General features: G+C 38.5%; 2 protein-coding genes across 6 annotated transcripts in view; both read left to right on the top strand.

The window, feature by feature from the left end:
- The window catches only part of lss (lanosterol synthase (2,3-oxidosqualene-lanosterol cyclase)), a 51749-nt gene extending 45160 nt beyond the window's left edge, over positions 1-6589 (top strand). For 4 of the 5 annotated variants that reach the window (XM_039756478.1, XM_039756481.1, XM_039756480.1 and 1 more), the window contains 2 exons: positions 4235-4313; positions 4753-6589. In XM_039756478.1, coding sequence (XP_039612412.1) covers positions 4235-4313; positions 4753-4890 — 217 coding nt within the window. In that variant the 3' untranslated portion in view covers positions 4891-6589. The remainder of the gene's footprint in view (positions 1-4234; positions 4314-4752) is intronic. The other variant, XM_039756479.1, reaches the window with a different exon arrangement.
- A 20140-nt stretch (positions 6590-26729) lies between these two features.
- Positions 26730-60995, top strand: ftcd (formimidoyltransferase cyclodeaminase). The gene is made up of 14 exons (XM_039756477.1): positions 26730-26877; positions 31008-31191; positions 36733-36861; positions 37095-37183; positions 41541-41720; positions 44007-44144; positions 46592-46723; positions 48251-48312; positions 48958-49084; positions 52485-52646; positions 52828-52871; positions 53900-54038; positions 59857-59952; positions 60783-60995. Exons 1-14 carry the CDS (start codon positions 26824-26826, stop codon positions 60864-60866), a joined length of 1620 nt encoding a protein of 539 aa, XP_039612411.1. The 5' UTR covers positions 26730-26823; the 3' UTR covers positions 60867-60995.
- The last annotated feature ends 11094 nt before the right edge of the window (positions 60996-72089 follow it).

Raw genomic sequence — 72089 nt, 5'->3', positions numbered from 1 at the left:
CGATCAGCGTGAAAACTAACGCTCGTGCACGCGCTTCATGTAACGCCCCAACTCCAACCAGAATTACGCCTCTTTGAATATGCAAATCAGTATAAATCACCCTTAAGCTCAGCATTCTGTGAAAAGAGAATGGGAAAAGCACGGGGAAAATATAAGAATTTCAGCGAATACCAAGTGGAGGCAAAGGAAAAACCATACTATTTGTTCAAATAAACCATGGTATAATCAAAAGGAAGTTGATCGAGTGACATAGCGTGTTGGAGAAACTTGAAAGCTCACGTTCACAAAATCGCACAGTGCCGGAAATAAAAAAGAAGTCACATATCAAAGTCGCCGTGAAAACGCGAGTTGTAGCCCACTGTCTGAGTGTCATATGAAAGCTTATTAGGGTACAGAGAAAAAAAGGCACACAGTGGGGAAAAAGCACGAAATGTCAACTTCAATCTTGACATTTCCACTTTAATCACATAGTTTATTTTGTCATTAAAGTAGAACATCATAAACTTCATCTTAAAATCGTTTAATTAACCAGTTTCTCAAATCGCATCGTAATTAAAGTCGCACGTTAAATGCTTTGTTTTGTATTTGATCTTCTATGTGCTCTATGTGTGTGAATAACTACGTGCTTCTTAAACCGGCTCTCTTCCTCCAACTGGACACAGAATCCATGACATTCGTGATATTACAGCTCTCTGAATAATTAAAATACTGAGATGTATACGTGATATCATTTTTATGATGATAGGAGTTAAAGCACGTTATTAAACATGTGTTTCACTTCGATGAAATAATTTATTGCAGCAGTACTCAGGAGCGGCTCTAGGCTTGTGGTGGCACTGGGCAGAGGAAGAATCGGTTATGCACGGTGGATGGCCACGTCCTTTGCAGACACTGCATAACTTTTGCCGAAATTTGTCGCTGCGTTTTTAGCTGTGTTATTTTCTCTTTCTGTTTTATATTCAATATATATTGGCGTAGCCGCCACTGCAGTCCTTGCTTTTCTTTCCCCAAGTAACCAATCGCCACACAATCAGCTCTGTAATAGAAGTTAAGCCATCTGTAAGCTTAGAGCGCCGAGTCTTCAAAACGTTTAAGGAACATTGAAATATCTTCGTAGTATATGTTTAATTATTCTATCCTTCACGACACTCCCAGTGAAGAATATAGATTATTTAAATGAAGTTAAAGTTTTATCTGTATAATATAATAAACATATTTTGCTGCATTTCACCTTAAAAATGATATTGTCATCATATGTAAATACGCGCTTTATAAAGTGTCTCAGGTTGTGTGATATTATAACTGTAGTGCAAGTTTACACTGAGGTAATTTTACTTATAAGTACAAACAGTTCTACAAGGAGCAGTGCTTTAAAAACGTTTTGCAGTGGCTGAGACAGCGTGTGCTTGAAGCTGTATACCGATAATTCTCTTTCCAATCAGTTGCTGCTGTGATTCACACTCAGATACAGTGATATAAATACTCCGAGTCGTGCAGTGAGAGTAATATGGAAAAAGATGATCCGCTGTGGCAACTCCTAACGGGAGCAGCTGAAAGAAGAAGAAGAAGAAGAAGGTGCAATGAGAGTAACAACGCTAAAGCAGTTATGGTATTTGGAATACTATGGCTGTTCCCTGGACCATTATATTGTTACAAGTTAATTACAATCAAATGCGTTACACTAATAAACAATATGCGGTTAGTTTCAGTGAATTTATAAAGTCGCATCAGGAAAATAAGGAGTAACCACACAGGAACAGCACCATTGCTTTGATGCTGGGTGCTGCCAGTCTGCAAAACCGAGCGGAGAACTTGCGTACGACAAGGCATGAGGTACCGTGGAAAAGTGCGTGGCTTTACGCCAAGTGTAGGTTTTATACATCGCGATTTGAACGTGGAAAAGTTCTTACGCAACATTTTTGTGCATACGCACCGCTTATACATGAGGCCCCAGGTGCAGACAATTTGATAACTTAGGTAAAAATTATTAGCTCTAATATTGGTTAAGTGTAAGGAATGATGGGGAAACTAGATATCTAAAACATTTTGTGCTGGCATTTATATGTGTTTTCTCAGTAAGATGAAAAGTAGCCACAGGAATTGCCGGTCTTTTAGATTAGTTTTACTAAAACTCACAGTAAATTGGATTAAGTAAAATCATTTGCCACACATGCATATTTCACAGGACCTGTCAGAGTTCAGACACATGCCACTTTTTCTAATGCAGACCATCTCTTTTCATTCCTGAAAGAAAGAGGAATATGCTTCAAGAAATCTGGAATAGGAATAGGGTTGTGTGGGTGCTGGTACTGGAAAAGTCCAGAAAAACTCAAAATTTAAATATGCTACCAGCATTTCGGGATTTTTGGCACCAGAAGTAAATGTCCACATTTTACATAAACCCCTCCCCCCACACTCGGTGGATTAGCATAGGAAAAACATGCTTAGACAGGCTGCAGACTTTATGAAACCACATGCTTCAACATGATCAAGACCTCATGAGGAAAGGCCATTGCTTCAGTGGGATTGAGACTTAAAGCGGAAACCCCAGCCGCCACCCTAATGCTTTGATGCACACTTTATGCTATGAAGAGGGAAGTGGTGCATAATGCAGTATGATGGTACAGCACATCATGGAGGCTGAAGTAAGACAGGAAACGTTTATGGTTATGAGTTATTTGCTTCAGAGCCATTTTGGTATCGGTATTGAGGTCTGAAAGCTGGTATTGATACCAAAGTCAAAATTTTACTACCGATCCAACACTAATCTGGAGTTTGTCAAAACTACCCTTATGGTTCTCTTCTGTTTCAGATTTTGAACCATTATTAGCTAAAACAGGCAGGAGTTGAACAGACCAAGCTGCAAACATGAAAACAACTGTAAAAATAAGTCAATCGTGTAAAAAAAAAAAAGGTACTGAAAAACTAATAGGAATAACTAACAAAACATAAATGTCATAATTCTTATGGTCAGAAAATATTCATGACAATAATCTTATTTACATATTCATAACATAATGTGGGCGGCACGGTGGCGCAGTGGGTAGCGCTGCTGCCTCGCAGTTAGGAGACCTGGGTTCGCTTCGAGTCCTCCTTGCCTGGAATTTGCATGTTCTCCCCGAGTCTGCGTGGGTTTCCTCCGGGTGCCCCAGTTTCCTCCCACAGTCCAAAGACATGCAGGTAAGGTGCATCCTAAATTGTCCCTAGTGTGTGCTTGGTGTGTGTGTGTGTGTGCGTGCCCTGCCCGGGGTTTATTTCCTGCCTTGCGCCCTGTGTTGGCTGGGATTGGCTCCCTGTGACCCTGTAGTTAGGATATAGTGGGTTGGATAATGGATGGATAGCATAATTTTAGGAAAATACTCAAGTTATAACAAGGGGTGGATGAGATATGAGGTCGTGATCCTATCTGGGGAAAAAAACATCAGGATACCTTCAATATAGTTTGAGTATTGGCCCAAATTAGAGGAATCTCTGGACTTGCAAGTGTGGTGGAGGTGACCCAAATTGGTGCAGCTATTTTACAAATATTGCACTGAACTTTGCAGTGGGAGACTAGTCTGACTAGTATAATGATAGCTGTGGTGGATGTACAATTTTTCGCCTGACTTGTGGTCTTGAGCTTTGGGTAATGACTGAAAGAATAAGAACATGAGTACATGTGGCCAAAATGAGTTTTCCATGCTTGGGTTACTGGGATCACTTTCCATGACACTGTGAAGGGTTTGGTAGCACGGAAGAAACCTTTGAGTACAACTAATTCCTTTGCCAAGGGGCAGACCGAGGATATACAGTATTAGAGGGAATATATTTCATTATTATTCTAGGACTGCTCAGATATTTTACAGAAACGTCTAGGGCAAGATGCTATGAATGGGGAGGTCTGCCCAGCCATGGTCAGCATGTTGTTACCATGAGCATTACAAGAAAATTTATGATGATATATCATCATTTATATGGTACTGAAAAAAAAAACACTTATATACTGTACCAAGTAGTAGTCCTGGCCCCACTTGATTTTCTGGTTATTTTACTGGGTAGTAAGTACATGGGATTTTGTAGACAAACATGCATATAAGCGTCAATGAGGAAGCATGTAGTAGCAAAATCAAACAGAGAAAGTACACAATTTAATATTGTAATACTTTATTTCTAGAAAACTTTATCTACATTCAATACAATGAATCTGCATATTGTATTAAACTGCTGTTTTTAACATCATTTATGTTTTCTTCAGATACCCTTATGTTCATGTGATAGAGCAAGGAATACAACTTTTGATAAAAAGACAACAACCTAATGGTGACTGGCCTCAGGTATACAAAATTTATTTGAAGTATTGCACCACTGTCACTGTTGTTCTCCTTTTGTAAAACAAGGCTTTTGCTATTCTTAATCTGATACAAAATTGCCCTTTTAGGGATTTTGTAGGCAAACAGATTGTTACTGAACTGTACTATAGCACAGGCATGTTGACCCAGCGTTTCTTAGTAAGCATATGGTTTTAACCCTTAGAGATAGAAAGTTAAATCAGGTGTCTAGATCTGTTGCTTGATCTTAGGACCCTTCTATGACCTTGGCAAATGCCTTGGAGCCCAAGCACCCTTTCACCCACAGATAAATTCAGTTCTTTTGTGATTCAGTTCACTTTTAAAATAAACAAAATTCAAGGAAAAAAGGAACTCAGTAGACCCACAATTAAGATACTAAAGATAATTTTAAAATAATTTTGCTTATTACTTTACCTTTCTGCAGGAGAATATTGCTGGTGTATTCAACAAGAGTTGTGCTATCAGCTACACCTCCTATCGCAATGTGTTTCCCATCTGGACTCTAGGACGTTTTGCTCAGCACTATCCTTCCAGCTCTTTGGCTGGAAAATGCAAAGTGTGACTTCGGAGACTACTAGATGGATTTCAACCTTATCAGATATGTATTATACATACAAAATACTTGTAAAATTTCATATACGTCAATGAAGTCTGAAGAATCAGTTATATTTTACAAGAATTATAAGTTTATTTTTTAAAGAAATCTTTCTGAATTATATGACCACTCTGTATTAATACTGCCATGCAATACCAGTCATTAACTTGATCATTCAGAATTGCTAATATAATATCTTAAATATTCCAGGCATGTTGAAAGGAGAAAGATAAGAAGACTGCTTTATATGTCAAAAGAACTTTTATTTTTGCTGCTTAGCCTGGTGCATTTCCAAGAAGATGACAACTCCCAGCGTTTCACTCACAAATCAGTGTCAAACTGAACACAATATACAGGAAACCTAGAAGCTGAAGAAATTTGTAATAATTACTGGATGAAATCTTTAGGTTATCTTAAGAAACAGCTAATAACCACAGCACACGCTTGACAGAGAAAACAAAAGAAACAGGAAGTAGTTTGACAGAAACATGGGGCATTGTCGCTACCCGATCTGCATGCCTACCCGATTTGCGTGCGCGCAGGCGTATTGAAAGCCTAGCATGCCGTAAAGTGTTAATGCATGCGTTAAACAGATTGGGCAGCACCGTAAAGTGAGCGATGATGTATTCGTTCTATACGTATGTAATAACACACTCCACATGCGCTTAATTAAAAAAAATAAATAAATAAATAAATATATATATATGCTAAACATTTCGCTTTACGGCATGGATCGATCTCAACTGCACATGTCGATACACAACTGACAGTATAGTATTTTCATTTCAATACTTGTAATAGTTGACCGTAATGATATTATTAAATATTCATTGTACATTCTGTTTTCAGGGCTGAATTAAGCTTGTCGTACTCCTCATTATAAACGTTAATTGTTTATCACTGATATCTCTTCGTTTAGTTTATATAGCACTTCTTTTTTCAGTTCCCATTGTACAAAGAAGTATATCACCATTGCATATGTTGTTATAGTCTACATATAAAAAATAAATGACGGTTTTAAAAATGTATGTATTCAAGTACTTGAATTAACTCGTGTCAACCTTACGTTGCATTTAAATTCCATTGTCAAATAGTTCAGATATATAACAATACAATAAATAAAGTGTGAACTAAAAACTGAGCAATCATACAAAATATGTTCAAAATATTGGCAAGATGTCATATATACAGTAATGTTAAAGTAACCAGGATTATTATTGCATAAATGCACAGCAGTATAGATTATTATTGCATTTTAGTAAATAGTCATTACACATGACCTACACTACCTAAATTAATTGTACATGATCAATGAAAACGATTTCAGATGGAGTAGATATACAAGTTCAATAAGTTTATAGCGTTAGACAAAAAAAAAAAACTAACTTTTTTTCCCATTTGTAGCATACAGATTGATCTGAAATAGCTGCCTGATGGGAGAAACTCAAAACAAGTTCTGTCCAAGATGAGTGTTCTCCTTGATGATGTTTTTGCCCTTCTTACAAAGGGAATCTTGTACAGATGATCAAGTGATTGCAGTTCAGTTCCATTAAACGTCCTGTGATGTTTTTATGATCCACTACAGGGCTTGTTTGGCAGGTTTGGTGCAACTGTTGTACCAGGCTGTTATGCAGTTAGTCAAAATAAACTGTTGATGTACTTTTCATCCCTGGAAAAACTTTCTTTAAAAATAACTTTACTTATTATTAATGAAATACACATTTGTCATGGGGCATCATGGTTTACAAAACTTTGTTTCGGTGATACTAGTGGATTGCATAAACAGTCTTTTTCAAGAAAAAGAAATCTTCATTTTGTGTCTAATCCACATAAAGCACAACCCCAGCACCATCTTCTGTGATACTATTGCTCGTCTTGTACTCAAATTTAAATAGCTTTTATTCACCCATATAGTGTCTTAAATGTGAGTTAATAACTTAATAATGAAAAAGGAAATACACTTTTCACACAAAGTTTATTGAATAAATGTTATGAGAACAACAAAAGTGAACAATGTGAAAAAAATGGACCTAAAAACCATTTGTCAAATGTACCCAAAAAAAAAATCACCACATAGATTTAACATATTTTACACAGAGCAGATACACAGAAAATTTTAAGTAATATTTTTTGCTATTTTAATCATTGAAAATTATTCCACAAATAACTTATCTAACATATTTTAATACTAATAAAGCCCAAACTACTTAATATATATAACTTTATGAAAATGAGAAAATATATATACAATTAAAAAGTACACAAGAGGAAAATTGAAAGGTCCTTCTTCTTAAATATATCTGATGGTCAGATGGGCCTGTTGATGAAGAACACAAAAAGGTCGAGTTGGTCAGTATGCTTGACAAAACAACTTCTCAGGGTCACAAGGTCACAGACTCCCCAGGCCCCTGTGGACATTCTCAGCAAGCATACTGTTGTAGTGTTAATCCAACTTCAACTCCATTTCAAGACGGTCTTCAGAAATCTTCTCTCTTCAGCTTGACCAGGGTGCATGGCAAATGGCATCACCAGACAAAAAAACAATGGTTATTATCTGTTGTAAATCTTTCAATGTGTATACAGTTCCGTTCATAAACCATTACAACTGATAGAAGTGGGAATTAAGCAGCGGTGAAGTTTAAAAATGGGGTTTTGAAAGTACTTTGAAAGATTTTTCATTTATAGCTGGCATTCCGTATTTTTGGTATACATCCAGTTTAATAAAGCTAAAGGTCAAGTAAATTAGCTTGGAATATTAAGAAAAACAAAACAAGATCATTACCCCAGAATACTTGGCAATGACGCAGTAGATTCAGACCCAAGACTCAAATGAAGGATTCTGGAAGCACTGGGCAGTAGCATTATCTTCTATTCCAACAGATATCACAGCATTTCCTCCTTCTTTAATTGCTACCCTATCTTTCGGTTAAATTCTTCCACTTCACTAAGACAAGTAAAATATAAAAATAATGAACAAGAAATGCTCAAACACTTACTTCAAACATTCATAGACTTGACTTTTACCTGATACTGTATTCTGGGCCACCAAGAAATAAGTCTTCTGCCTCCTTTCCTGATACACCCTGTAGAGCAGCCAGGGCATGGATAATGGACTATCCAAAAGCAAGAAAGAACAGAATACAAAAGTTGCTTGCATGTAACTGAAATATGACCACATCACATTATAAGTGAAGGCATACACCAATTACCCACTAACAAAGCATAATACCCCTAAGAATGTGTGCTTTATTTTGCAAATGAAACAGCCTGGTTTTGTTTCTATTGAAACTCATACTATGAAAAAAACGACAATTAATGTGACTGCGAGGATTCACACACACTAAGATATTGTGGTCTAATGTTGGGGAGAAAAAAAATTGCATAGTCTATTTCATAAGAAAAAACACATTGCTATATTGAAGTGGACAGAAGACTACAGATCATCTGGTGCACAAATTATTTACATAACAGGACACCCCAGCAGTCTTACCTCAGGGAATAAAACATCCAGAATGAACTGCACACGATCTCTAATAGGGAATGCTGTTTGTACAGTTCTCAGAAATCTCTCAATATATGAGAAAAGGGCATCCTGTTATTTGTCAGACTCCAGGAATCTATCCAGCAACTTGGAAGGCTCATTACCACGGAGTATCCTCTGTGTTCAAGAAACAAACAAAAAACAAGGCCAATGTTGCTTGTAAATGCATTAAGTGATAGGTTATTATTAAAGAGCACCGTTTCTCCCCTTATATTTAAGTTAACTTTATCTACCCTTAAATGGTCTCACACCAATCACTTAAATAAAAAGTGAATGAAATATTACAAGACCAGGTACCAAGTTCTGTCCCTGTACCACATGAGTAGCACACCACACCTTTACTGATGGCTTTGGGCAATGGCAGTTCAGTGTGAGGTGTCCACTTCCAGCACAATCCTTAGATTACAGTTTGGCATATTTATGACATGTAGTAACTCTATAAAACCTGAACAGTGGACTTTGCTAATAATTCAGTAACATACCAACAAATGCTGCTGGGAGCCTTGTGCTTCTACAGTGAAGTCTACCAGCTTCTTCTCACCTGACACCCACAGCTTGCATGTGAGGTGGGACAGTTGAAAAGATTCACCCCGACACTCTAAAAAGAGGCTGAAGAGTGCCCTGCAACAACTCAACAGCCTCATCGCTCCAGTAAGCAAACCGTTGGCCATGTCTTGTAAACAATGAAGATAAGTTATTTTTTTGTATGTTTAATTGCGATAATACAATGAGACACTACAACATTGCAGAAATGTCATAACCCTCTATGTGAAACCTCTCCATCAGTAGGATGCACCACCAATGGCGGATCAATGGTATATCACTCTGAAAAAGGAAAAGAAAACATATAGTGCAATAATTAGACAAATGGGAGAAACACCTGAGCTTTTCTTTATAATAAGAAATAATTTACCTCAGTAAACGTAAATCTAGTACGTGTGCAGAGGCAAAGGGCATACTGTAAAATACAAACAGTCTAAATCATCTTCTCAAACTTTGAAAGAGATTTTGAAAGATAAAAATGTTTGAGAAAAGCAGACACCATTACATGAGGATGCCACAATAGTTTTGAGAGGTCTGCTGAGGAAAGTCCTGGAAAATACACAATATTGAATATCTATAGAGGTCATAAGTGAATGTTGTGAAGAATGCCAAGCAATGTGAAAGATGATGTATAAACGTTAAGCAGTCAACAGACAACACTCTAAAAGAACAAAAGCATTTACTTCTAAATGTCTGTCCATCTTCTAAGTCCAAGGTCCTGGGTCAATGTGGTGTGCAATTTTCTGAAATATTAAATGAAAACACAATATTACAATCCTGCAGTTGATTAAACAACTATCTCTAAGTCAAACCGTAAAAGAAACTTGTACCCATAGAAAGCGGCCGAAACTGGTACCTCTGGCCAAAAAACAAGGCTGCAACTGTAACCATAGAACAAGGGTGCAACCCAAACCTGTAACTACAGAACAAAACTGTAACCAGAACCTGTAACCACAGATCAAATCAGAAATATAACCTGCAGCCTTAGAATAAGACAGCAAGTAAAACCGCTGACCAAAGAACAAGGCCAAAATGGGAACCTGTAACTATAATAAGAGGTCACAACTGAAACCTCAGACCATAAAACAAGGCCACAACCTTAACCTGTAACCACAGAACAAAATCACAACCAAAACATGCAGTCATAGACCAAGACTGCAACTAGAACATCTGGTCATAGAACAAGGCTATGACTGGAACTTGTACCCACTGAACAAGGGCCATCATTAAACAAGAATGGCAATTATTTCCAAACCTAAATATGGTTCTGTAGGTCTCATCTCCAAAACCATCAGGGCGAAGAGAATCTAAAAAAAATATCTCCCTTTCAGCTACCAGTAAATGGTTAACAGTGCTATGATTTGTCAAAATGATATAAAAAAAAAATATTGTAGTTGTATGTAAGGAATTGAAACTCAACACATAGCAAATAGTGATCCACTTGATCTTGTTGCCTGCTCCAAGCAGGAAACAATATGGCATCTTTTGAACCCAGGTTGTCCTGTAATTATTGAGATATAAATTTTAACACACAATTATGAATATAAATGAAGAAATAAATACTGAACTTGAAACTTACTGACAAACCAACAAGTGGGTCCAAATTCTTGGTTTTCCACGTGGGCACCACATACATATCCACAATGTGAATATCTTTCCCCTGTTAAAAACAGAATTAAAGAATTCTAAAGAAAATAGACATTAAGCCCATTACAATAACAGGCGCTAGAACAGTATTGCATAAACATTATTAGGAACAGTCTATATTAAATGGCAAGGGACCCTGAAAAATATTTTTGCAAGAAGCCTAAAGTAAAATAATATTAAAAATAAAATAGAAACATATATGACAATACAGTAAGTATAATTAGTATTGCCTTAGTGTAAAACTTTATAACAATCTGTAATACACAATATCTGAAGAAGATATTTAGGAAAATATTTTTATTTTTTTACCTCAGGAAATTTTTCAATAAAATTTCATTATAGACGTTTTTTGTAAATTCTCTGAGTTTGGCAATAGTTTGCCTTGTTCAGGACCATCTACAATGTTGACAACAACATCTGGAAAACTTCTATCTCTTGATAATGCAGCATATAACTGACCGTGGCTGAATACTGGTTCTGGCAAGTAAATGCCAACATTTTCTAAGGTTTGCCCTTGTGCTTTATTAATTGTAATGACAAAGGCTAATGTAACTGGAAATTGTCGCCTTCTTAAGGTAAAGGGTAAATTAGTAGAGGATAGAGCCAAATCAATACGGGGAATATTCTGACGCTCATTTTCTTTTTTTCAATCAATCTATTTGCTCGTATTTTTCTTTGTCTTTCAGCCTTTCTTTTGTTGACGTTTACTTGCTGAGCTGACCGTTCTTCCAGGAGTTGTTGCTTATATACGATTTGAGTGTCTGTGTCTTTTGTCCTACTTGACGTGTCCTTTTTTTTGGGTGGCATGTTGTTAGTAGATAGTTAGTAAACATGCACGAGGAAGTATGCGTGGCATCTCCCCAGCAATGGATTTTATGTGTGTGGCTGCGACTACCCAATCAGCTCTCTCCCCAGCAATGCTGTCCTTTATTTGCTTATCATGTGCGGCTACGCCATTCACTGTGTGCCCAGCTTCCAGTGTGTGTGCGTCCACGGTGCCAGTCGTGCATGTTGCACCGAGCCTCGCGCATGTGCTCTTCACCAAAAGACACACACACACACACGGACACCTGGACGCACACAGGGGTTTTATTAAAGAGGATAAACCAATATAGAAACAATATTTAATCCAATAAAAGGTCAGTGAATGAGAGACACAAAAACAAATTACATGTCTTTGGGCTGCTTCTTGTACTATCTTGAAGCAGGCATTTCCAATCTAGAACAAATTAACAGATTAAATACATAAATTATGCAAGTAAGTAATCTTTCGTTCAAGTTTTCTTAAGGGGTTCAGTTAATGAGTAAAAATACCAAAAAGTAAATACACATACATTGGAATCCATGCACTGGTTTAACTCAAGACTCCAGAAGTTCTCACAGGTAAGGCAGATATTTCCATCCTTGACAATCAGTTCTGCTGAGGGACGATGTGGATCCAGGACATACTTCAGCTAAACACAGAAGTAATTATTGTAGAAGTTAACAAAAGTTGTTCGTAAAAACACTCTACAAGCTGGCTGTAAAACCACAATTCCATTTCCGTTAACCAAGCAATAATGCATAGGTGACAGGGCAGTTGCCAGTTCATCCTGAAAAGTCCCCAAATCCTTCGCCCACTTATCTCATAAGCAAGCATAGGGATGATCATTCGCTTGAGAAGATATCCAATATCGATGGTCCTGAAGACAGCAATCCTTAGTTGGTCCATGATCTGATATAATAGATTATAAAACAAACTTTTAAATTTCATTCTGTCTGTTACAAATAGCAGGAATTTAAAATTTCTGTTCTTTTGGACCAGTTTCTACAGCAACATTCATTGTGGTTAAAACATTTATCCAGATCAGAAACTCGGGTAACACTCTTACTTTCCAAACTGTAGTACACCTCAGACGTGAGACATTGAGCTAATGGTGCTTTCCGTCATCTTTCATGACTGTAGCGACACCTTTTGAAGAGATGCTGGATACAGTAAAAGGCCCTTGGTGACAGCTGGCAAGGCTCGGTTTCAGACACTGCTTTATTGGGTTTTCAGAAACAAGGACGGAATCCCCAACATTGACTGTACACGTTTTCACCAACTTCCTTTTACGGTTTCCATAAGAACTCTGTTGTCTTGTCTGCACCTTCTCAATATTCTTGAGAATTTGCAAAAGCAGGCATTAAACTTTAAATTCTGTAATATTTCATAGGCTATATCATTTAAGTCTTTTGTAGGGCATGGACCTTTTCATTCAAAGCTTTCATTTCTTTAACTCCGGTGTCAATGCCTTCTTCTGGATCTCCAGTGTCAGTAGTTTCTCGCATTGGACAGGCGTTTGAAATTTCTGGTAAGCGCGGATGTCGGTGAAAAAGCAAGAAATATGGAGTGTACCTAGTTGAAGACTGGTTATAAAAAGTTAACCATTAGCACACTGCATTAGGACTAATGAAAGGTCAAACACATTAGAAGATTGTCAACCAGGGCATGTGTACCCTCCTGCCTAGCCGTGTTGATACCATATACAACTGCAGGAAGATGGAGTTCCCAATCATTGTGGCTCTCGTTAACATATTTTCTCAGTGCACATTTGATATTTTGATTTGTTCTTTGATCCTGTTTATTTCAAAAGGATTTACAAACATTTAACAATCTTTTTTTCAGTTACCAACAACATCCAGCATGAATTAAATAATTAATTACCTGCTCATTTGTCTGAGAATGGTAAGCACTGGAGATAGCATGCTTTCTTTTTAGGACTCCAAAGATATTCTCATTTAACTGTGAATGAAGAATCAACAGAATTGCTTCAGTAGTTCACACAAGGGATAATAAATGGGTTTATAAATAATGGACTTTTTCAAGAAATGTTTCAATTTAAAAATAAAAGGCATTTTTTTCAACAGTACCTCATTGACAAACTCTTTGCCTTGGTCAGTAATGATCTTCCTAACCATGCCAAATGTGTACAGCTTCCCTATGATGGCTGCAGACACTTCACTTGCAGACTTAGACTGTAGAGGCTCAGCAACGATCCACTTTGTGTAGAGGTCAGTCGTGGTCAACACATACTTGTTTCTTCTGGTAGTTTCACACATTGGGCCAAAGAGATCTAGACCTACCACCTCCCAAGCTTCTTTCGCCTGATAAAATATTTGCAATTAAATCATTACCCTCATCTGATTTTATTTCACAAACCTAAAACCAGCCATTATCTTGATAGAATGCAAGACTGGTGCTGTGATCTTGATGGGATCATTTAGCTGACAGCGGTGACAACATCTCACCTAAAACAAGAGATACAAACTGAATGAAATTTTGCATCATACGCTTACTTTGTAGATAAGAAAGAATTTAACACTTAAAGCTACAACAGATTTGGAAATAACTTTAGTAACTCACAAAGAAATTAGGGACAGCAGCAAGGATACCAAGAAGACAAGAATACTACAAATAAAACCAAGCATTTTAAGAAGGAAAATCATCCTAAACAACTAGTTACCAGAGGATGATAAAACAGGGCTATTGACAACTAAGTCTTGCTATGGTGCAAAACCAACTTTGTGAGGAAGACATCATAATTATTACTCGATTGGTCTCTTGGCAAGGAAGGAACAGAGGACCCCCTAGTCTACTCTTTGGATTACTAGAAAAAATTTAACACACACAGTTACCTGCCCACTTGATCCTTCTTGACACACTAAGGGTTTATGGGAAAACTGTAAAATTGGGCATCATTTTGAAAAGACAGAACAAACTGCAGCAGTCCTCAAAAGAAGAATTGAAGTACAGAAACAGATACTTTAAGGAAACTGTATGACTGCCTGGTAATTACATCTCAGCTCTAGGGGTCTTGCAAAAACATATGCCCAACATTTTAATATGAGCCAATTACTCTGTTTCTTAGCACAAGTCATGATAATCTACAACCTGAGGCCGAATCGTTAAATGTATCTCAAGATTCACACTAGAGTATTTGCAAAACTTACCCATTAGCTACATCATTTATAAGAGTTGGCCAAAAATAGCCAGCAATAGCTCTGTTTCTGGTTCCTCTCACACCCATTATGGTTGCTGGTTCCAGGATTATCATGACACTCAAGTAGGACAGCTCTCTTTTGTTCTTCACTCATAACAACGAGACGAAAGTATTGTCGGTTTGGCCCGGTGTAAAAAAGTTGGTGATCTGTCAGAGAACAAAATTATATATTCAGTCATTACTCTTAACACTGTTGAATACTGTGACTTATACTTTTAGGTCACTGGACTTAGAAGGTTACGTTTAATCTATGAATTAAAATGTTCTGCTATGTTTAACTTTATTAACACTCTGTGGAGGGTTGCAGCACGGAGAGGGGTTTAATGAAAAAAATAAAAATAAAACCACAACTATACATCACAAAGAATTACTTAGCTACACAAAATATTGCACTAGCACTAAAAAGTAAATATAAGGATTCTTAGCAACAATTAATTCTTTAGAAAACTTTTAGCATTCGTCAGTGGATGCTAATTTACTTCTCGGTTTAAAAGAACTGTAAAATTTAGACACCTGATTTGAGATACATCTAGTTAGTTCAGATTTTCATATTCCCAGAAAGAGAAAACCTACTAATCCATTAATCAACTATATATTGGTAAATAACATGAAAGTCCACCTGAGCAGTTTTTTTAATAACACAATTTATTAAAAGTTTTGCATATTTCAAAATATTCATGTGTGTTCATTGAAATCAACAGCCTACTTAAAACTATAATTTTGGTAATGTTCCAATTATTAAAAAAAATGTCAGATAATCCTAAATATATCTAGATTATATTACAGTATATACTGTATTCTCAAAAACTGAAAAGCATTCAATAAACATTACATACAGTACCTTTAATCATAAAATTCATGGACACACGTCGTATTTCACTTCGCTCTCTGACCGTTAAATTGTTGCTAAATTCTTCCCGTAAAAGATATGCTTTCAAGTTGTTGTAAAATTGAAAAGTCTTCATTTTTTGAAGAAGTGAAAAATATTCTTCTTCCCAGAGAAAATTTCAATATGTTCCTATTCTTCTTTATGGCATTTTTCTGTCTCGAATGGCGGAAGTTATATTTGTTAATGCAGACCGAGAAATTAAAATCCTGCTGTAACTTTTTTTCTTGTGTGTCGTAAAACATTAGACATGCGCAGAACAAATCGTGCAAAGTCGTGAAATGAATTTTAATTAATCAGAGAGCACGTGTGCAAGACAAATCAGATGGGGACTCGTGTTGCAAAGTAGAAAAACGCAGATCAGGCAGGGTCATAATAGTAAAGTTCTGTGCATGCGGCTCAGGTTGTCTTGGTGCGCATGTGCACGCAGATCGGGTAGCAACTGGCACTTAATTATTAAGAAGAAGAAAAGACCAAAGTGGACTAAAAAGAGATGAAATAATGTGAGAAGCACAGGCTTAAAAAAAAAACACACATACACAAAACTAAGCTAAATTTCATCCTAATGACTCGGCACAAAATCAGTTTGTATCTCAGTTTTTGGGTCACAAATTATTATAAACTAATGTTATTAGTTCTTCAAGTTTTGCTTTATATTGGGCAAATAAAGTTCAAGGGGGGAGGCATATGCTTTTACACATTGTCCTAGTGTCTTATATTGTCTATTTCTCCACTAAACAATTCACGTTATTTAAAAGTTTCTAGGAGTGAAAACTATCTGGAAAGTATAAGGTACAGTTAACTCGTATAATTTATGACTCCAGTCTTTTTATAGTTTTGCTTTACAATTTTCTTGAGCAGAAGATATGAATACTGTTTTAGTTGCTGAACAGTAATAAACCATGTTTATCATGTTATTGCACAAATTCCTACTTTACTTTTGTTTTCAATTTTATCGGGTCTTTGAATATTTATTTACTATCAAGTAAATGTTCAAATATAGAAATTTAATATATTGGAGTAACTTCTAAAATCAAAGGATTTGACAACCCACAATATTTTTAATAATACATTTATGTAAAAGGTCCGATACCATAAAGGGTGAATATGCTTCACTAATGGTTCTTAAAAAGAAGAAAACAATAGTAAATGTTGTATTACAATTCAGCATAAGAAGCATTGTGAATTTCTAGTAGAGGTTTAATTCAGCAAAAATATTTAAGAAAAAATAATTTATTTCATTAATATTATTAATAGAAAATTTTGTTCATATTGTCAAATAAATATAACAAAACTAAGGAATTGAGAGCTTCAAGTTTAATGTATTCATTTCTTTGTATGTTTTATTAAAAAATTAACAGGAATGACTAAAAATGTTTGCCCAGCTCATAAATCTTAACATACAGTATTTACAACTTGAAAATATCTCTTGCCTTAGATCTTATCCCCACTTCTGATTTGCTGTCTTGTGATGTGACCATGGCAACCTGAAGACATCACATTATAGTGGCTCTCAAAGTGCTTACTAACTAGGCAGATGCTCAAAACATAAGAGATTAAATACACTGTGGTAATACATTGGAACAAAAGCAAAGAAGCAGCAGACAATCTATGTATGACTAGTGGTCACCTGTCAGCATGATAAACTAAAGCTAAATGTAGAGGTCCATCCATCAACCACACAGAGCTGTCTCTGACCACTGGGAGTCATCGGACCTCTTTCTGTGTCAGCCCCCACTTTCTCTGCACAGGGTTTCCACCACGGTGTCCACTCTTGAGTTTGTAGGTATTGCATCTGTCCACATTATCTTGGATAATCAGGGTTGTACTGTACTAATTGTTTGACTGATGCCTTTATCAAAGGAGACTTGCAACATGTGAGGTACACTTGGTTACATCTCTTTTGTTTTTCCAATTGGACCACAGGCAGGTGAAGTGATTTGCATATGGCCACACAGTGCAAGTAGCAGGATTTGAACCCACAGCCTCAGGGTTTGAAATCCTAGGTCCAAAGCCCTTAACCACTACACCACACTGTCTGTCAGTGATATTAATATTTGGTAAAAAATATACAAATATTGTATACAGAAAAGCACTTAGCTAGTTACATAGAACTTCTGATACACCGGATTAACCAAAGGCACATTATATGAGGCCATTTGTCTTACAAAATGTCTTGTGTGAAGCCAGGTTCTGTGGTGGAAAGGGGTTAGCTTGGGCACTCTGACTAGTCTGCTAATATACAGCCCCATATATCAAACTGTGATGCACTGTATGTTCTGAAACTTTTCTCTCATGGGCAGAATTAAGTTTTTCATCAACTTGTGCTACAAGTAGCACTTCTGTTGGATCAGACCAGACAGGCTAGTCTTTGCTCCCCATGCACATCAATGAGGCTTGGGTGCCCACGACCCCATGGCCAGTTCACTGGTTGTCCTTCCTTGGACCATTTCTAGTAGGTACTAATCACTGCATACCAGTGATTACAAAACCTGCTGTTTTGGAGATGCTGTGACCCAGTTGTGTAGGTATCACAATTTGGCTGGTGCTAAAGTTGCTCAGATCCTTGCATCTACCCACTTTTTCTTCCTCCAACACATCACCTTCAAGAGCTGACCATTCATTTGCTGCCCAATATATCCACCTCTTGTAATGCGATAATCAGTGTTATTCCTGTCTCCTGTCCGTGGTTTTAATGTTGTGGCTGATCAGTGAATATTGCTTATGAAAGAATAATTAATAAGCAGGCTATTTATATGGGTTCAAAGCTTAATAAATACAAAACCCATGGTGACACACAGAATATTAATAATCTTCATTACTTCCCATAGAAATAGAAGTAAATATAGTTTTTACCTACAAGACACTTGGGCAGAGTGCTCAGCTGTGTTTGCATTTCACTTATTTCCTTTGACAGTAATTCCAAGGTAGACCACTTAGGAGCACAGAGGTTGGTCGGGCACCTAACTGTTCTAAAATAAATATCCAAACGTGATAGAGGCCTAAACTGAAATGTTTTACGCACCACAGATTCTTATCTTGGTGTTTGGTTACAACATTGGTTTGATATTACAATAACTTTACCAAAGCTGTGCTTATAGAAGTAATAAACTGCTGATGAAACTTATTTAATCAAAACAAGAATCGCAGGTGAACTTAACATTAGTAAAGGCAGAGCAGAACTGAACAGAAACCATTTACTTCAGCTGCCAAACTAGACAGAATGCCTGTATTTGTTACTTTAGATGTGTCGCCCATGCAGAGAAGTTCAAATAGAATTTCAGAGGCTTGGCATTAGCCTGGATTTAATAACACAAATCTAAACAGATAATGAACGACTGAATAGTCTCTTCTTTGTGGTCTGTCAGTGGGATGAGAGCAGTCCCTGAGGGGTTATCACTCCACAGCAAAACACACTCAAGTATCCTGTTGGCCTTCCGGCAAGTCTTTTGACATGACTATCAGAACACACAACCTTTGCACTCAAAACATTGGAGGAAGAAATGGAACTAGGCTCTAACTGCTGTTTTTATTTACAGGTTAATATGTCACATGCTTATATAATTTGCACTTCTAAAGACTTCTGAAGTAGGATCACTGCCTACAGAAGAAACATGCTGCAAATTTGTGTATTTACTTAACTTTTCAATTCATGATGTCATTTTGTTGTTACCTAATATGCGGTAAAGATGCAGCCTGCTTCTGCTGTTCCAAATCAACCAGGATTTTCACCTTGCATTGGTTGTACCCTCAGTGTGCCACCACTCAAAGTTTACACAGAACTTCTTGTCAGGTAAATCTGGGAAAGCAACATGCAGTTAAACATGAAAAAGTGTAATTGATGAGCTGTCCATGTAATAAATTGTATCATCACAGAATTTTGCAATGGGCAAATATCTTAATTTGTTTGGTATGTTTCATCACAGCATATGTGTTGCTGTTATCTTAGACACAGCAAAGCATAATTTAACCAAAGAAACACAGCTTAACCGTTTATTCCTCATGCTAAGAACTTTCTTCACAGCTCTTATTGTATTTTTTTTTTACTTTTTTTTTGCAAACTGCCACATACTTGTTTTAGATACATTTAATAAAACATAAATTAACCAAAACAACTGAGTTCAGTGAACGTCATGTAGTATAATCTCTTCAGAAATTAAACATTAAATTGGCAGTCAACAAAAAGAGTAACTAAACTAAATAAACGGTGGGATGTGTCAGAAGTCAGGGGGGGCTGTGTTTAACCTCTTTGACATTTGTGGTGCTCACAATGTTCAAAGTACAGTGCTTACTTTGAAAAACAGCCATCATTTCTGTCAAGTTTAACTAGTCAGTCTCTGGGGAGTTCCAACATATACCTCACCATGGACTGCTAAAAATAGGTAACGTATACAGCATAATGTACCACACTGACAAGGTATACATCAGTCATGAGCCACGCTCATTTCAAGGTGAAATTTATCCTTTGACTAGCAAAATACCCGCGCTTCGCAGCGGCGAAGTACTGCTTTAAAATTTTAAATAATAAACTGAGGGAAAATGTACCAATAATTATTTGTTAAGGATCTCTTTGTATACCACATTGTCAGTTCGCCCCTCTGGTTGTAATATGACCAAGCTGTGCGCTGAGCTTACTCTTGAGCATGCAACGTATAGTTGGCCATGTGAAAAGCAATCTTGCCTCAAATCAATGCCAACCATTTGTAGGGTCTGTCCCTGAGACTTATTAATTGTCATCGCGAAGCAGAGCCTTACTGGAAATTGAAGGTGTTTGAATTGAAATGGGAGATCAAAGGGTATAACAGGGATGCGAGGAATAAAACTCTCTCCCCTTAGCCACCGCCAGTAAAAATAGTTGCCTCAATTAGGTTCTTTTGCAGGCATGTGACCTGAAGTCTCGTGCCATTACAAAGTTTCGGTGGCTGTAAGTTTCTCAGTAACATTATTGGTGCCCCAACCTTCAAAATTAGATTATGGTCAGGAGTGCCTGGAGGATTCAGAGTGTGGACCGAGCTGAAGGCTATGGACGTATATATGTACTGTATGTAAGTAGGATTCAGTTAACATTGGGAACTCACGTACCAAATTTCTTGAAGATGGGCCCATTAAGTAACAAAGACCGCTGGAAAGTTCAATATGGCGGCCGACAGTGGTGTCATACCATCGAAATAAGTATGTACATCGGTTTCGGTTAGCGCAGGGAAGCTGCCTACCAAATTTCGTGAAGATGGGGCCATAAATAAGAAAGTGTAACATGGTGGACATTGTCGACCGTTATGACCGTTACGTGTAGAATTTCGAAATGAAACCTGCTTAACTTTTGTAAGTAAGCTGTAAGGAATGAGCCTGCCAAATTTCAGCCTTCTACCTACACGGGAAGTTGAGAGAGTTAGTTATGAGTGAGTGAGTGAGGGTTTTGCCTTTTATTAGTATAGATGTATCTGTGTATGTATATATGTGTGTGAGTGTGTGTGTATATATATATATATATATATATATATATATGGTTTTGGCAGCCAAGCGCTTTTTTCCAACCTAGAAGACGTCTCTTGAGATCTGTTTAATCGCCTTGCTGACTGCATGTCTTCCAAGGTAGTTTCAATACCCATTTCCTGCACCGAGTCATCTCCCCTTTTCTGAGTGACTGTGTTAGTGGCGTGCCGTACAGGTCTTTGAGCACTGAATACTTGTAACTGATGTCGCCGTCGGCTACTTTCGACAGTGAACGGAAGCAGTTGTCGAGTAACAAAAATTATTTGTAAGTGATTTTGCATTGAAGAAATACTTGATCACTTGGGTCAATACCTAAAGAAATACACACAGCAAATGCAATTGAGAATACACCAGAATCTGTATGATTTAATTGTTGCTGTGTGTCTTCATAAACTGTGGGAGGTTTGTAAGGAAAAAGCATGAAGGAAACGAAGCTGCTCTTCGGTGAAGTTGAATTTTTTTTATCAGTTTTTAAACTGTCGTAGACATGAATTACAGCACCATCATAATAGGTACACACCCAGTGAGTCACTCGTTCAGTAGCTGCAGAAGGTAACATTTGAATATGTTTTGCATTTTGTGGAATGGGCATTATAGGTATGTCAGGAGTCCACATTAGCAAAACCTCTTGAGGTTGGAAAATTGTATGCGCAGCTAAAATTTAGTTGAATTTGCTCATGTGATCTGCTGATAAATACACTGTGTGCACAATTATTAGGCAAGTGAGTATTTTGACCATATCATTTTTAATGCGTATATTCCAACTCCAAGCTGTATTAACTTGAATGCTTATTGGATTTAAGCACGTCAGGTGATGTGTATTTGTGTAATGAGGGAGGGTGTGGCCTAAGGAGATCAACACCCTATATCAAGGTGTGCAGAATTATTAGGCAGCTAGTTTTCCTCAGGCAAAATGGGCCAAAAAAGAGATTTAACTGACTCTGAAAAGTCAAAAATTGTAAAAAGTCTTTCAGAGGGATGCAGCACTTTTGGAATTGCTAAGATATTGGTGTGTGATCACAGAACCATCAAACATTTTGTTGCAAATAGTCAACAGGGTCGCAAGAAACGTGTTGAGAACAAAAAACGCAAATTAGCTGCCAAAGATTTGAGAAGAATCAAACGTGAAGCTACCAGGAACCCATTATCCTCCAGTACTTTCATATTCCAGAGCTGCAACCTACCTGGAGTGCCCAGAAGTACAAGGTGTTCAGTGCTCAAAGACATGGCCAAGGTAAGGAGGGCTGAAACCCAACCACCACTGAACAAGAAACATAAGTTGAAACGTCAAAACTGGGCCAAGAAATATCTGAAGACAGATTTTTTTCAAAGGTTTTATGGACCGATGAGATGAGAGTGACTCTTGATGGACCAGATGGATGGACCTGTGGATCAGTAATGGGCACAGAGCTCCACTCCAACGTGGAGGTGGGGTACTGGTATGAGCTGGTATTTTTAAAGATGAGCTAGTTGGACCTTTTGCATTGAAGATGAACTCAAAATCAACTCCCAAACCTACTGCCAGTTTTTCGAAGACACTTTCTTCAAACAGTGATACAGGAAAAAGACCATGATTTTTATGCAGGCCAATGCTCCATCACTTGCATCGAAGTTCTCCACTGCGTGGCCAGCCAGTAAAGGCCTTAAAGATGAAGGAATAATGACATGGCCCCCATTCCTCATCTGACCTAAACCCTATCGAGAACTTGTGGGCACTTCTTAAACGCTAGATTTACGGGGGAGAAAAACAATACACCTCTCTGAAGAGTGTCTGGGAGGCTGTAGTCACTGCTCCACAAAAAGCTGATCGTCAACAGATCAAGAAACTGACAGACTCCATGAATGGAAAGGCTTATGACTGTTATTGGAAAGAAGGGTGGCTATATTGGTCATTGATTGATTGATTTATTTTTTTTGAAATGTCAGAGATGTTTATTTGTAAATTTTGAGGTGTTTGTTTATTATTCTCACTATAACAGATGAAAATAAACAAGTGAGATGGGAAAATTTTCATTTTTCCTTTAGTTGCATAATAAATCTGCACACTAATAGTTGCCTAATAATTGTGCGCACATATGTATTCCCCTGATGATGTTCACACTCACATTTCCGTTGTGAAACATTCAGGTTTCAGGTTTATTAACATTTTGGATTGACTGATAGCACTGTGTTTGTTCCATATTAAAATTAATCCTCAAAAATACAACTTGCCTAATAATTCTGCACTCCCTGTAATCATTATTTACCAACTCATTCATTGCAAAATCTTACAGTGGTAAGATCACTCCTTCCATAACACTAAACACAAACACTAAGTAGACACTAACACTAAAAAACGGCAACACCGCCAGGAAGAACACTAAATGAGATCAAGTAAAAGTCTACTAAACTTCTTTATTATAACTGCTTTATTGTAGCAGGTGAGGGGACGCTGGTGCACGCATGTTGTTGCCGCTCCTCCCTGTTAGCAACACTTTTCGCACAATTCGCCTTAATTCTGCACTTACACTTGTTTTATTTCCTTTATTGTACGTATAGTTCGTGGATACAGCTGACTCAAATTGCATGGATTTGGCTTAATATTTGCAGATTTTATGGACTCCACTTTACTGGGAACAGCTGAGTCTGTGGATCACGGGACGAGACCTACGAACATTTCTTTGTACCTGGCGATCTAGCACCTCGGGATGATCTGTCTCTCCGTGATTATATTCGCTATGCTGATCTGCTCCCGTTTCATCTTACAGTACTCTATGACCGGGGACAGATCTGATGTTCATACTAACCTGGCTTATGGCTCTGGGGCGATCACGCCTGAAATTACCAAGCGTTACTGTTTATGGCGGTGTATTGGAACATCCAAATCCTGCTTCCTCCTCCTGCTGTGCTTTCTTTCGCCGCTCACCTACGTTACCACACCCACCTGTCCTACCGGCTCCGTTGTGCTGTGCTGCTTCTACACTGCTATCAGCTAAGTATCACTCACTATTTTAGCGCTTCGAGTACTGAGTAAAGCGCTATATAAATGTGATGAATTATTATTATTTATTATTAAACACTAAAGTACAAAAACGAAGTAGAAAGTAACACTAAACCGCAACACCGCCGGGTACACTGTCACACCGCGTCTACTAAACACTAAGAAACACTAAGCAGATAAACTAAAGGAAAAAATACTATTCAGTAAGTACCGCGTCTACTAAACAGTAAATCAGTAAAGGAGAAAGGACTAAACACTAAGGAAAAAGAATGGCAAGACCGCGTCAGCTCGGAGCGAAATGAAGTAAATGAAATCAGGTGAATGGGAGGGGAGATGATCACGTGACTCCCCCACCCGCCTTGACTCTCAATCCCTCCACAAACACACAAACACAGTCTCTCGGATCCCAACTCTCCTTTATATGTATAGATAAATGGCAAAGTGAACAGAAATACTTTAGACTATAAACTGTGACTCCTGAGACCAAATATTCCTAATCCTCTCATTTAACATGCCACCTGAACACTACCACTGTCACTAGGCTTGGTAGATTAAAATTATAAATGGATATTTCCTGAAAATAAAACCTGTCTTGAAACAGGGGACTTGAGCAGTTATGAAAGTTTAGGTGTGCGACTCTGGATGGAGAGGACTAAGTTAGTATTTTTTTATTGAACTGTACATCCCTTGGATTACTGTGTCACAGAGCCAATAGTTTTTTTTCTGATATTAACAGATCACTCCCATTTTTCAATCACTATGTGTCCCAGAGTGCATACATTTCTTAAAATGACAACCATACAACAGAAATATCTACAAATGAAACAATCGTTCAGTCCATAAAGTTTGCTTTTATTAGTTAATGGCTAAATTTTCCAAATCTCTCAGCTATACCGCCTACTATAACTTGTCAAGACCAGTGTCCATCTCTGTGAGTTGGCAGTCTGTTCCAGAGTCCCATGATCCTGTGTAAAAAGTGCTTCCAGGCTTTTTGAGTGCACTTCCACTTAATCTCTGTCCATGTCCTCAACTGATATTAGAAGTATAAAGTAGTTCTATACTTTTTGGAAATGACTGTAAAAGACAATGATTGGGTAATTTTTAAGAAACTAGTTCATGTAGAGAAAGTAAACTCAAGGTCACATGAAATATGCCACATCTTATCCTTATTTAAGAATACCGAAATGCTGTCCTAATTGTTTTGAGTGCACAGCCTCAAGGGATTTGTTTTTAATAGTTATTTCATCATATCACACGTTATAACCAAGGTTCATCTTATGCCTACTTTAGTAAGATGAATTAGTTACTATCCATGTCATCTACAGAGTTATTGTTATTGTAATGCCATAAAAGACTTGAATAACTAACAGAGTGAAAATAATTCAGGGAAGAAATAGCTTCATATGGATAGGATAGGACAGGTAGACATTATTATCCCAAAGGGAACCTTGTTAAAAACGTTCAGGCAAGTTCTACATAATCTATGCAGGCTAATTAGGAGTCACTGCATGAAAATCCTAAATCAGATGAAAATAAATCCAAATCATAAACATTCTGAATTTATTTACTTCCCTGCAACAGTGTTAGAATCAATGACCTCCAATCCTGAAAAGAACAGAACATTAAAAGAAAGAAAATTTTAACAAAACACAGAGTGAAGCTATCCTACTGCAGGTTTGTAGAAGAACAGTGCCTACTATGAAACATGGAAAAATTTATGAATATTAAAAACTGGGAATGTCATATTTTCGATTTTTGAGCCTATTGAGATGTGCATTTTGTCTGTTGCTAAGCAAGAAAGGTTACTGGAACTTTTTCAGAGTTTTTCTCACAAGGTTTTAGGTAATGGGAGCATAGAAACAAGAATAAAGAGAACTTGAGTTAAACATATTTGTGTTTTCCATTAATTAAAAATAATGTTTGAATTTTATTACATTATTATTTAACATGGCAACGGAGAGTGGCGAGGTGCTGGTCAGATATACCTGTAAGAACTTAACCATATGTTAAAGAATACAACTACAATTACCTGGATACACGCATATAAGCGCCACCATTTCAATTCAGGACAAGGGAACAGAGATGCCAACCCTGGACAGGGCACCAGTCCATAGACAGAGCCACTCCTGCACAAAGCCACACAGACTTAACGTTGAACCACCAATTAATTCAAGTAATACATCTTTGGGATGTCAGTGAAAACCTCACATTAACACTGGGAGAAAGTGTAATGTCCACAGACTATGACCAAAATGGGTCTGCATGTGACATCACAAATGTTTTCAAATCATGACAGGAATCAACGCAAAGAATGCATCAAAGGTTAATAAGATACAGTATGCATTCGTGCATTCTGCCAACAAAATGTGAAGACTTTGTTACAGCTTCACTGATCGGAATCCCCGTTTGGTCGCTCTCTGTGTTCAGTTTGTACGGTTTCATCACGTTCACTTGGATTTCAAATACTGTACGACGAATATGGGTTTCGGAATTGGCACGGGCTGCCCGCGAGTTTGCGTGCAACTGGCGACACGTCCAACATCAATTCGTGCCTTGTGCCCTGACACTACCCGGCTACGTTTCAGCACCATGCCATTCCTTGGCAAAACAAACGAGCATGCGGACTCCCACGTGGCCCGCCCGCTTTCGCGCAGTGCGACTGCCTCGCTAATTATTAGCCTCAGGTGCGGACCGTGCGACCTCCCTAATGTTAAGCCCGTTTCGGCAAGGGGTGCGCTTTCCTCTCACCTTTTCTGTGCAGCAGAGCCAGCGAGCGCGTTGAGACAGCATGTCCAAGCTGGTGGAGTGCGTCCCGAACTTCTCGGAAGGACGGTGTAAGGAGGTGAGTGTGGCTTGGAGAGACACACGGTAGTCTCGGGTTCGCCAGATCCCGGATGTTTTCGAACCCTGCGCCTACTGCTTGGGGAGCTCGGTAACAGACATGCGCATTGGCTTGCACGAGAGGCTCATTTTCGCTATATAGAGACAGGCGTGTAGAGTCGCAAAATAATAATAATAATAATAATAATGATAGAAATGTTTAAAGTCGATGATTCAGACTGATATTTACTCTCCATAAACCGGTTCTGGCAAATGGTAGCAATTCCGTCAATATTAACCTGCAGCTAGCTCTTGAGAGAGGTAGAATCGTGAGCAATAAAATGAAGTGAATGAACGAGCAGCTGCTGAACTGTGATACCTGACCTTGTTCTGTTCAGCTTTTGCCGAATATTACAGCTGGATTCGATACCGCTAATCATTTGATTTTTTTTTTTCTACGTCGCTTAGCATCTTATTTAAGAACATCAGGCAGCGCCCTGAAATGGTTTGCCTCTTGTTTGTCAAATCGTGGTCAATATATTGCAATAAATAGTTTTAAATCTGCAGCTGTACCTTTTCGCAGTGGAGTACATCAAAGACCACCATTAGGCCCAAATTTGAATTCTATATATACCTTTAGGAATACTATTCGTAATGCAGGTTTACAATTCCGTATTTATGCCGATGACGTTTAGATTTATATGACTATAATTAAGGATGCTTTCACCTGTTATGCAAAACTTTAAGCGTTTCAACATAATTCCCCCATGGCTGAGATTAAGTTAGGCTATCTACAATTAAATGTGGACAAAATCATGTATATAATCGGATAGATACGCAAAGACCCTATTTGACAAAAAATCAGCTCTAACTCTTCCGTGCGTAATCTACGTGTTACGTTTAACTCCGTTTTAAAGCACAAACAAAAAAACTACTTGCGAGTCTGCATACTTTCATTCAAGGAATATCGGTCGAATTCGTCTATATCTTCGTTTCGATGCTGCTAAAATTCTAATTAATGCCTTTATCCTTACTTGCTTTGATTATTGTAATGCTTAATATAGAGATCTGCTAGATCCGTATATAATCTTTTAATGGTGCAGAATCCGGCCGTGCGCCTTTTGACGCGTTAAACATAACCAAGGTTGTATGCCAATTGAAAAGCGTGTTGAGTTTAACCATCACCACTAAAATTTACCTTCACATCTCTATTTTGACAATCTGGTATCTGCCAAACGGTGCTCTTCGCTCCGCCTCCACTGCTTTTCTTGCGGTTCCTAAATCCAGGTCCAGACCCTTTGAGGCCCGAGCCTTCAGCTGTTAGTCTCCTAAACTTTTTGGACTTCACTTCCGATCGGCATTACACAGCTGCAGTGTTTAGACATGTTCAAATCCAGACTTAACGCTTTTTTTTAGTTAAGCAAGTTTTGAACTCCTCTTAGGTGTTTTTATTTATTACATATTTTTTATATCGTTACGTTTTATGTCATTTTATTTTATGCCGACTTTTGTATGTTCATATTTGTTCATGTGCTTTCAAGTTGTGAAGTGCTTTAGACATTCGCGATGTAAATGTGCACTGAAATAAAATCCTTCAATCCTCGAATGAAAGCCCAGAACGACGTATGCTATACGAAATAAACGACGCTTCCCAAGTGTTAAGGTTGCAGCATGGTGGTGCTCTTTCATGGCTCCAGAGTGGCACACCAAGCCTGTGGGGGGCATGCGTGGTCTATCTTTAAAGACTTCTCACTCTGTTGGTTTTGTTTCCTCTGACTCTCTAAAATGTTCACTGGATTCCTTGTTTCAATGGCCTGCTGTGCAAATCCTTCTATTCAGGATTGATTTGCTTCCTATGACCATGGCATGAATAAGTAAGTACACAACTAGATACAGTGATCACATTCCTGATTGTGGGATTCTGCATGGCATAATCTTCCTAAATGTAAAGAAGCATGGTAAGCACAGCTGAAATTTGAAAGCTTTTGGAATGGCCCTTGCAGTCTGCAGACCTGAACATTGAAAATCTGTGGGTAAATCTGAAGCATGCGGTTTATGCAAGATATCTCTGAACATGGGGTAATTTGCAAGGAAGAATGGGCAAGAATTTCCATCTCTAGAGTAGAAAGACTCCTACAAAACATTTGCAAGCTGTGATATTTACTAAAGGGGTCATCGGGGTGCTCGGTGGATTTTGTGTTTGCATTCACTAAATAATAATTGAGAGGGGTGCCCAAGCTTTTTTGCCATGTTTAAGTTTGTGAGATAAAATATAACACTCCCATAAAAGTTGAAGAAAGACGTGAATGTCTAATTTTTGTAGAGGTTGCATATTACTACGTCCAAAATCGACAAAATTGTTTAATTTGCTTAGAGGTGGCCAATCATTTGCATAACACAGTATCACCTAGCTGTAAGACTTGCATTTAGTTGGTTTACTTCCATATAGAAGTTATTAATATAAAAAAAAAATGGAAAAAGCATCATATGAGGTCTTGGCATTAATTAATTAATCTACACATTTGTCTTGCATTGCTGTCTTTCTGAACTGCTTTATGCTACACAAGACCGGAGTCTGCCTTGGATTGTACAGACACAGTACGCTGAAATTCTTTCTTGCATGTTCATCCACGTAATACATCGTGATTCTCTTTGCATTTGTATCACAAATTATTTGTTCAGGTTTTTCCTGTATAATTTGTATTTTTCTGTTTTATTTTCTGTTCTAATTCAAAGATTTGTTTACTGTATTTATCTTTATTTTGTATCCAATGTTGCGAAGTTGATCTCTTTTTCAGTGTTTCACAGAAATTTAAAAATTAATAAAAAGGGGAAGTGCTTTGAACAGGGGACAGGTGCTATATAAATAAAATGTGGTGTTATCTAGCAATGGGCTGCTGCCCCATTTAGGCCTGGCTCTTTCTTTGTGCCCATTGCTTTTCAAGTTGTGTCTTTATAAAGTCTGAAATTCTCATTATATAATTGAATTAAATAAATAAGGGTTTGTCCTCTAAAACACTTCCAAGGGAATGTGGATGCAACTAAAATTACCTTTCATAAGGTTAGTCTTATGCTTTTAGTCATTTATTTCATATTAATTCTGCAATGTGCATCTTCATGCCTAATGTGTGCCCACTCTCCCCTGTCCCCACCAGAGTTGTACATTTTAATTGACACAAAGTCATGCAGTGAGGACTGAAGTGTCATCTTAAGGGTTTACAGCATGATGACTTGGCCACTATAATTAATCCAGTACAAACTCAAGAAGGTCCAAGTCTGCCCTGGGTACAAGACCGGAATCAACCCTGGGCAGTGCCAGATCACTGCAGGGCTCACACACCCCTACACAGCTAACCTAATAGTCCTGTGCTGGATTGGCACTTTCAACCAGTGTTGGTTTATTATATAATGGTTAATTCCCTGAGGACATGACCTCCAGAATACAGCAGCTATGAATAACCAGGTACCATAGCTGCAATGAACTTTGACCAGTAGCCATTGAAATTGAGCAATCTCTTACAGTACAGGTTAACAACTGCTCACTTTTTTTAATTATTGTTTGGGTAAACTTGTGCACAGCATGTGTTCAGCGTCCTGGAAATTTTAAACTTTCAACAAACACAATTTTTTTGCATCCTCTGATAATTAACAGTGTAATTACATTGTAGATATGCTTGGAACTGTGCATTCCAAAGAGCTTAATGTAGTTAAAATGGTAATAATGGATGTTAGGTTATTGCTTATATCCCAGAATAAGATTGTCATTATTTATTTATATTTTTTTTTATACAGTTTAAAACCTACCAATTTTTTTGTTAGAAATATGGATGAAGCAAGTTAGAGATTATGTGGGTCTCTTGTAAATTGGTCTGTACACCTACAGCCATCTAGTAGTTTGTGATGGTGCTGCAGTCTGGCCAGGTCAAAAAACACCCATTCTACAAAAGGGAAAAAGATAATGGACTGGTACAAGTAAGAGAGCTGGATCCTTGGATTTAAAGATGGCAAAAACAAAAGGAGAAATATGGGTACAAATTTGGTGATTTTTGCTGTGTGCATACATATTATAGTTTCATGTTTATAGGACACCTTAAAATTATGCGCATTGTGAAAAGAAAAAGTATAAAATGGAAGTTATTTTCTTCACTACAGGTTATTGATGCAATTGCGGGTGCTATTTCCGACACGGAAGGATGCCGTCTTTTGGATGTGGACCCCGGACCATCTACTAATCGCACTGTTTACACATTTGTAGGCCCCCCTGAGGCTGTTATTGAGGGGGCTTTAAATGCTGCCAGACTTGCTTTCCGGCTGATTGATATGACAAGACATAAAGGTAAACCGTAAGCAAACAAACTTGTATAATAAGTCCAGCACTCAACGGTGTTTTGTACAAATGTACAAGAGTAGTGAGTGATCCGATTTAGTACATTAATGAAAAAGGTTGAAAAATAAAGCTTTTAACCAAATACTGTTTTCAGTCTTATTTGAGACCCTGACATCCCCCGCAACCAAATCTCTATAAGATGACAGTACAATTAAAATGGCTGAAAATATTAAATTGTTTCAAATGAATATATTGTTGTTGGAGTTTGCATGTTCTCCCCGTGTCTGCGTGGTTTCCTCCCACAGTCCAAAGACATGCAGGTTAGGCGCATTGGTGATTCTAAATTCACCCGTGTGTGTGTGCACGCCCTGCGGTGGACTGGCACCTGCCCAGGGTTTGTTTCCTGCCTTGTGCCCTGTGTTGGCTGGGATTGGCTCCAGCAGATCCCCGTGACCCTGTAGTTAGGATATAGTGGGTTGGATAATGAATGGATGGATGAAATGGAATATATTGTTAATATATTGAACTAACACCCATAAAAGAATGGAACATTTACAGTCCTCTTTGTCTTTAATAAAATGTGATGTATGGCTACGGTACTGAGCCTTTAACTGCAAAGTGGCCAGTTTTGATTCCAGTGCTCCCTCTCTTTGTGACTCCAGACAAGATACTTGACACACTGTTGTTCCACTTGTAGAAATAAATACCTGTAAACATTTGTAATGTATCACAAAAATGACCCATTGGGCAAAGGTCAGCCAAATAACACCATCCAAATGATATACTGTACTTCCAATAAACTGAAGTGATTGCAGAAATGGGGCCATTAGTTCCTTGTAGTTATAGTTGGGGTACAGGCTGCTTTTTCATGACTAGCACACGATCCGTACTCTAATTCGGTGAATGTTTACATTTTCAAACATTAATTTCTTTAAAAACAGAGCTGTACTGTACCTGTGAAGCTTTGTTGTTGATTGAAAAAAGTGTCAAAAAATCATTATTTATTGTATGTAATTTTCTAACCAAATTTTTAAGTTATTGCATATTAGTCAATTTTTGTTTTATGTAGTGCTGCTATTATTGGCCATAGTGTGTTAATCCTCAACTTGTAGTTTATTTCAATATGCAGATTAATTGTAATGTTCTTGCCAAATTTTGATCTGCAGCATTCTCCTTTATTTGTGATGGGCTTTCCATTTTTATTTTTCAGCTTTCTACATTAAACAGTGCAGTTATAAGTTCACCGATCTTATTTTATTTTTATTTTTTTTTCCTTACATAGATTTATGTCTATTTATATCAAATTTCAGAGTTTCATTTAGATCAGGTGTGTCCAATTCTGGTCCTGGTGGGCCTCAGTGGCTGCAGGATTTCATTCAGACTCTTTTCCTAATCAGCAAGTACTATTCATTGCTGGTTAACTCCTTTTCCCTTCATTTTTCATAGCCCTGTTTTTAAGGATTCAGTCCTCTGAATTGATTTGTTTCATTAAATGGCAGTCAAACAGAAATGAGATGTGAAACAGCCAACAGAAGACCAACTAAATTGGAACGTCAAACTCCAGCCAGTTTCACTCCCACCAGTTTCTTAATGAGAAGCCAGTCCCTGCTGTTAATTAAAGCCGTTATTGAATATCGTGACTTGTTGATGCTCTCATTCTGCCACAGCACGCTGTTGATTTTCTGCTTTTTCTAAGACCACCATGAAGATGTTTTGGTGATCTGAGCAGACCAAAATGACCGAGATCTTCACCTTTCTTTACTTTCAAGTTAGCTGCTCATGTGGTGGCTCGTTTTGTGTCATCATTGTTTGGCTGCTCATTAAGGAAAATTAAAAATTTAAGGGGTCTGAGTCACGTCAATTAAAACTAAGGCAAAACAAGTTAACCAGCAGCAAAAACAGCTCACTAATTAAGATGGTTAGTATGAAAACCTGCAGCCACTGTGGCCCACCAGGAGTTGGACACTCCTGATTTATATCTAGTCTCTATTTCAATATCAATATCCCTCTCACTAGCGACTTTATCTTGCATGGAGAGTTTTGGATACCAGCAGCACGCTGATGTTCCCACCCATTGTAAAGGACATATCTTGGACCTGATCTGCTGCTCTGGTGTTGTTTCTCTCGATCTTGCAGCAGATGAACTCACAATAACTGATCATTTTCTCCTTTCATTTAATGTTAAACTTACTTTTTCCTATTACTAAGCTCCCCCATCTGATATCTTTTCGTACCATTACGAATAGTAGCTTGAATTCTTTGTCTTCTAGAATTGATTCCCAAATGAACTTTTATAACTTATCCACTCCCGAAGAATTGGTCTCATATTATACCACTGGTCTTAATAGTATTCTTAATTCTCTTGCTCTGCTATAAACCTGATCTTTTTCTTTTTCTGCGCCCTGGTTTACGCCTGAACTTCAGCTTCTGAAAGCAAAGGGCAGGCAACTTGAACGGTTATCTATGCATATAAAGGAGAGTTGGGATCCGAGAGACTGTGTTTGTGTGTTTGTGGAGGGATTGAGTGTCAAGGCGGGTGGGGGAGTCACGTGATCATCTCCCCTCCCATTCACCTGATTTCATTTACTTCATTTCGCTCCGAGCTGACGCGGTCTTGCCTTTCTTTTTCCTTAGTGTTTAGTCCTTTCTCCTTTACTGATTTACTGTTTAGTAGACGCGGTACGAGGGCGGCACGGTGGTCCTCGGTGGTCCACGGTGGTCCTCCCTGCGTGGAGTTTGTATGTTCTCCCCGTGTCTGCGTGGGTTTCCTCCGGGCGCTCCGGTTTCCTCCCACAATCCAAAGACATGCATGTTAGGTGGATTGGCGATTCTAACTTGGCCCTAGTGTGTGCTTGGTGTGTTTGTGTGTGTCCTGCGGTGGGTTGGCACCCTCCCCAGGATTGGTTCCTGCCTTGTGCCATGTGTTGGCTGGGATTGGCTCCAGCAGACCCCCGTGACCCTATTCAGATTCAGCGGGTTAGACAATGGATGGATGGATAGACGCGGTACTTACTGAATAGTATTTTTTCCTTTAGTGTTTCTTAGTGTTTAGTAGACGCGGTGTGACAGTGTACCCGGCGGTGTTGCGGTTTAGTGTTACTTTCTACTTCGTTTTTGTACTTTAGTGTTTAATAATAAATAATAATAATTCATCACATTTATATAGCGCTTTACTCAGTACTCAAAGCGCTAAAATAGTGAGTGATACTTAGCTGATAGCAGTGTAGAAGCAGCACAGCACAACGGAGCCGGTAGGACAGGTGGGTGTGGTAACGTAGGTGAGCGGCGAAAGAAAGCACAGCAGGAGGAGGAAGCAGGATTTGGATGTTCCAATACACCGCCATAAACAGTAACGCTTGGTAATTTCAGGCGTGATCGCCCCAGAGCCATAAGCCAGGTTAGTATGAACATCAGATCTGTCCCCGGTCATAGAGTACTGTAAGATGAAACTGGAGCAGATCAGCATAGCGAATATAATCACGGAGAGACAGATCATCCCGAGGTGCTAGATCGCCAGGTACAAAGAAATGTTCGTAGGTCTCGTCCCGTGATCCACAGACTCCGCTGTTCCCAGTAAAGTGGAGTCCATAAAATCTGCAAATATTAAGCCAAATCCATGCAATTTGAGTCAGCTGTATCCACGAACTATACGTACAATAAAGGAAATAAAACAAGTGTAAGAAAGTGCAGAATTAAGGCGAATTGTGCGAAAAGTGTTGCTAACAGGGAGGAGCGGCAACAACAAGGGTGCACCAGCGTCCCCTCACCTGCTACAATAAAGCAGTTATAATAAAGAAGTTTAGTAGACTTTTACTTGATCTCATTTAGTGTTCTTCCCGGCGGTGTTGCCGTTTTTTAGTGTTAGTGTCTACTTAGTGTTTGTGTTTAGTGTTATGAAAGGAGTGATCTTACCACTGTAAGATTTTGCAATGAATGAGTTGGTAAATAGTGATTATTTATCAACAGATCACATGAGCAAATTCAACGAAATTTTAGCTGCGCATACAATTTTCCAACCTCAAGAGGTTTTGCTAAAGTGGACTCCTGACATACCTATAATGCCCATTCCACAAAATGCAAAACATATTCAAATGTTACCTTCTGCAGCTACTGAACGAGTGACTCACTGGGTGTGTACCTATTATGATGGTGCTGTAATTCATGTCTACGACAGTTTAAATGCTGATAAAAAAATTCAACTTCACCGAAGAGCAGCTTCGTTTCCTTCATGCTTTTTCCTTACAAACCTCCCACAGTTTATGAAGACACACAGCAACAATTAAATCATACAGATTCTGGTGTATTCTCAATTGCATTTGCTGTGTGTATTTATTTAGGTATTGACCCAAGTGATCAAGTTTTTACTATTTCTTCAATGTGAAATCACTTACAAATAATTTTTTAGCGGCTTTCCTGCGCTAACCGAAACCGATGTACATACTTATTTTGATGGTATGACACCACTGTCGGCCGCCATATTGAACTTTCCAGCGGTCTTTGTTACTTAATGGGCCCATCTTCAAGAAATTTGGTACGTGAGTTCCCAATGTTAACTGAATCCTACTTACATACAGTACATATATACGTCCATAGCCTTCAGCTCGGTCCACACTCTGAATCCTCCAGGCACTCCTGACCATAATCTAATTTTGAAGGTTGGGGCACCAATAATGTTACTGAGAAACTTACAGCCACCGAAACTTTGTAATGGCACGAGACTTCAGGTCACATGTCTGCAAAAGAACCTAATTGAGGCAACTATTTTTACTGGCGGTGGCTAAGGGGAGAGAGTTTTTATTCCTCGCATCCCCATTATACCCTTTGATCTCCCATTTCAATTCAAACACCTTCAATTTCCAGTAAGGCTCTGCTTCGCGATGACAATTAATAAGTCTCAGGGACAGACCCTACAAATGGTTGGCATTGATTTGAGGCAAGATTGCTTTTCACATGGCCAACTATACGTTGCATGCTCAAGAGTAAGCTCAGCACAGCTTGGTCATATTACAACCAGAGGGGCGAACTGACAATGTGGTATACAAAGAGATCCTTAACAAATAATTATTGGTACATTTTCCCTCAGTTTATTATTTAAAATTTTAAAGCAGTACTTCACTGCTGCGAAGCGCAGGTATTTTGCTTATGTATGTATGTATGTATGTATGTATGTATGTATGTATGTATGTATGTATGTATAAACTGTTGAAAAATATTAAATGTTTTTGACCCATTTTTTGGGGGGGTAAACACAATGCGAAGGACACTACATGATCTAACCTTAATATTCTCATTAAAGCCATTCATCTGCGTTTTTTAGCTTAAGCAGCAGCTCAAGATCAGTTTGTGTTCATTTAATTTTGTTTCCTTTTTAAATAGTGAGTTTTTTTTTTCTACTGTGAAAGTACATGGTAAATGAGTAAGTAAACTGCTTTTTACATTGTTAAATGAAGTGGTTTTAAATAAAACGTTTAAGTTTAAAGACCAGCACAATCTCTAGGTATGTGTGTACAGTACTACCTTGACTTTCTTCTTCCTTCTCCCAACTGTTAGGTGAACATCCTCGTATGGGTGCAATGGATGTGTGTCCTTTTGTTCCTGTGCGGAATGTTACTATGGAAGAATGTGTGGCTTGTGCTAACCAATTTGGACAGAGGCTGGCCGAGGAGCTGGGAGTCCCTGGTAAGTAAATGTAAACATTGTTTCCTAGATGGAATCCCTATTCTATCGGCAAATGTCTTCATGACCGAATTTTCTAAATGGAGAACAGACTTGGGTCAATTAAGATTCATTGTAGCCAAACTTTATTCTCTTTTTTTATGTAATAATTACTTGATGTTGCCAGCCAGCAGGCTGAACAAAAAAGGTTAGGGAGTGCTATGTTGACATTGCTAAAATTTTATCTACTTCCGCAGTATACCTTTATGGAGAAGCTGCTGTCAAAGAGAGCAGAAGAACTTTACCTGCCATTCGTGCGGGAGAGTATGAGGCTCTTCCTGAGAAGGTACATTTTACCGTATAGATGAACTGCTAAGACAATTTAACCTATTCATTATATTGAGCTGCTGGCATTTTAGCTGTACTACTGCTTTTGATTATTACATTGTCAGCAGGGGCCACACCTGTTTGTTTCTGGTGTGCCCCATTGTGTAATAGCGTAGGGGACTGTGAAATATTGAAGCCTAGTGATGTTTGTAAGGGCAAATTAAGATGGGTGGGAGGGGAATAAGGTGGGCATTTTTCTTGTGTACTGAGTTATTTTGAAATTGGTGGAAGCACAGTTCAGAGAAACTTTTTTCAATGGCTACATGGAAGTATGACAAAGCAAGAGTTTCTCGGGAAAACTCCATATCTCCACATAAAAAATAAAACTGCAGTGTTGTTAACAACAGTTCTTTTCGATCGCATTCTCAAGAAATAACTTCAAGTTAGTGGATCTTAGCTTTCAACATTCACTTTTATTTTGGGTTGCCCCACAAAACCAAAACGAGGTGGTGCTGGTTTATTTGAAGCGGAGTCCACAGAAAGCCAGATGTGATTGAGCATCACTTTTGAATTCACCAGAATCTCTCTTGATTTCACTGTACGTTTTCAGTTTCACTGCCTGATGACCTGATTCACTTTATCACTGCTGATGCAAGGTTCCTCAACATCACTACTTGTATCACTGACAAGAGCGTGCAAGCAACACCTGGGCTGCTGAAAAATAGTTCTTATGAGACGCCATTATGAGGCTTGGAGAAGATGGTTTTTACACTGTCCGGATAACGCTCGACAGCGGCTGGGCGTTACTATAATAGTCCAGATTCAGTTATCATACTAATTCTAGATAACACAGGCAGTGGAATGATAAATTTTGTTTGACTTTCAGTTTTTTTAAAAAAAAAAAAAAAAAGACAACAGAAAAGCAGAAAGCCAGTATCCTGGCCCCAAATGCATTCAAAACAAAACTATCTTGCAGTTCAACCAACAATTTTGTCATTGCTTTCTGACTTTCATCTGATAACAAAAGCAAACCTTGAAACAAAGTTGGCAAGAACAGATCTGGTAATGATCAGATTGATTTGTGGACTTTTATGGAGTGAGAGGAAGGCAAATGAGGAGTTAAGATGAAGACTTGGTGTGGCATTAAATGTTGTACTGAGGAGAAACCAGCTTGAGTGGTTTGGGCATGTGATGTGAAAAGCAGAGGATGATAGAGTTAAGAGGTGATCCAAAGTGAAAGTAGAGGAGATGAGACAAGAGATTATGAGACTGGATGTGGTGTTAGATGATATACAAATTATAGAACCATAAGATGGAAAAGCAGTTTTTCTGTACTTCACAGAACTATTTAAAGCTGTAGGCAAGTTACAGAGGTTTGTGTGGGATGTGTGCGTGTGTCTTGTGTGGTGTTGGTTTTTTTTTTTTTTATATTTTTTTAAAATTTATGCATTTTATTAAAGGGGCAAAACAATCTTAATAGAACCAAAATCAAATTTTATCTATACTAATAAAAGGCAAAGCCCTCACTCACTCACTCATCACTAATTCTCCAACTTCCTGTGTAGGTAGAAGACAGAAATTTGGCAGGCTCATTCCTTACAGCTTACTTAAAAAAGGTTAAGCAGGTTTCATTTCGAAATTCTACGCATAACGGTCGACAACGTACGCCATGTTGAACTTTATTTATGGCCCCATCTTCATGAAATTTTGGTAGGCGGCTTCCCTGTGCTAACCGAAACCAATGTACTTATTTCGGGTGGTATGATGCCACTGTCAGCCGCCATATTGAAGTTTTCAACGGTCTTTGTTACTTATGGGCCCATCTTCAAGAAATTTGGTACGCAGGTTCCCAACGCTAACTGAATCCTACTTGCGGACATATATACGTCGTTAGCCTGCAGCTCGGTCACCGTGTGAGGCGGCGTTGGGTCCCCCATACCAACGCCTCAACGTTGTTGGCTGCCTGCTTATATAAAGCCGTCCGTCACTCCAGTGTCTACATTCCCTTCCTTGCTTCGCCACGGGATTCACATCTCCCTGCTGGTAACTACAGCCTTTTTATTTAATCCACGGCTTCTCTGCTGTTTTATTGTTCGTTTATTATGATTATAGTTGTTGTGTAGGTATTTTAGACTTGCTTTACATTGTTCAGGTACCCATTTCCTTTATCGTTCCAACTGTACCCCCATTAACATGTCTATTGAGGTGATCACCATCGATCAAAGAACTGTCACTTACCAAGTGGTTTCCATTCCCAGAGATGGCACCTGCCTTTTCCATTCTCTGTGTTACATATTGCACGGCCATATCAGGCTCACTCTTGATATCCGGAGGAACATTGTGTCTTATGTATTGAATGACTTGGACAGGTTCAAGGTGTGGACTGATGACGGTACAGGAGATAATTATACTACACAGGAGCACTATAAAAGTGAATTGCTTAAGCCCTTCACCTATGCATCTGCATGTGAGTTGATGGCTACCACTGAATTGTTCGGTTGTCGCCTTCAAGTGTACCGAAATGGACAAAATATTTTACACCCTTTGACAACCGCCAATGCCTCTTAAACATCTTATATTCACAGGTGACGATTTCAGTAGTGGACACTTTGATGTTTATGAATGTTTAAACTCTCAAAAGCTGGATGTGAAGTTATCGATGAAACTGGTTGTGTGCTTACAACGCTTGACAGATTCCGAATGTCACTTCAACACAAGTCCTACAAATACTGTCGTAATTGAAACAAACCATGAAACTCAAACCGATTATGACAGCAGCAATCCAAGCTGTGAGATTTGAAACAAGATTACTTTTCACATGGCCAACTGTACATTGCATGCTCAAGAGTAAGCTCAGCGCACAGCTTGGTCATATTACAACTGGAGGGCCGAACTGACAATGTGGCATACAAAGAGATCCTTAACAAATAATTATTGGTATATTTTCCCTCAGTTTTAAAAAGGTTTAATTTTCTTCTTAATAAAAATTTTAAGGCAGTACTTTGCCACTGCGAAGCACGGGTATTTTGCTAGTACACAATAAAATGGCCCAGACTAGTCCTCTGAACATCAGAAATCTTAACCGGTAAAGGAGGCGCTTGAGTGGACCAACAGGTGAGGAGCCACACTGCACCATCATAATAAAGGTGTCATTTTGGGGATGGGACAGAAGCGAGGACATCCAAGCATACTTAAATTGTCTGAAATGATAGGATCAATGTGGCTTCTGGCGCCTACAATGACATCTTATCTACTGAGAGTTCCAGTAAAGTCAAATTGAAAAAGAAAGATTTCCCGGGGAAACACCGAGTTGAATAAAAGTTTACAGTTAATACAAATAATCGTAATAAGAACTATATTGTATGAGGGTTTAGTATTTAGCTTACACACTACAAACGATGCCCAGGACCACAGTAAACCTAGAAAATGGCTGTTAAACTTGATGATCGTGGTGGTGATGATGAATTTGCCCCTCAGACACATTTCCCTACTAAACACCAATGCTGAGTTTCTAACCAGACTTTAACAGAAAAGAGAAAGTTCTTCATTCTATTTCACAAGCTCAGATGGTTTTGCTGATGGCAGACATCTCTTGTCAGTTGTCACGTGGTCAGACTAATGTATACTACTGTACCCTAACAGCAACCGGGCTTCCTGTGGTCCTACTACATGTTGATGCACAAAACCTTTTTATAGAACAAAGTGTGTGTGTATGTGTGAGAGATGCTTCAGTTTCTGTGAATTAATATACATTTCTGATTTACAATATGAATCCAGACAGGGATGTTTGTCAATAGTATGATTTGCTTCTCACCATTGAACATCTCTGCCTCTGTTTGTGTGAAGCTTCCAGGGACTGGAGGGTGTTATTCAAGCATGCTGTGCTTTATATTGTTGATCCATTCTTTATCTCTTGCATATGTCATATTTCACACATTTGACTTCTACAAAATGTTGGTGTTAAGATTAATTTGAGTAAGAGCTTGCTTGTTTGAATAGTGTTGAATGTTAGTTAAATTTGGCCAGTTTTATTGTTACTCAGCCTTTTTTTTATATTTATAGAATTAAATTTTGAAGTGTATTGTCAATATAACTTTAGCATATTATTGAATTAGTAATGTCTTCATCTTGCATTAGATGGCAGTATTGACCTTGTTAAAATAATATTATACAAATTATTTTTTCTTTATCTCATTTCAATGTGTAATGTCAGATGCTTCTTCAGAAAATGGACAGAACTGTAACTTCATCTGCTGCAAGGCCACTGTGTGTGTGTGTAATATATGTGTGAAATTGAAGCAATGACGTTTTTTTTTTGTTTTGTTTTTTTTTATGCTGCAGTGTGCATTTGTAAGTATTTTTATTTGTTATCTTAGCTTCAGAAGTCTGAGTGGGCTCCAGAGTTTGGACCAGCAATCTTTGTACCTACATGGGGTGCTACAGTGACTGGTGCCCGCAAGTTTCTCATCGCTTACAATGTGAACCTACTCGGCACAAAAGAACAGGCTCACCGTATTGCATTGGACATCCGGGAACAAGGACGAGGGAAAGATCAGGTACTGTGCAGGAAGTTTTTATTGTTGGTATTAAAAACGAATGCAGGAGGAATGACAGGCAAATTTCCTAGCGGTCTTACGGTGTGTAATTTTAATTCATGTTTAACACACTAGGGAGGACGTTTTACTCTTTGGAGAGGGACTGTTTACAAAGATAAAATCCCACTCCAAACGTTATGCTTTTTAAACAGATCCTTTAAGGATGTTGATAGCAGTGTGTTTAGTGTAATAAAAAATAACAGTTTTTTGTTTTTTTTTTAAATGGAAATATTACAATAAGACATTTTTAACCAAGAGGATTTTTTTTTTTTTTGGTGACCAATTGTTAATCCCCACTGAGCTCTTTTTAATGATGTGACAATTTCCTTACAATACTCCAAGGGTCTGTGTCCAACAAGTGCTGGCAGTTAAATGTTGGGTACTTCAGTGAAGTAGGAAATATCTCTTGTGGTTAAGAGAATAATAACAAAATCACAGTGCTGTCTGTAATGGAGCCAGACTCTCAAGGAAGTTTGGTTCATTGCGTTTTTTTGTCATCCCCCTGACTCCGTTTCCAAGGGCATCTTTTACAAGACTGTTTCCTTTTATGAAATTCATGAGAAAGAAGTAGGGGATTTGGGTCTTGTAAATGGAACTTTCAATGGAGGAGGTGATGGAAGTTTAATGTGGTAAAGAGGATCAAATATAAGACATTAGGAGCCATTTTAGTTAAACCCCATTGACAGTCACTGTCTGAGGCATCTAGCATAATGCAGGTGGTTACGAGTCAATGGGCGGTGTGGGCGTGCGTGGGCAGGGCGTTTCCTCCTGGTGCTCCGGTTTCCTCCCACAGTCCAACGACATGCAGGTTAGGTGTATTGGCGATCCAAAATCGTCCCGAGTGTGTGCTTGGGGTGTGTGTGTGTGTGTGCGCCCTGCCTGGGGTTTGTTTCCTGACTTGTGCCATGTGTTGGCTGGAATTGGCTCTAGCAGACCCTGTGACCCTTTGTTAGGATATAGCGGGTTGGATAATGGATAGATGGATACAAGTCATTCAAATGACTACCTGCTGTTTTCATTGTATATGGACATTTGCTTTTCACATGTAGCTTCTCTGAAAAGTGTCAACTATGCTGATGCCATTAAGATTCCACTTAAATTAGAAGTCTGTGTACAGGAAAGTACTAACCAAATAACCTAAATGCTCCTACATAAAATCATTGGAGATGAAACTGTAATTTTTAACATGTTGATGGCTCAGTTGTAGAGGTGGTAGAGAGCCTCAAGTTCACAATTCAACGTCACTTTCTGCACTCTGTCATGAGTGGTCTAGGTATACATTCTGGTTCTTTCAGTGATCGTTTAAACCATCAGAATAGACCCTCATACCAGGCAAATTCAGAGCTCTTATGGGAAATCTTGTACACAGCTAAAACTTTAGGAACATTCTTATACAAAGACAAATAAAACAAGCAAGAAACTACAACCCAAACCGGAATATTGCATTGCTGATACATTACTTGGAGAAAATCCTGTGCTAGTGACGCTCTTTGCTGATCACCATAGTATTAGAGAGCGAGTTGTGTGTTTTTTCACCTTGCCTTTTGGAAATCTTGAAAATGTATATCCTTTTTATTTCATTTTTTTTTTTCTTAATTGAAAGTGATATTGAGATAATTGTGGTATAATGGCATCATTCCACTTTTTGGTTGATGGTTCCAGGAGATTAGATGAATCCTGATAGATATAAATAAATATTAAACATTTTTTCTTGGATCACTTTACATTTGTTTACATTGAAATCCAGTGCAAAAAGTCCCAAAGAGATATTACACCACTAAAGATGGGAATGTTAAGTTTTAAGGATGGAAGCAGGAAATGAAGCATTATCCCACAATTTCAATGAGAATGATTTTATGTCTTGTAAAATTAAATCTCCATAAAACAAGTTGTATGCACTTGTTGACATCACATGTACTGGGAAACGATGTGTTCTATAGAGTACCGTGTTCCCAACTGCTGTTTTCATTTTTGGTACAATGGTATTTTTTTTTTTTTTCAAAAAAGATGTTGCTGTTATTTAATTTTGTATTAGAGTAAAATATTCCATAAAATACTAATCTGTGTTCATGGTGAAGCCTCTGTTTCTATTTTATACTTGCTTATACTACTAGTCCTATTGTATGTACTGTACTTAAAGGTATTAACACAATGCATGTGCTTATTCAGTTACTATGTCCTGACTGAACTTCAAGCGTTATTAATATGGAAGAGTAGTAAACACTGATGGCTTTTTGTTTCTTTTAGCCTGGCCGTCTGAAGAAAGTGCAAGGCATGGGCTGGTATCTGGATGAAGCAAACCTTGCTCAGGTGTCCACTAACTTGCTTGACTTTGAAGAGACCCCCTTGCATTCTGTGTATGAGGAAATCTGCCAAACTGCTAAAGTATGTATCTGGAGTCAAATCTTACAGGGGCCAACAAATAACTGAGTGTAAATCAAACATGGCTGTTCTGTCTCCTTTCCATCTATAACACATTGCTAGTGTTTCTTCTTAAACTATTTGGACCTTGTGAAAAGTTTTTATTCTTTTAATATTAAAAATCATTTGCTAGGGTTTTTTCATAATTGAATATTAATTTTGAAAAATCGTAGATTGGTCCACATTAAATTATACGTCTACTAAAATGAACCGCTTAAATTCACTTGATACCTATGGCAAATTATTTGTGGCTAATAAAAATGGCAATCCTAAAATACATGTGAGAGCACACAATGTGTGCTATTGACTAATGAAAAAAACGTACTTGATAAACCCACTAACCTGAAATGCTGAAAACAAATGATGAAATTGTATAGTTAATGTTACAATTAATTATTGAGGGGTTTGAGCTTTTGTGAGCAGCATTTTTTTTTTATTGGGTGATAACTGTAATGCCTACACTTTATTTATTTATTTTATTTATTTATTTACTTGAGAATGCCTCCTTTTCTTGGTGGTTTAATGATCTGTCAAGTTAAAGACCATTGACCAATCATAAATTCAGACTCGAGCAACAGTAGACACCCAACATCAGTGTCTGCCTCTCTGGTTTCCTCGCCTTCTGTAAAGACACAGTGCTCAATCAGTCTTTAATGACTGATGACCACTTCATTAACATTTTTAAAATGGCTTACCTGTCTGGGCATTTTCAATATATTATGGAATTAAAGTATATCACCTGCATAACTATTTAACCCTCACTGCCTCCATGTTTTTGACAGTGTTAATGCAAGAAAAGTCATGTTTAAGTATTTTGTTAGCCTTCTGCCTAGGTTCAGGCAAAGGATAACCAACAGCAAATAAGCCAGAAGGAATGGGTTCAGCCTGTTTATCGTGTATGGTAGTTGTCCATAAAAGAAATATTCTGAAATAAATAGTGCTGGGCGGCACAGTGGCGCAGTGAGTAGCGCTGCTGCTTCGCAGTTAGGAGACCTGGGGTCCTCCCTGTGTTCAGTTTGCATGTTCTCCCCGTGTCTGCATGGGTTTCCTCCCACAGTCCAAAGACATGCAGGTTAGGTGTATTGGAGATCCTAGTGTGTGCTTGGTGTGTGTGTGTGTGTGTTTGTGTGCGCACCCTGCGGTGGGCTGGCGCCCTGCCCGGGGTTTGTTTCCTGCCTTGTGCCCTGTGTTGGCTGGGATTAGTTCCAGCAGACCCCTGTCACACTGTAGTGAGGATATAGCGGGTTGGATAATGGCAGTCATACCACATACACTTCAGAATGTCTAGGAAGGGTTTGGGTTGCTGCTGACAGAGGTGTTGGTGAGGCCCGGGGGTTCGAACTTACCACGTGCTCTGAATGTGGATCCCATGCCCCAGTGCAGAGTTGGGAACATTGTGTTGTAAAATTTGAATGAGATGTAAAACTGAGGTCCGCACTCTCTGGTCATAAAAGATCCCTGGGCTCGATGTCCTGGCTAAATTGCCTACCACAACCTAGTCATCCAGGCCCCCTAATCTTCCCATTTCTAAATGGCTATTTGTCTTACAAATTTGCCACCTTCCAGCTAATGTGCGGTGAGTGCACTGGCACAAAAATGGCTGCTGTCGCATCATCCAGGTGGATACTACACATTTGTGGTGGTTGAAGTAGCTCCCCACTCGCTGAAATGCTTTGAGTAGTGAGAAAAGCATTATATTAATGTAAAGAATTTATTAGTGTGTGTGTTTTTCTCTCAATGTAATAAGAATGTTGTATAAAGGTCATATATTGCCACTTATTGATGTTGGTTATTTTTTACTAGTATTTTTAATTTGGCACAAATTCTATTCCATGTCTTGCATGTGGTGATTTTAACATTTTGCTCATTGCTAGCTTTTGACTGTTTTTTCATTTGTAGTACTTGTCATGATAAGACAGATACTTTGTCGATTTTGTTTTCTCCATTTCTTTACATCCATCTTTCTAGTTTGGGTTGCAGGAAGATGAAGCATATCTCAGTAGCATCTGCCATAAGGCACAAACTAATGCAGGAATAAAACCTTTTACAACGTACTTACTAATGTATTGATAGAACCAATTTGAGTCCGCGCTCTATTTCTGTGTAGCGATTCTGAAGTGTAATTGTGTTACATTAAAAAAGTGCAATTCATTTGAGCGTTTTTACATGTAGTGTTGGGATTCTTGGTCATTCAATAGGCAAATTGAACTGTGAGGAGACCTGGGTGCTGGATCATCCTGCAGCTGCATTTGACCGTGTTTTATTTTGTTAGACAGAAAACTAGGAGCTAAATACTTCATCCATTTATTATCTTGATTGTGAAGTCTATCCTTGTAGTTCCTGTCTCTTGGTTAGTGGCCATGGTTTTTTAGATCTTTTTTTTTTTTTAATTTTAATTGTTTTGTTCTTAGGAGTTAAGTCTGCCTGTAGTGGGATCTCAGATTGTAGGACTAATACCTCTCAAGGCTGTTCTGGAAACTGCAGAGTTTTATATCCAGAAGGAGGGATTGTTCCTTTTGGAAGAGGAGCATAAAGTGCGACTGGTAAGAATGGGCTTGCTTGATTCCTTTACTGAAAAGTTTGGGGTACCTTTTTATATTTTCATTATGATGAGTAATTCTGGGCCATAAAGCTTTTACTTAATGACTTGTGCTACTTTCACTGTACATCTTCTTTTCTGTTCTTTTATGGCCATGAACATTCACAATGTCTTTACTGTTGCTCTTTATTGTTTTTATAAAGTAGCAATTCATACTCCGGAGATGGAGACCAACCTTAATAAGCATTTGTTTAGTTTAGTCTGGCCTTTCCTCGTCACCCTCGGTGGAAATTGAAATGTTCTTGTTGACCTTAGCATAACTATTTGAAATGAAGAACAGACCTCCACAATAGGATGTGTCATTTTAGCCTAGTAAGTTTGAAACTGAATTTAGCCTTCTAAAAGTTAATGAAAACTCAATTATGAAAAGGACTTTTTCTGCCTAATTGCAGAGGTCAGTGGTCTTCAATTTGGATGGTGCAGATGGGCAATGCACAAGAGTATGGAACAAAACACTACTCTTGGAACAACATCTACATTGCTAAATTTCCCATAGAGGAAAATAAAGTTCTGTCTGTCTATATGGAAGCAAAACTGGGTAGTAGAAAACCTTAATCAGTTTTCAATGCCTGTAGCTTAATGTGTTTTTTTTATTTATTTTAGACTTCATAGCTGAATATAGGAGTAATTTGATTGGGAATTTGGCTGGGAAAGTAGATGTGTAAAAGAAGACACCAAATTTTCTCAAGGAAAATTAACCCTTTCTATCTTTTGAAGGCATCTGATGAAGTTCATTTAATTTGACATTCAGTCCCTACCCTTATTGGAGTACTTTGTAAGAGTTATAACCTTTTACACAGGATGAAAAGATTTAATTCCATGTCTAAACATAAACTATGAAATATTCTTAAGGATTTATGGTTTCCTGTATATACAAGTTTCTTTTTTGCTTTTATGTCCAAAGCTAAAGTTTTTTTTTTTTTTGTTTAGTCCGTGTTGGATTTCAAACCTGCCACACAATATTATTTACTACTGTTTATTTCTTGCAGTGGCAGGAGAATAAATTCCCAGTGAGTCATCCAAAGGGCAACCATTCAGTCAGTAGATAACACAAATGTTGGAGATTATATACAATACTGGGAGAAGAGTGCTTTGAATTAATCTTGTTCTCCTTTAATTGTCTATAAATGGTTTGGAAACCCTAATTTTTTTTTTTTTTTTGTAGTAGTGAACTCTTGTTATATATTGTTAGATGGATGCTAAAACATTTTGGACTTGAATAGCTTCAGCCTAAAATTGAGTTTTATGTATTGCTGCCAGCTTTGTTTTTCAGCTGTTTTGGAAGTTCAGTTAAATTATATAATCCCCTCCAAAGTAAAGTAGCAGAATACAAATGGCTTAATTCTTCCAGGCTCCTATATACACTTGAATTACTGTTGTCTTAATTCTAAATTAAACCTCACTAGGGAGCACTGCACACTGCTTTATTTAAATGACTTTTACATGAATTTCTCGCTTTGTTTTCTTTTAGGTTATCAACAGATTGGGACTTGACTCGCTTACTCCTTTTGTTGTCAAAGAGAGAATTATAGAGTGAGAATTTTTTTCTTCCCCCCCTTGTCAATGTCCTTATTTTGCACTAGAGGTCACTCTGTGTTCATGTTAACAGTAAAAGTAACTTGGCTCTCTCACTGAAACTACGAAATGGCTACTCCTTTTTAAGAATTTCAAAAACTGGAGGAGGAGGAGAATTCTGTTGTATTTTCAAGTGCAATGTACTTTGGGTTCACGAAACATGATTAAAAAATCAAAAACTTGAATGTGAGCTTCCAGTAGCAATAATATGCCTATTGTTTTGAGAATCTTAGTCCTTTGTGCAATGTTTTACGTGTTCTTATTTCACTGACAAAGCCAAACTTAACTTCAACTGTATAATATATAATATGTACAAGATTTTAAAAAATGCAATGTAGAGATTAATAAGCCACTGCTGTGATAGCTGTGAACAATAAGCAAAGTCTTTTTTAGATCTATTCTCTCATGGATTGTGCCTAATTCTTGCGTTCACTTAAACTGCCTGTTATTCTGCTTCTTATATAATATGTTGCTGTATTTTATTTTATGAAACTAATACTGTATGTCAGATTTTTACCGACTCTCTTGCTTTTCTGAAAAGAACCCATCTGTCCCAAACATGGTTGATTCAGAACTGTCTCCTTTTTTTTTTTTTTCCTGCAGGTATATGGTTGAAAATGTTGATGATGAAGGCTTGGTCTCTATGCCCCTTAGACAATTCATTAGGAGTGTTGGAGCAAGGACAGCTGCACCAGGTGGAGGGTCTGTATCTGCTGCAATTGCTGCTATGGTAAGTCTGAGCAGCGGCCTGACATGCTGTAAGCTTTCACTTCTGTATTCATCTTAAAGGTAAGACTTTTGTTTCAAGTAGTACATGGTATATTCTCCCCTAGTTGGCCATCACCCTTTTAATTGGTGCCATACCTCCATGTGTTTTTCACACTTGAAACCAGACCTGCGTCAAATAAAGCCCTGCTGATAGCCTCCTGATTTAATGAGATGTGCAACTTGTTGTGACCAACATTTTTAAACCGTAATGAGCATTCCTGCTCTAATGATTGATTAATAAAGTCCTGATGTTGCTGTTTGGTTGCTTTCCAGCCATCTTTCTTGTGAGGTCCGCTATATTTATATATATTTTATATATATATGTCAAGAAGACCAGACCTGAATTCTTTGTCCAGCTCCTCCTAGAGAATTTCCAAGCCAAATATTTCATTTAGTGAGTCCTGGGTCTGCCCTAGGATATTATCTGGGGAAAATATCACTAGATGTGCAGGCTGCCTCCGCTGGCTCATCCGAGTCTGGTTGAGCTACGGCTTTCCTTTTTATATACTCCTGGGTTGCCGGAGTCCTTTTCTTATCCTGGAGAGTGAGTACAGGAACTGTTAGAGGTGTTCACATTTCAGTCACTTGTACTTCTGATCTGGTGGTCTTGTTCATCAAGCAGATGTGTGTGACAGAACAGTAAATGGACAGCTTTATCCAGTTTTGATCCTGCATCATCACCAATGTACAGTACAACAGTTGAAATACTGCCCCTTCTATACGGACACCTTGATGATTCTCATGGTCACTTCCACTTGTGTGTTCTGCATCATACTTGGCAGATAATGGTATTCTTTTTTTACCTTAACTTCATAGTCCTCAGTAAGCACTGGTTCTCCATAAACAACTGTCATACTGTTGACACTCTAACGGCATTAGTGTTCAATGATGCAACTGACAGCAGCGGATGCAAGCAGATCGTGGTCTGTTGTATAACTTCTAGAAACATACATGGCCAACATCTCGCTGTCATAAACTCTGATATCAACAATAAACTGCTCTGCAGTGGCAAAATGTTTTTGAGAAAAATACTGTGGTAACACTCCCGTAATATTGGTGTACCATTTCTCGCCCAGCTTCTTTGGTATCATTTAAGTTACAGAGCAATGAGTATATTTTATATTACAAAACACTGAGGAGCACTGACACTTTAATCCTTAATGTGGGGCTGGGTAGTGTATTGAATTTCTGATCTGATATTTAAGAAAAATCTATATGCTCAATGCAGTATTGTGATGTTCAGCCTTTTGAATATGATTTCCAGAAGTAGAAAAGGCACCAGAGATTTTAAGTGTGTGTACATCGGCATAGACAATTCTGACGGGAGGGATCAGGAGAGGAAGAGTTTAGAACAGGTACGGTTAGCTCTGCTATTTACAAGTGGATTGGGTTTACCTGGGATGATAGTTCAAGGGTAGAGCATCTAAAGATCAAACTGATTGCTGCTTATGAAGAGGCATCCAGACATACTGTATGTGGGGCCTGCTAAGCAAAGCTCCACAAAATGTTCGCTCTCATCACAAACTGAATAAGTGGACAAGCAGCAGGTGGAAGGAGACAACCGCTGCAATGTCTTGCCTTATTGCACAACACAGTTCTGCTAACTTGCACCATAAACATTCTTGTACTTTGTCAGTGGTCCGATGACTACAAAAACCCATAATTCACATCAAAAATCAGATGGCTGTCTCTGCTCTTTACTGAAACTCTAAGTGAGAATAAAACCAACAGCCTTCATAGTGTTGTTGGTGTTTTTAAAAACTGGAATGGTTGAAAGTTCATGTATCAGTTATGGAGTAAACTGCATTTTGGGCCTTTCTGTTTTCATTTATAATATTTTGTAGCAGGTGATTTCAGCTTCCTAATTGCAACAATGAATATTATTGTGTAACACATTCATTTTTCAATAACCTTTATAAGTATGTTGCCCTGGTGAACTTTTTATATACGAAGTCCTCCAATAATGTTGACAGATTCAACCAAGCAGCAGGTAATAATAGACACTATATATCTCTCAATGAACAGTGGAGTAAGATTGAAGTTTCACTGGGCAGTTCAAACCATTTCCACAGAAATATCATCAGCAACCCTTTACAGATTTTTCTCTGCTGCTGACCCTGTAAAGTACCTGCAGTTTCTACATTTTTCAGAAAGAAGGATCCAAGAAACTGTTAGCAACACTCTATACCAAAAAGAATTTGCCTGACTGCAAATATAGGGCTTGCTAATATTATCGGCTACAAAGTGCTTGAATGCTTCAATACATGTTGTATATTGCTCATGAAAAAATATTATTGTTGTCTAGGGTTCTTGCCATGCTTTATTTATTTTTAAATACAAAGATAACTAACCAATGCCTACCCTACAGTATGTACAGCAGCCTAGTGGAACTCGCGACTGCATAAAGGATTTGAAAATACAAAACATTGCAAACATGTTCTCGTTCTCAACAAATGGTTTCCTCTTCTACAGAAGAACGTGGAGTTACATACAAGTTTTAAATGAACAGTTCTTCATTGCTCCTTCAATCTGTTCGTTTTCTCCATTAAAGTTCCAGAATGACATTTCTTTATAGAGTCTTTTCAGACTCTTGACCAACTTTTCAGACTGTAAACCAACTGCTATTAATAGTTTAAATGCATTTAAACAGTCAATCCATTTCCTCTCTGCAGCTAGTCTCATTAAAGCCCACCTTCACATTCCACAATTTCCTGCATTTATATAATCTTAGCAAGCCCGGGACCATCACTGTGCAGCTGTGAAAGACAGTCATGTAGTGTGACACCCCTAATGAATCAGTTTTATAGCAGTCTGTGATGAGCGATGACAAATATATGTATTGTTTTAGGCTTTGTCACTGGCTATGTTCAATTGTGCTTTAATCAATAGCATACGGTTTTGGCATGCATACTGGGAAAAGAAATTGCTGAAATGTAGCTAGATAGATAGATAGATACTTTATTAATCCCAAGGGGAAATTCACACCTCAATAACCTCAGTGGTTTATTGTATTTGTGCGGATTAAAAAAAAAATGCCATTAAGTTCCACTAGTGAATGTACAAGTAGTAAAAATCTTTAAAATTTATGGATTACCTTTGCCACATTTGTGCCAGTCTCGATCTCTGCAAGTTTCAGTTGCAACATATTTAAAAAAAAAAAAATACTCCTCATTTCACAATGCGAATTAAGATTTTTGCTTTTATATTATAGTTAAATTGGTCAACATTAGCTGCAGTCCAGTAAACTGATTGCACAATTTGTCAGTTGCTTTTTGTGTACTTGTCGTGTTTTAGGATTTCTGTGGCCTAAAGTCTTTTTTTTAATGTGTAATGGTTCTAAGAAGGTTTAAAATTGTCTTTAGGGAGCTGCTCTTGCATCCATGGTTGGTCTAATGACCTATGGAAAACGTCAGTTTGAAGACCTGGATGATATCATGAGGAGGTTGATATTGCCCTTTCATCAGACCATGAATGAGCTCATCTCTATGGTGGATGCTGACTCCAATGCCTTCAACAGTTACATGGTAGGTTTGGTTAGGTTTGTATTGTTTGTTGGGTGGTCTTTTTTTCCCAGATTGTTGTGGTTTTTTTTTTTTTTTTAAATACAGGGGTTATTAATATAAGAGAGGAAGACCATGTACTGAATTTGTATGAGTTTGCCCAGTATGATGAATGAAACCTGAGATGTATTTTAATGTTTTTCAGGCTGCACTTAAATTGCCTAAAAACACGCCTCAAGAGAAAGAAAGGTACTATTGTATGCAAAAATGTTCTGTAATCTCTTCCTTCTGTTTCTGTAGTAATATGCAGGGTTTGTTTTGGCTTTGGACAGTCCCTAAATTCTATTTCAAGCTATTTTTAAAGGAAAGATAAATAATGAGAAATCTACTTGGGAAAGCTATTTTACAGTGGTTACTTATGAATGCTCAGAGGGATCAAAAAGTCCTAAAAAAAAAAAAGGGCATATTGTCTCCTTACAAGAAGAACATTGCATCACTAGACCAAGTCCGAGAGAGTTACTAGTCTCATTTCAGAACTGCGGAATGTAAGCCATGATGGAACATTGCAGGTATTGATGTCACTTTATTTTGATTTTTAAGAATAGTCAAGTGGGTGTCCACTTTAACTTTTAAAATCCAGTTTTACCTGAGCTGGTTAAAGGTAAATGCAAATATTAGAATGTGCACCCCTCACAACACAGAAATGTTAGGTGAAGAGGAATTGGTTCTATATGCGGGCCTGAAATGCCTGTTCTTGTCTAAATGTCTCTGTTTATGCTTCTTTCTGGTCAGGTTTATGATTCTTATGGTTTCTGAAATCCTATAGTTATTTCATCATTGCTTTGAAGTTCAGTATCCACTCAAAACTAATATCTACATATTGTATTTTTTTTGTGCTTACGTCATGTTCTAGTGCGAGTTCTACGCATGGAGTTATACATGAGGCCCCAGGAAATTAACATTTGGAGAACAGCTGTGTTCTCCTGGAGGAGAAAGGCAGAGCTGTGCCCATTCGTGTTAAATGTACCATATTTCCATATGACTTGTAAGGTCCAGTCATTTAAGAGAATCTGTTTTCTTGTGATTGACGGCTTTCATTTGGGATTATTCAAATTTCAAATAGTTTATAAACTATCGCTACTGTTCATGGTATTTGTTGTTGTGTGTTGTGTTTTTTTTTTTTTTGGAACATTTGGAGTGTTATTCATCTAAACAGTGTAGGGTGTATTCTTTGTTTTTAATTTAATTTTTTTTTTTTTCCCCCCCACAATTGAAAGGCGGGAAGCTGCAATGGAGTCAGGCTTGAAGATGGCTGTAGGTGTTCCTTTATCTCTTGCTGAGAAGGTTACTACATTATGGCCAGTACTGAAGGAGCTGGTTCTGTATGGAAATGTGGCCTGTAAATCTGATCTCCAGGTAAGATTCCAAAATGAGAATGGGACAAGCAAGGTGTTAAAAGGCACGCCACTTGAAGATATACAGCAAATGTTTAAAGACTGACACAGATGTTAAATAGGTTGCATTTAAAAGCCAAGGCTTTGTATGAATGTTTTATGGGTGTGCCCTGCAGTGTACTGGCACCACGTGTACAGCTGGCTCCTGGCTTGGGCATGAGATTTCTGTTAGACTCTGGTAGCCCAAAACTCTGAAATGGATTAAGTGAGTAAGAAGATAAATGTATGACTTCAGGTTTATGAAATATTCCATCTGTACTTGCCTGTGTTTATATCTGTACATCTGCTATGGTTTTAGGCCATGTAGCAAATAGTTACTGTTTATACTTTAGGCTGCAGAGTGCAAGATTTAGAATGATGAGGTTGCTTTTTTAAAAGACAGCAATATGAGTTCTTGCATGTGAATATTGAGGCCTCTTTAGCAATTTTGGCCAACCTGAGTAGACCTGGGAATGACTGTTAAGCTGTCAGCATTATAAGACAAATATAAACTCGGAGTAGTAAAACAAATGTATATTACAGGGTACAAAGTCCATTAACTAATCAACAACAACATTTATTTATATAGCACATTTTCATACAAAAACATAAAATAGTCCTCTTTGTAGTTAGGGTTTTCACGGACGGACTTGATGATGATGGTCATGCAGACTTCTGGCTTTTAATCCATCACTGTTGGAACATCACGGTGCTTTGAGTACTGTAGATGATGGTGGCTCTCATTTGAGGATCTGAGGTTACGATTTGGAATATAAGATGTCAGACATTCCGATATATAACATGGAGTGAGATTATTTAAGGCTTTATAAACCATAAGCAGAATTTTGAAGTCAACCCTGAAAGACACAGGTAACCAGTGTAGTGACATCAAAACTGGAGAATGTGCTCGGATTTTCTTTTCCTGGTTAGGATTCTAGCAGCTGCATTCTGCACTCATTGCAAACGATTTATATCTTTTTTGGGTAGTCCTGAGAGGAGTGCGTTACAGTAATCTAGTCGACTGAAAACAAACGCGTGAACTAATTTCTCAACATCTTTCAGTGATATAAGAGGTCTAACTTTTGCTATGTTTCTTAAGTGAAAAAATGCTGTCCTAATCTGATTAATATGCGATTTAAAATTCCGATTACAGTCAACAGTTACCCCTAAGCTTTTTACCTCTGTCTTGACTTTTAATCCTAATGTATCCAGTTTATTTCTAATAGCCTCATTGTATGCGTTATTGACAATCACTAAGATTTCAGTTTTCTTTTTATTTTGCTTGAGAAAGTTACTATTCATCCATTCAGAAATACAAGTAAGACATTGTGTTAGTGAATCAAGAGAATCGGGGTCATCAGGTGATAAGTACGGCTGTGTGTCATCAGCATAGCTGTGGTAGCTCACGTTGTGCCCTGAGATAATCTGACCTAATGGAAGCATGTAGATTGAGAATAACAGTGGACTCAGGATAGAGCCTTGTGGAACACCATATTGGATATCATGTATCTTCGAGTTGTAATTCCCACAACTAACAAAATATTTTCTCCCTGTCAGGTAGGATTCAAACCAATTTAAGACCCTGCCAGAGAGGCCCACCCATTGACTAAGGCGATTTCTAAGAATGTTGTGATCAATGGTGTCAAATGCAGCATTCAGATCTAAGAGGATGAGAACAGATAAATGGCCTCTGTCTGCATTTACCCGCAAGTCATTTACTACTTTGAGTGCAGTTTCTGTGCTGTGATTTGTTCTAAAACCCGACTGAAATTTATCAAGAATAGCATGTTTATTGAGGTGGCCATTTAACTGCATAATGACTGCCTTCTCTAGAACTTTACTTAAGAAAGGCAGGTTAGAGGTGGGTCTAAAATTTTCAAGAGCCGAGGGGTCAAGATTATCTTTCTTAAGTAGAGGTTTAACTACAGCAGTCTTAAGACAGTCTGGAAAGACTCCCGTATCTAATGACGAATTTACCATGTCAAGGATATTCTCAATTAGCACGCCCGATACTTGGAAAAAATTTGTTGGTATTGAGTCAAGGACGCAGGTGAAGGGCTTCAGTTGAGAGATTATTCTATGTAAATCGGGTAAATCTATCCTAGAGAGTTTAATTTGTTTATAATGGAGTACTGGGGTTTAGGAGGATCCTTAGTGTTGGGGAGATATACTATGTTATTTCTAATATCATTCATTTTTTGATTGATAAATACACCAATAGCCTCACAGGTTTTACTGGAAGTACTTAGGAGGCATTCCTTTGAGATACCTGGGTTTAGGAGACGATCAATCGTCAAGAATAAGACTCTGGGATTATTAGCATTGTTATTTATAATCTTAGAGAAATAGCAGTGCCTCTCAAGACGGACAGTGTTATTGTATTCTGTTATTTTAACTTTTAATATTTCATAGTGGATAGTTAGTTTAGTCTTCCTCCATTTACGCTCAGCTCTACGGCATGTTCTCTTTAAATCAGACACTCTTTGGGTCTTCCATGGTATAACAATGCTAGAAGATTTTTTAACTGTTTAACTGATAGAGTGCCTCATGTACTCTCAGAATGCAATCCTGACCTGTATATTTTATTTTTTCTTATTTGACAAGCTGGTAAAGATAATGCACTCTAGCAAATGAGCAAAGAGAAGGCTTGGGAAAAGGTGTCACTAAGTAGATGAATTAACATTATTTAGACTTGGCAATAAGGAAGAGGAAAACAAACTCCAGTTAACAAAGAATGTCTGATTCTTTGCTGTGAGTTGGAAAGTGAGAGGGTCTTGTGGAAATGATGCAGACAGCAACCAGTTATCAACAAGTGGTGTGTCTGCGTGTGTGCGCGCTTTTATTAAGCTTCAAAGACAAATACATTTCATTCAACAGATGGTGTGTTGTTTTTTTTTTTTTTTAAATCTTGTTGACTGAATTAAGGACACAATATGAGACTTGTAATTTAGCCTACGAGAAGCTCATAGCGGGGTATCCTCTGTATGCAAGTGAAAACAGATAGTTACAAAACATAATCTCCCAGTGGCTACTTGTGAAGTAAAAACTCAAATGGTTAAAGTATTGAAACCTAAAGGAGATCATATCTGACTTAAGAACACAATGAGAGAGTACTAGCATTTCATTTCTGCACATTTTTAAAATCCGTTTAAGAAGTGTGAACCAAACCGTGCAGAGAGCTCCACATAATTCTTCAAGCATGTGTAATAGATTTAAGTGCAGCCTTTGACAACACACTGTTTTAATAAAATAGCTGTAGTGTTTCCTTCATTAGATAATAAATGTCAAAGTAAGTTGTAGTTGCTGTACTGGTGCACCGTTTCCCTCATATTTTTAGAAAGAAAACACTGACTAGTGCTGTTAAGGATCTTATTGGTGTTCGGTTCATAGAATCTGGACTGCGTGTCTGTAGGAAATTTGCAATTCAGATTTCTTATTTTGTCAAAAAAACGCTGATTTAAATCCTCATCTAAGGGCTACTTCAGTATCATTCAGAGTGGGCCAGAAAAAGTTTTGATGACTTGGTGATATTGAGCTACGATAAAGGATTTTAAGAAAGGTTTGCTGCATTTAAATTTGGTTATCTGTTTAGTCATAGTTCTAGGAGAGCCAAAGTCTATCTGCGTAGAACCTACGCGTGTTGGATGGCTATCAATAATTGTAGTACAGTGGTACCTTTTGAGATAAGAGTGCCCCAACGTATGCGTTTTTTGAGTTGCGAGCCAAAATTTGAAATACGAGCCATCAAAGAGCTTATCGCCACATATTCCGAGGAACTGACGACGGAGGAGGTAATCTCTTAAAGTGAAATAAAGGAAGTGTTTGCAATGTGGGAAAAAGTTTCAAACTTTTAAGAAAAGAAACCCCCTGAAAACATTACAACTGATCGTGCAGCAGTGCCATTTAATGACACGTGCCTAACTCATTTCAGAAACCTTCTAAAGGGGAGGACTAAACAAAGCTCCTTGGACAGTTTTCTATTGAAACGCCCTGCGAATGAAAGTGACAAAAGCGTGGCAAAAAAGAAAAAAACTAGTGAAGAAAATTAAGTTGGGCAAAAGTGAAGTGAAATAAAAAAACATTACAATACGCTAATCGGCTTCGTCAACATCTGTTTATTTTTTTAGATTCTCTTTTATGTATTAGGTTTTATTCTGTATACAATATTTGTTCTTTATAAATACATATTTTTCTTATGTTGAAAACATTTAACACAAAATTGGGGTGCTTTTTTGGGGGCAGACATGAATTAATCTCATTTCAATTCATTTCAATGGGGGAAAATTGATTTGAGATACGAGCATTTTGACTTAAGAGCTCGATCATGGAACGAATTAAACTTTTATCTTAAGGTGTCACTGTATATTACTAATGAAACTAAAATTATCTTGTGAAGAAATAAGTAGAAGTGAAGGAGACCAAACTCAACAAAGTTTCTTAAGGCGTTTGTTCTATTCTCTTAATATATCTTCTAGTTTTGTTTCTTATGCTCTTCTTTTAAAAGCAGTTAACACTAATTGTACTGTTTAGCAGTATATGTGACATTCATTTAAGTAATAAGTTGTATGGTTTAGCCCTTGTGATATTTTGAATTTGTAGGTTTGTAGCAGTGCTACTTGAATTTGAAACTGCAACTCCCAGCAGTCCCTGCAGTGACTTTGATTGGTCTTCTGCTGAGGGTGCAGGGGCTGTTGGGGTCAAAGGATGTCAACATGGCTTTTAAAAAGGGGGGCAGTGACCAAAAGAAAAGAGTTTTTGTAATTTGCTTCAAGTTCCTGTCTCTCTGCCTGCCTTCTGTTGTGTTACCTTTACTTATTCGTTTTGTCTTGGATTGTTTCATGGTTGGCATCTGGCTTGTCTAATGTTTGCCTGTGTACATGAGGACTGCAAGTGGATTCATGGCCATCCAGCAAGCAAAGGAGCGCTCCTTAACCCGTCCACCTGTTTTTATCCATTCAGGAACTACCGTTAGGACTATCTTTATATTCCCATACAACTTGCAGATCTCTGGATTATCTATTTTCATCATTACATTTCATCTGTTGCCGTTTTTCATGGACTTTGCTGTGTGTGTTTGTGCTTTATGTATTGAATGTATGGTTGCCGTAAGGGGAACAGGGATGGTATCGTTGTTTTCATTACATTATTTGCTGTTAGATTACCGGCTTGCTTTGTTTTTGTCTCCGTTTGTGAGATCGAGCGGGTCGGCCAAGGCTGGGTGTGTTCCTGGAATCTCCACCATAAAAATAAATAAATCACTGAAAAATAGTCCTATGGAAATTTATACAGATAAAAATGATGGCTTGCTCCTCCCCTCCGACAACAAGAAACAGTCTTACTGTGCTTATCTTCGGTACATGACGTAAATTCAGAACCCCGAGGTTTTGCAGTGCAAAGATGTTGACAGTGGCAGGTAGACAAAGGTATGAATGATTTGGATCGCTGCTTTCTCCTGTCTCTGTATCGAATTGGAGGTCTAGTAGAATGGGATTTTTTTCTTTCTGTCCTTCCATTTAAATAGTGAATGATCAGATGCAGGTGATGGGATTGACAGGACCAATTATCCTGAGGGACCACGGCTCCACAGTTTTATCCTTCTCCATTTTGCTTCCAGGGGAGCATCTACACATACAGACCATGCAGACAAAACATAATGAAAGATGGGACTCGGCACAAAATACATTTACGGCGACATTAACCATGTAGCACCACTACAACTGTACCTTTTTTACTTAAACATTGAAGGGCCCTGACCAACAGGGATTTAGCCTTTTTTTTTCTTTTTCTTTTTTTCTTTTCAGGTGGCAGCCAAGGCCCTTGAAACTGCTGTGTTTGGAGCCTACTACAATGTTGTCATCAACCTCAAAGATATAAAGGATGAATCTTTCAAAACGGAGGTAAATGTACTGTTGACTTATTTATTGTCTAAAGACTTTGAGTAGATCAGGGCAGCTCTTTGCCGTTTTACAGAAAAGCCCATTTGTCATGTAGTAAGTTTGACGTAAATCTGTGCCAAACTGTTCTACAGACCATTTCCTATTCCACTGGAAGATCTCCAGGCACAAGTGGCTCAAGAGTTGTATAAGATGTGATAAAGGCCTAATTTGGGTTCTAGTGAGAAAACAGATGAGTGTACACTGGCAGCAAGTGCATTCCTACATGTCTGTGTAGGTAGGAGAACTTGCAGTTATAATGGATGCCCCAATGGTGATTTTTACTATGGTTACCAGTGTGAGAGAAAGCTGGAGTAATAGGTGAGATTCTAGCATGATGCGAAAGGAGTTGTAGCCCAATATTTGACAGAGTGCATGAGTCTTTTTAATTAGGGGAACAGATAAATGATTAGCTAATGTTCAAAAGAAGGTTCCTAGTCAATACTGGACAAGACATGGTCCAAAGCCAGGAAGAATCGGGGCCCTGTTGCTCCATAAAGAATGAAGCTGACGCAGGTGAACAGAAAATTGGAATTTCTCTCAAGCCAGTTGGAAGGCTGGATGTTGGTATTTACTGCTTATAAAATTATCACTTTTATTTACTTCATTGTTTTGCCTTTCTTCAGATTCACAAAGAAGTCTTTTGATGTGTTTTAAAATCTACCCTTTTTTTCCTAGTGATGGCTATTGCCTTTAAATATTTCATTTGATTTCAGTTTATATTAAGAGCGAGTAGTTACACCGTTGGTGCTGTTTTCTTTGTCATAGTTGAAATTTTTTCCTCCCCTCTGTAGACACTACAAAGGGCCTCTACTTTACTGAAGAAGGCAACAGAAAATTCCTCAGCTGTTCTGGAAGCAGCAGACAAGAGAGTGTGAAGTGCAGCCTGAAATGGGATGGCTTTGTTTTCAGAATTTCAACACATCTGTTTAATAAAGCTTTGAAATGAATATGAAATGTGAAATTGTCGACTCTCTAAGATTAAAATTAAGGATTGTGCCTTCAGAGTCTGAGGTTCATGTGTATAATGAAATTGTGAATTCAGTCTGTTTTTGTCTAACACTCTTCTCTGAATACATACTCGGGGCACTTTCAGACTTACAACAATCTTCTTTATAAACGTCTATGCATGGAAGTGTGTGTGTCGGTCTGTCTGCCTCTGAAGTGCGAGACTACAGCATGAAGATAAAAAAAGAAAGCGACTCCATCACCAAAGTGAAACTGGCGAGAAAAACTTGCTTAGCTGCTAATACACAAGTGAGGCAAGCACATCGGCAAAACGAAACCTTCGAGGAGAGAGAAACTCACTTGATAGACAAGGGGCCAAGCACGTCCGCAAAACGAAATCACCGACTCTGCATTTCAATTTTTTTTTTTCTGACGATTTTAATAGTTTCTAGGAGCCCAGGCTTTTTACAGCACGGGCTTACACAGCTAGTAATATTATAAAACTTTATATCTGCACTCTGTTAAATGAAACACCAGTGAGACACAACGTTCAACTACAGTGCATTCTCATTTATGGAAGGTTGCTCAAGGGACAAAAGTGCTGCTGGTTCATCGGTCACATTGGTGTACCTTCATCACTTGCAGGTCCAGAATGAACATTTTAGGGTTGATAGGGTGTTAAATAATATAACGATGAAGGGGTGGGCTTAGTGCTATGCTTTGCAGTTGGGCTTTTCCTAGCTGCCTCCCTTTAGTGATTTTACTAAAACCAACGTAAAAAATGAGCCAATTTGACAATGAAAACTGTTTTGGAAATTGAAAACCTAGTTGGCCCCTGTGTTCCACCAATTGCAGTACACTTTTTATAGAAAAGTTGTCTTTTTTTTTTTTTTAAATATACAGTAATATAGCATCCTTGTCAAATTGCATGATGCTATAAATAACAGCCACACAATTCAGTGCTTTTTAAGTACTATTACAAGGGGACATCTGACAGACCCGATCAACCAGGGTGTGGCGCATTTCCTCGCTGGTGCTCCACATTTTGCATGCGCTGATGTGCATAAAGAGAACTTTATAAAAAATAATTAAATATACCTGAACTTGATTAACTTTAGCATGAAGAAAAAGTGAATTTCTAGTCAAGCAGTGAGCAAATAAAGTGAAGAAAAATAAAACATTTGTGAGACTGAGGTACTGGAGTATAGACTGGGTGTCGCAGAGCCGTTTCGTGTTACAGTTGACCCCCATGAAGTCGTGGTTCAGAGTTTGCGGCCTCAATCATTTGTGGATTTTTCCTTCGAACCTAACTAATAATTGTTAGCAGAAACTGCAAATATCCTCTGCAATTTTTATGGCTTTTTTCGTAGCAATACTGCACTGTAGAGAGAACACAAAGCAACCGTAGAGGAAAACATGGCTTGGGATGGTGAAAGTAACCAATCCGAGAGAGTTATTCATTTCTCCGTGCTGCTGATCTGTGACGCATATCCAGCAGGTGCAGCCCAACATTCATAACCGTGTACCATGGGTAACTATCTCGAGTGTTTTGCTGAGTGTTCTTGTGTTTTTCATTTTGTTGTTCTTAAAACCCTAAAAAGCCGCCCAAACACCCTGCATCTTCTAAGGCTTCTGGCAATGAACCAAAGAGTCGGAAGAGGTTTAAGACACTCCAGGAGAAGGTTGAACTACTGGATTTGCTCTGGAAACTAAAATGTTATGCTGCAGTAGCCACTCAAGGACTGCTTTATTGTGCAGTCATTAGCTACATTATATACCTTCATCGTACTGCACTGCTAATTCATCATCATCTTCAATCAATATCATTCATTATGGGTGAGTACCCGTACATTTTACTGTATTTTTATTAAATTAGGTATTTACCCTACTTCTACCAAAGAAAACTACAGCGCACACCAAAGAAAATGCGCTTGCATGAATTAAGTATTACGTATAGTGGTAACATCAGTATTTTACATTCTAGCACTGCGGGAGACATAGCAGTACTGTACAATATACAGGTTTACCTTTAAATTTTTTTTTTTAGGGTAATGTATTTAGCTGAGAATGAAATGAAAGTGTTTTGGGGGCATATTTAGAGTTTAAAGTAGAAATCAGGCATTTGTAGACTTTTTTTTTTTGCAGTTTTTTTTACAATTCGCGGGTGCTCTAGGAACGTAACCCCCTCAAATTTCGGGGGTCGTCTGTATTTTAGTATTCTGACATTACTCTATAAATGAAAATGAATCAATGCTTTCATATTTTAGTGACTTAAGGTGACCACAGTCAAACCTGATGCATTCATTTGCAGACCCTGATGCCACTGATATTGAATATTTGTGCATTTTTGCATTTGGGGAACACTGCGTTCTTTCTCTCTGTGGATTAGAACAGTGTAGACGAGAGCAGGCCATTCAGCCCAACACAGCTCACCAGTCCCATCCCCTTAAGTCTTCCAAAATAACATCAAGTCGAGTTTTGAAAGTCCCTGAGGTCTTACTGTCTACCACACTACTTGGTAGCTTAGTGTCTATGGTTCTCTATGTAAAGAAAAATTCCTAATGTTTGTGTGAACTTTACCCTTTACAAGTTTCCAACTCTGTCCCTGTGTTCTTGATGAGCTCATTATAAATTAGCAGTCTTAATCCACTAATTCCCTTCATTTTAAACACTTCACTCATGTAACCTCTTAATCCTTTTTTTTTTTTTTTGCTTAAAACTAAAAAGGCTCAGCCCTTTTAATCTTTCTTCATAATTCAACCCCTGTAACCCTGGAATCAGCCTAGTCGCTCTTCTCTGGACCTTTTCTAGTGCTGCTATGTCCTTTTTGTAGCCTGGAGACCAAAACTGCACACAGAACTCCAGATGAGGCCTCACCAGTGCATTATAAAGGTTGAGCAGAACCTCCTTGGACTTGTACTCCACAGATCGTGCTATATAACCGAACATTCTGTTAGCCTTCTTAATGGCTTTTGAACACTGTCAGGAGGTTGATAGCACTGAGTCCACTATGACTCCATCCGCTTCAACTTATTTTGGTTTTAAGGCAGCCATCCAGTTGTACATGTATTTTCATTTTTTAATAACTTCATATTGGTTGTATAACTTTTTTATTATGTCATTCCAATGATATTTTGATTTCACTTTCTTCTGAAGTTCTCTTTTGTTTATAATATTTATGCCAGTTAACCTGTTACGTAGTTGTGGAGTGTGACTCGCAGTGGCATGGCATTTGATGTCACAGCATTATCCAAGTTTTTGAATACAAACAAAACAAACTTGTGACTGCTTCACTTTAGGCATTATTGGGACCTTAGTAGTTTGTCCACCACACTCTGGAAATTCTATGATGCTCCATGCAAGGCAAAAAGTAGACCATGGTACTAGCAGCATCCATGGGAGATGCTAAAGATGTGGTGTTTTCCTCTTTCCTCTTTTTAATGGAAGCTGTTTTGAAAAATTAGAGGGGGCAGAATCTGGACTGCTGATTAGAATAAGAAGAGCAGGACAGAGGGCTAGAGGAGCTCTGAATAGTGGATGCTCTCTCAACAGCTGACAAGCTGAGATGGGGAGCTGTAGAGAGGCCATGAGGGCTGAAGAAGGGATGGGGTCCCAATATGGCGGAGCCCTAGGAGTTGTGGTGACTGACAGAAGACGCAGCTCCTTGTCTGAGGGTATAGACGGAAGTGGTGAAGTGATGGGGATGGTGGTGGGCTGCCTCCATGGGATTCCCTGAGATCTTGAAAATAAATGGGTCAGGTCATGTTGGGGAGCATGCACTGAAACGTCAGATTGCCAAACCCGCAACTTGATAAAGCGGCTCAGGATCCTGGTTGGCAACCCCCCAGGTAGACACGTGGTACAGTCCCAGCCTCTGGAAATGACCCTCTATCTGCTTTAACCAGATGTGGACGACCCCTTGGCCTGGTCCAGTCACTCAGGTCCTCAAAAATGAGGATCTTGCGAGCCTGATGACCCTCTGGGAAACTCACCAGATGGCTGTAGTGCCGTAATTGACACTCCCTCACAATGTGGGTAATGTGCCTCATTCAGGACTCCATGAGCAACTGCTCATTTGACACAAAAGCAAACCAGCGGTACCCAAGGATTCTCCGAAGACACAGTACCAAAGGAGTCCAGTTTTCATCTCAGGCCACTGTCCATATCTTGCAACCATTATAGCAAAACAGGAAGCACCAGACTGTGAAGACTTGGACCTTCATAATTTTGGATAGATGTCAGGAGTGCCACACACCCCTTTCCAGCGACCTAATGACCCTCCATTATCTCCCAGTCCCTCTACTGACTTCATAGGAAGAGTCAACATGAATGTCACTGCCGAGCTAAGTAAACCTCTTGACAAGGTCAAGAGCCTCAAAAGACTCCACGAAGATCACAGCATCCTCCTTTAGTCACACTTGGTGAATCTTTTTTTGCCAACAGATGCCCCACAACCTTGCCCAACACCCTGTCCATGCAGGCATTAAACAGAGTAGGAGCAAAAACAAACACCTGATGAACCCCAGAATAAACTTGGAAAAACGCAGAGGTTCTGCCTCCACTATGCACAGCACTTACAGTACCAGTGTGCAGGCCAGCCATGATATCCAGCAACCATTACGGGATGTCCCAGAATCAGCATGTCCCACAGGGCAGCTCAATCAACTGAGCTGAATGCATTACAAAAATTGACAAAGGCTGCAAAGAAACTCTTCTGATGTTCGTGTTTCTGCTCCATTAGAATCCTCAGTGCCAGGATGTGGTCAATGGTAGACTTCTTAGACGTTAAACCAGACTGCTCTGGTTGCTGGTAGGTGAGCAAGTGATCATGGGTCCTATTGAGGATGACCCTAGCGAGGATCTTAGCTGGCACCAAGAGCCGTGTTATCCCCCTGTAGTTTCTTGCACCACCTGGAGGGCAGCCTTACTACCAGCTTGGAGAAGTTCACCCCTGATACCTCCGATCCCTAGAGCCTTCCCTACCCTCAGCTGTTTCACCACCTGTAATATCTCTGACATTGGGTGGTTCACAGCTAATAATGGGATAAGCCTCAAGAACTGTGGATCCTGAGATATCCAACATCCTGGTCAGATGGGGAAAAAGTAGGAAAGACCACCATTTATGATTATTTTATTTAATTTTTTAATAGATTATAAATACCCAAGAGCACTTTATTAGAATGATGGAATGATTTTATGGATTATTTATTAATGTTTTTAGTGCACTGTTTGCACTTTTGAGAATACACTTTATTTTCTCCATGTTTTGAATAAACTGTTATTCTTGTGACTACTAAATCTGGTACACGTTTACTCCCTCACCCTCGTCCATCTGTGGTGAGACCTGAAGATGGCAGTTTACAGCCATTTCCCATTCAGTCTAATGAAGCTTGAGAGGATCTACCAGGAAGAATGGGACAAACCGCTCAAATCCGGATGCGCCAAACGTGCTGTCAATGGGGCTTCTGCAAAGTACTGAATGAAGGGTCCAAATACTTAAATGAATTAGAAATTTCAGTTTTTAATTTTTTGTAAATCTGCAAGCCTTTCTGAAAACATGTCTTCACTCTGATGCTATGGGTTATTGCATGTAGATTGCTGGGCAAAATTGGCAAATTTATCCGTTTAAAATTAAATCTAGGATGTAGTAAAGTGTGCAGAAAGTGAAGGGGTCTGAATACTTTCTTAATCCACTGTATGCTAAAAGCACTGCAATGGCCAGTGGTGGCCATCATCATTTGTTTGCATAGTTTTGTTTTCTGTGGTCCAAATTTGAAAAAGACTGCTGTCAATGCCAGTGGTGTGTTTCTAGTGTGTAACGATATAGCAAAGCTTTTAGCACTAAGAACGAGTCAGAGACTGAGGTGATGTTCATAATCAGAACTTTTACATTACTGAAAAGCAGTGCTGCAAGAGAAAACATGCAAGCGTGTCATAATGTCTGCACTGTAACATTTTAAATGTAACACTCCTGCTAGTGAAGGTAGTAGTTAGTGCTCCTTCCATCCGGGCACTCTCTGTGTGAAATTTGCTCATCCTCTTCTCCTCTACCTGGATTTTCCTCTCACATCACCAAAGACGTGGGTTACGCTAATTGCTGATTGTCCCTTTGGGATTGAGCTCCATGATGGACGGGCACCTCCTCTAGGGTTGCTGCTGCTCTTTTAGTCTCTGGCTACCTGTCCGCCTATACTGGATTGAGCAGGTCTGACAAGGTGAGGTGATGGTTTGTGTTGTTTCTGTTCCTCCATACCAAGTAAATGATTTGGAAAGGCACCAGAACATAAGACATTAACCAAAACGCATAATCTTCAAAATGAACCTAAATTTGTTTGCACAAGATTCATTTGCCAATAACACGAAGTAAAGAAATGCCTGCTGAACGCTTGGTGTTTTTCTCCACAAACATGGATGATTAGGAAGTACACAGTGTGACCTTTTTACTGTCTTGATGATGTTGTCACTTCTGTTTCGCTTTCTTAGCAATACGCTCCAAAAAATGGCATCAAAAAGGAAGCAAAATTAGTTCAACTGTGTAAAATGAATTCCAAGTAGAAAAAACGATAAGAGAATTGAAATCTGTGTTCCAAAACCTCATGTGAGCATGAAAAACAGGAAAGCCAAAAAGAAAGTTTAAACTGAAATCAACTCTTAATTTCTATTGCCCAAAGCTCTGTAGTGAGGGCAGCTGTGAATCATACATTAGACACATTTCAAACGGCACTGAAAAAATAAAGACATTTTACTCTAAATAAACAGTTAATTGATTTTTAATAAGACATATAGGTGATCTTCTATATCACTGTGAGTTGAAAAGAACATCAGAAAGTTTTAAATGAGACAAGACTGTTTGTTACATTGTCTTGAATTTTCCCCTTAAGAAAGACCCATTTGACCCTCATCTTCATCTTTCCCCAGCATTCCACAGGAGCCTCTGGCTGCCATCACACCACATCTTCTTAATCAGAATCACTGCCAGAGCTGGAATGCTGAAAACACAGGAAGCATCACATGGTCATCTCCATTTATCTTTTTTGTGTGAAAACACCACTTCCTGCAATATGCAAGCACTGAAGTAAAAGCCACGTGACTACCTTATTTAAAAAAAAAATGAATACATCGGAGAATAATTAAAAAAGTGGGTGTAACAAAGCTTTGATGTGCAGACTCGTGGGAATAGCTGGATATAAAACACAGGACCTAAAATCAGGGTTTGAGATCAATTGGAAAGCAACTTCACCTCAAATGCCATTCCAGGAAAATAAAAAGCTGTCTGCCTACCAGTAACTGACACTGTACAACCTAGAAATAATTATCATAAAGCAAGTGACCATTCTTATACGATGAAGAATCAAAAAGTAAAGACAACAGGTAACTTTAAGCATATGAACATAACCGTTCTATCACTTCTCCAGGTCAATGCCCTTCTTGTAATGTTCCACTAACTTCTTCATTCCTTTTCAGCTGCTCCTGAACTCAAGTCTGCACTGTTTCCATAACCTCACCATTAGAGATGAACCTACGACCACATAGAGCCTCTTCAAGTAGACCCAAGATGTGACAGTCACATGGTGTTTGATCACGCTGTAAGAGGAAGGTGTGGAAGATCTTCAAACCTCAGCTATTGCACTGAATGGGGACGTGAGTTGTCATGGAGCAGCAAGACAGTTTGGATCATAACCTCCACATGCTGTTGATTGTGCAGATCAATAAGTTGTTTGGGTATCCATCTTGTGCAACCTTTATGGTACCCCAAGTCATCGTACACTATGACAAGTGCAGATCCATAGCTGATATCCAAATGTGCATCATCAGCAAATAATCTGTCGATGTTCACTGATGAAGGCAGCTGTATGGTGTTAGATCAGGAGTGTAAGACGTTCAGACCACAGGTGTTGCATTGCCTCTACCATTACGGCCGCAGCATGGGGATGTGTGTTGTCATGGACAGCGGACAACGTAATCCGTCGGTCTTCTCTGATGAAGGCATTCACCAGGTCGATGTGGGCTTGTGTGTTCAATGCTTATAGCTGACCAGATTGAGCTTCGTCAGTTACACTTGTTCTTGCCACTTCGCACTTTTCTACCCATCCAAAACCTTTTCATTGATCATGCTGTTTTCATTTCTGTACTGAGCCAACTTCGGTGATGTTCAGAAGGTTTCACACCCCACTGCCCAAGGAAATCTCACTACGTCCATGTTCATTTGACCTTGGCTTCAACTAATCTAACACTGTGCATTGTTGAACTCCATAAGCCATTGCAGGTTGTATTACGACATCTTCGGTCTGTTGCAATTGCCATATCATTTTCAAAATCCCTTTACGTTTTGATTTACCCTTGTTTCATTAACTATATTTTACTTTTCATACCATTATATTTGTATATAAAATAATATTTGCTGTACTTTGTGTTATTCAAAATGATTTTTGTCATCTAAAGCTCCTTTACACCCAGTGCCCACAAATAAAACTTTGGGGCAAATAAATGGAAGCGTTTGCTTGGATGGAACCCCCTCAATCAATGGGGATTCACTCAGGCAAAGATGGAATATGTGTAGTGAGGGGTCTTAGTGTAGCAAGCCTGAAATGAAGAAAGCACACTGCGAAAAGAGAACGTCCTCTCGGTCAGAAGAATAACCGTCCTCTCAAATGGCTAAGACAGCTGGACTCGAGCCTGAGTTTACGTTTGTAGTTTCAAGCGAGGACTTGAATTAGGTGCACATTTCTTTGGTCCTGGACTGGAGATAAAGAGGACAGCCAGAGTTGGAGACCATGGGAAGGACTACAGCTAAGACACGATGGGTTGCAGTAGAAGAGAATTGGGGTATCCTTGGGTTTTACTGAAAACTCTAGTGCCTGGCATCCTCCATTAATTGTGCCTGTCGGTGCTTCAGCAATTTCAATTGTAACTAATAGAGTGGCTGTACAATACGTCAGAACAAAATAAGCATTTCTGGATATAACAGTGGTGTATAAAGTAGCATAAGGCCGAAAAAATCAAATACATTGCTTCATCCTCAATATCATTTCTGTATTTTTGTTTGGACCTCCTGTCCAGACGATGCCTAAGTGGAGCTCTCCTCACACTTGAATCAGTTTTCCACTTTTAATCCGCATCCTTAAAGACTCAAAGTGTCAGATCAACTGGTAGCTCGGAATGAGTGGGAGTGAAGGGGTCTGTGAGGGGGGCCTTTCAGAGGACTGATGTTTCACTAGGAGCGTGGGGATGAATGAGGGGGCTTCACAGTGGACTGACGGCCTACTTCCCCCATCACCCTCCGTTGTACTGTATTAAGAAAATGTGGAGGAGGGCCGGCAGTTCATCCCGGCTGGGACGCTTCTGTGATGGAAGGATGGGGGAAGGCAGCTTTTTCAGGACACTAAAGACACTAGATGGCAGCTTCCCTGGAGTGTAGCAGTGCCCCAGATTCCCGCAGGGCATCCTGGGACTTGGAGTCTGGTTTCTCAGCCCTGTTGGGTGCTGTGGGTACCGCCAGGGGGAGCTGTAAAAAGACCTGTGGAGTCATGCTTCCCTTGCAGCCTGGAATTGCTTAGGTCATGAGGACGGAAGCCCCACAGTACTTCCGGGCTGATTTAAAGAGTTGGAATTCTCCATCTGACCCAGAAGTGCTGACAAGTCACAGGGACGGAAGAGCTGATGCATTTCTGGGTCAAGGACTATATAAAGAACTGTTGGGAGGAGAGGAGGAAAATTATTGTGTTTATTCATTGTGTGTTTGGTAGATGTGGTGCTTTGGAGGCACTATAGTGAAGAAAAAGATTAAATATTTTCTTAGTGCTTTTACCCTGTGTCTGTGTGTCTGTCTGTTGAGTTTAATGGGGCGACAGCGACACCCCTAGCGTTCTTACAAAGGTTTGAGATATATAAATGTGTATGTGTATATATGTATATATATATATATATATATATATATATATATATATATATATATATATATATATATAAATAAAATTTGTAGGTAGAACTTCATGATTACTTTTTCTCTGCCTGTTCTTTAATTTGTTCCTTTTCCTGTACTGTAATTTTTTAGCAGCCCTACTCAATGTGATAATTGGGAAAATTATTTTAAGTAAAATTTGAGTAGTTGAATATGTATATTTTCCATTAGTAAAATTCCTAGTTCCTCATCCAACGCATGACAATTAACATTTGAAATTCTATTTGCCACTGCAGTGAAAATAAAATATATTTCAAATATTCCACAATTTTATATTTTTTTTTTTAGTATTTCAGCCTCCACTATTGCTATACTAGTATTGATTTAGTATTATTGGATAACATGAATTATGACATTATTTGTTTCTAAAATTATTCAAAATTAGGATTAAAAACTGAAAATTGCATTTGACCAATAGCATGTGGTCTACTTAAATCAATGTCATACCTATACAGACCCTTACATCTTTACTTCTTAACTTTTTTCATGGTAAAGGATAGTTGCAGGCAGCAGGAAACAACCATAAGACATACAAACATAAAAAGATGCCACTGGAATTTATAGGAAAGCTCTAAACAAACTAGAACTATCATTTTAATTATTCTAAACTAATAAATTAGGCCTTGAAATATTTAGAAAAGATATTCTATTAATCTCAAATTGTTTAAATGAACCACAGAAATGAAAAACATAAAATTGATATATACATACATGATGTCAGTGATGCCCATGATGCTCATGATGACCATGATGCCCATGGTGCCCATGATGCCCTTGATGCTCATGATGCCCATGATGCCCATGATGCTCATGATGCCCATGATGTTCCTTAGGGCCACAGGTTCCAGGCATACCACCTGGCTGAACACAGCCATGCTGGTGGTGGTCACCAGATGTTGGAGGACAAGGCTGAGGGTAACCTCCAGGTCCAAGGGCATTTGGCTGAGGGCACCCTCCAGGACCGAGGGATCCTGGCTGAGGGTACCCTCCAGGGCCAGGAGGGCCTGGTTGAGGGTACCCTCCAGAGCCAGGAGGGCCTGGTTGAGGGTACCCTCCAGGGGGGCATGTTGGTGGACATCCAGACTGCATTGGCACTCCTAAAAACAAGATAAATGATGATTATTAGCAGCAGCAGCCATACCACCTGCACTTCAGAGCAAGTAACCCACCTGGAACTAAGCATGTGTGGGTC

Source organism: Polypterus senegalus, chromosome 6 (genome assembly GCF_016835505.1).
Source record: "Polypterus senegalus isolate Bchr_013 chromosome 6, ASM1683550v1, whole genome shotgun sequence".
Lineage (NCBI taxonomy): Eukaryota > Metazoa > Chordata > Cladistia > Polypteriformes > Polypteridae > Polypterus > Polypterus senegalus.
This window is presented reverse-complemented; position numbering and strand designations above follow the sequence as displayed.

Coding starts and splice junctions, on each gene's coding strand:
- ftcd (XM_039756477.1), top strand. CDS start 26,824: ATGTCCAAGCTGGTGGAGTGCGTCCCGAACTTCTCGGAAGGACGGTGT. Junction 31,192..36,732: donor TGATATGACAAGACATAAAG/GTAAACCGTAAG, acceptor CCCAACTGTTAG/GTGAACATCCTCGTATGGGT. Junction 37,184..41,540: donor ATGAGGCTCTTCCTGAGAAG/GTACATTTTACC, acceptor TTGTTATCTTAG/CTTCAGAAGTCTGAGTGGGC.